Below are 60948 nucleotides of genomic sequence, written 5' to 3'. Positions count from 1 at the left end.
CACCAATTCTACTTTGCAGTGACATTAGTCATTTTACCCAAAAATCCACGGCGAAATGGAAAAAAAATTCATTGTGCGACAAAATTGAAGAAAAAATGCTATTTTGTAAATTTTGGGGGCTTCCGTTTCTAAGCAGTGCATTTATCGGTAAAAATGACACCTTATCTTTATTCTGTAGGTCCATACGGTTAAAATGATACCCTACTTATATAGGTTTGATTTTGTCATACTTCTGAAAAAAATCATAACTACTTGCAGGAAAATTTATGTTAAAAATTGTCATCTCCTGACCCCTATAACTTTTTTAATTTTCCGCATACAGGCCGGTATGAGGGCTCATTTTTGGGCCGTGATCTGAAGTTTTTATCTGTACTATGTTTGTATTGATGGGACTTTGTGATCGCTTTTTATTCATTTTTTCATGATATAAAAAATGACCAAAAATACGCTATTTTGGACTTTGGAATTTTTTTTTTGCGCGTACGCCATTTACCGTACGGTTTAATTAATTATATATTTTTATAATTCAGACATTTCCACACGCGGCAATAACACATATGTTTATTTTTATTTACACAGGTTGTTTTTTTAAATAGGGGATTCAAACTTTTATTGGGGAAGGGGTTAAATGACCTTTATTAACTTTTTTTTTCCACTTTTTTGTTGCAGTGTTATATCTCCCATAGGGGGCTATAACACTGCACACTGATCTTTTACGCTGATCCCTGCAAAGATATAGCTTTGCATTGATCAGTGTTATAGGCGGTCGATTGCTCAAGCCTGGATCTCAGATTTGGAGCAATCAATTGCCGACATCTCGATTTTATCGCTATGGTTCCGATCAGCCCAACTGAGCTGCCAGGAAGCTTTCACTTTCATTTTAGACACGGCGATCAACTTTGATTGCCGCGTTTTAAAGGGTTAATAGTGCACGGCACAACGATCAGTGCTGCACGCTATTAGCCCAGGGTCCCGGCTATCATTAGCCACCGGGACCAACCCGGTATACCGTGACCCCGCGTTATATACCGGGACCAGGTGCAGGGTGTACAGGTACGCCCTGCGTCCTTAACCCCTTAAGGACTGGGGTTTTTCCGGTTTTAGCATTTTCGTTTTTTTGCTCCTTGCCTTTAAAAAATCATAACTCTTTCAATTTTGCACCTAAAAATCCATATGATGGCTTATTTTTTGTGCCACCAATTCTACTTTGTAATGACGTCAAAATTGTGCGACAAAATTGAAAAAAAAACGCCGTTTTGTAACTTTTGGGGGCTTCCGTTTCTACGTAGTACATTTTTTGGTAAAAATGACACCTTATCTTTATTCTGTAGGTCCATACGATTAAAATGATACCCTACTTATATAGGTTTGATTTTGTTGTACTTATGGAAAAAATCATAACTACATGCAGGAAAATTAATATGTTTAAAATTGTCATCTTCTGACCCCTATAACTTTTTTATTTTTCCGTGTATGGGGCGATATGAGGGCTCATTTTTTGCGCCGTGATCTGAAGTTTTTAACGGTACCATTTTTGCATTGATAAGACTTATTGATCGCTTTTTATTCATTTTTAAATGATATAAAAGGTGACCAAAAATGCACTATTTTGAATTTTGGAATTTTTTTGCGCGCACGCCATTGACCGAGCGGTTTAATTAATGATATATTTTTATAATCCGGACATTTCCGCATGCGGTGATACCACATATGTTTATTTTTATTTTTATTTACACTGCGTTTTTTTTTTTTATGGGAAAAGGGGGGCGATTCAAACTTTTAATAGGGGAGGGGTTAAATGATATTCATTCACTTTTTTTTTTCACTTTTTTTTTGCAATGTTATAGGTCCCATAGGGACCTATAACACTGCACACACTGATCTCAGGCACTGAGCAGTCATTCGGCGATCGGACAGCGAGGAGGCAGGTAGGGGCCCTCCCGCTGTCCTGTAAGCTGTTCGGGATGCCGCGATTTCGCCGCGGCTATCCCGAACAGCCCACTGAGTTAATCGGCAGCTTTCACTTTCGGTTTTAGCCGCGCGTCTCAGCTCTGAGCGCGTGACTAAAGGGTTAATAGCGCGCGGCGCAGCGATCGGCACTGCGCGCTATTAGCAGCGGGTCCCGGCCGTGATATGATTTGGGGTTACCATGTAACCCCGCGTTATATCAGGGGAGCAGGACCAAGGACGTACCAGTACATCCTTGGTCCTTAAGGGGTTAAGGAGTTAAGTTCAGGGGACACAGATCAGTGAGAAGCACAGGAGACACTATGGATAAACGGTCATGAACAGAGGACACTATAGATCAGCGGACATAAACAAAGGACTCAGTGGTCGTGAACAGAGGACACTATAGATCCGTGGTCGTGAACAGAGGACACTATAGATCAGTAGTCATGTACACAACTCCAAAGATCTGAAAACAGGAACTAATAAACATAGAGTTCAAAACACCAGACAGGAAAACGGATAAGTCAACAGACTTTAGGAACAGATAGGAATATAGAATAATCCTCCAGGACATCCAGAAGACACAAAGTCCCCATCGACCAGAAACAGGGATCTATTGCTAATCAGGAATATTCACATTCCTTATGCAAAACCTCCAGTAGACACGAAGTCCCCATAGACAGATAACAGGGATGCCTAGATACATAGGATATATTTATAGAACACTGTTCACACTGAACACAAGACAAGAATAATTGCAATCCCTTCAGAACACCTCCAGTAGACAAGAAGTCCCATGGAGCGGCAACAGGGATGCCTAGACATACAGGATATATTTATAGAACACTGCTAACACTGAACACACAAATTGGACACTCCACTATAGGAGTAGCCATTAATAATAAATTCAAATATACTACTGGCCAGCGGCACACTCACCAGTGTGGACAGGATTCTGGCCCAGTAGGAAAACAGAAATAAAAAACACATAACTTCCCATGAATGGATACAAGAGAAAACAGTGTGAACAGACACATAGCAGAAAGGATAAACAAATCCTAAAACCGACTAAACAAACACAGCTTAAAATCCACTAAGAGCATGCCCCCTAACATGGCTAAAACCAGAAAATACAAAGTGCATACTAAAACAGAGATAGTAGATTAAAAGCTCAAATAAGAAGAGTTTCACCCAAAGCCTCCATTAGCAGCATATCCAGCATGTTAACAAGTAAGGAAGAGATTAAGTCAATCACTAGAAATGAGGCTAGGCTGGGCTGACATTAAATAGACACACCCTAAAGGCTATTGGCTAACTGAGGCTGAAAAAGCCAGAGACATTAACAATTCCCTGAACAGAAAACATGAAACTGTTCACACACAACAAATCCAATAGCTGTGGGTGAACACAGACCAGGACAGACATGACAACAACATGGCGACATATTTTTTACATTAATAAATAGGGTGGTACAAGATTGCCAATCATCCTGGAAGTAGGGCAGAGTCCAGGATAACCAGGTTGTCAGCTGTCCATATCAGAGGTACCCTGAATGTATTGGCCGATCACCTAAGTCGACTTATAACTATTTCAGGGGAATGGTCTTTGTCACAGGACATTTTTCAGCAGATTACAGATCTTTGGGGTTTTCCGGACATAGACCTCATGGCCACCAGGCTAAATGCCAAAGTCCAGATATTGTGCTTCATTTATGTGGAAGATCAGCCATTTGCGATAGACGCCATGTCAATTCCTTGGGATTTCAACCTGGCATACATATTTCCACCAACATCTATGATAACGAGGGTATTAACAAAGAACAAATGAGCAGACATCAATGATTGTGGTAATCCCATTCTGGCAGAAGAGAGCTTGGTTCTTTCTCTTAATGATCATGAGCCAGGGGACTTACTGGGAGCTCCCTCTTCGCGGGATCTAATATTCCAGGGGTCTCAGATATGCCGCAACTTGAAGTCTTTACATCTGACAGCCTGGAGATTAGTAGGGCTGTTTTAAAATCCAAAGGTTTTTCAGACCGGGCCCTAAATTCTCTAGCACACTCTAGGAGTGTATCCACAAATAAAACTTATGTAAGAATTAAGAAGGTCTGTTCCAACTAGACCCCAAATTCTTGAGTTTTTACAGGATGGTTTTTCGAAGGGTCTATCTCCTAGCACAATTCGTGTACAGGTGGCTGCCCTTTCAGCTTTTCTTCAGATTAAATTACTTCAATATCAAGAAGTCAAGGTCTTCATTAAGGCTCTGAGTAGGCTTAGGCCTAAAAGAGTCAAGCCTGTAGCCTCCTGGGATCTTTCTCTAGTTCAAAGATAGTTATGTGAACAGCCTTTTGAGCCTCTGGAGGAGGTTTCCTTGAAATATCGTTCTCTAAAGGCTGCTTTTCATTTGGTTATTACATCTCTTGAGAGTGGGTGAGTTATAGGCCTTAGCAGCTGAAGAACCTTACCTGTCTTTCCGCACTGATAAAGTACCTTTAAGATTTCTTCAATTTTTTTCTTCCGAAATGTCTGTGATTTGCCAACACTAATCAAATAACATGTCTACCACAATATTTTCATTCTACAGAGGAATCTTCTCAGATCAACTATGCAAGTTTTGGTGTGGTCAGATGTTTAAGAATATATGTCGACAGAACTAGGGTTTTGCGTAAAGACTTTTCAGGGAAATAAAAAAGGAACGTTGGCCTCAAGACTTCATATTCCATACAATTTTACCAAGGCTCACTCGACTAGAGCAACTGCGTTTTCCTGGGCTGAGAGGAACTCAGTCCCTCTGGAACATATTTGCCCGAGTACATCATGGACCACTCCAGACACTTTTTTCAAACATTATGCAGTTAACTTTTTCAGAAAGAATGCATTTTGTCAGATCTGTGTTAGATTCTGTCAGAACAACTAACTCACCCAGGGATACCTTTACTTAAATCCCATTATTGTGCTGCTGACAAGACGCTAGGGATGATTAGCTTCAAGTAGTTAATCAGTTTTCCCTTAGTCTTGTCAGCCTGCCTGCTCTGGCCAAAAACTCTGCCCTCTTCACAGAATTGAAGAGGGGATGAATATTTATGACAATGCAATGTTGTCGGGCAGAGCAGGTGGGAGAAACATTGCTAGTACAGTACATAAAGAACAAGCTCCACTAACTTCAGCACTAGGGCACTCCAAAAGATATTCAGAAAAGCGATTTGGATAAGATAAAAAGAACACCATGTGCAAACCAGTAGGGAACATTTTTACTATGGCGGAGCAAGATAGACAACGCATCATACCAGTCACTGGCAGGCCCATGGACAACTTTCTTCGTATGGAATCCTGTAGTAAACAAGAATTTAGCAGCAAGCTGTGTACAAAATCATTGTTATTTCTTCAGACATCAAATGTTCTTGCCCTGGAGGAGGGTTCAGGTAGACACTGTTATGGGACACTGGAAATATTATAAGCAGAACTGCATTCGGTTGTGCATGTATTGCACGTTTTGCTTCCGTACGCTGTGCTCAATAGCTGATGGCATCTTGATCTGATGGGGCTTTGAGGTGATTGTTAATTCATTAATATATTTGATCAGTTCATTGTCCTTTTCTACAACGTCCATACATTCATAAAAAAAGAATATAGGCATTCCACCACCTCTTCTGACATCTGTAAGACATTCTTTTCATCATGTGATCACACACCTCCCCCATTTATTCACCCCCTAAGCACTGATTTTTCATTTCCTCATGATCGTCCATTTAGAATTCTGTTACATCACCATCATCAAACTTGTACCAGCGGTTCTTTTCTCCATCTCCTCCATTTCTTTGAATGATGTAAGAATAGTAATGCCCTCCACTGGCCTGCCTGGTGTGCACCCCTACCAACCTATATTTGGTACTTCCAGCAGACTCATTTTCAGTTTTTTCATTAGGGAGGACTTGATTATCAGGGTTTACACAATCTCCCTCCAGTTTTGGTACACCAGCCACTGTGTATGGCTCCATATCTATCTAATTCACGTGAAAACTCAAAACAGTCATCTAATTTAATTGCACGTTCCCTTTCCCAATCATAGTCAAAGTGTTTCAGCTGAATCGCTGAAAGGGGAGGCAGCTTCTTTATTAGCAAACGCTTCACTGTATCCACCTTTTTGTTGCATATTTCACAGTGATAAGCACTTGCACCTTCCAGCAAATCACCTTTGACATATTGTTCCATTGAGTCAAGCAGGTTTTGGTGGTTTCTAATACCTACATTCAGGGTTGTAAAGATTCTTCTCATTCGTACCTTTGAGGGCATCCTTGGCAAATATTTTGATCAGCAAAGGAACCTCCCAAAACTTTACTTAACATAGTTGGGTGACCTAATGCCTTTTAAAGCTTCATCTAAACTGTCAACAAGAGAATTAAAAAATTCCAAAGCATCATGATTTTCCCCAAAGCCTAAACTGTTTCCAGAAACCTCTTAGGACATAGTATTTTAACCTAGATACTGCTAAGTGGGCAAATTTAACAATTTAACTTGCAGATGTATTATTTTCTGTCTTCCGGTTTGCTAACTGAGGGCTTGTCTTCTTACTGGTGAGGGTAACCAAAGACATCATCACCACGTGAATCCACTTTACTCTCGTTTTTCATCTCCATTCAATAGCAACGATTCCATTTCTGATAGCAGGTATCATATACAACTGCTGGATCACAGAATTCTTGTACCATGTAGCACCAGCATTTTTCAGCCCAGCAAAGCCCTTGGGAGGTCATGGTCCAACTGGAGGAAGATATTCCCATCCTGTAAATGCTTCATAACCTGTGTAACTTGTCATGTCATTTAATGTATCAACAATCTGTCTGAGATTTTGGACACAACCCACAGTTTATGAAACCAGCAATACAAAAATCCTGCATTTATTGTAGCTGGTGAACTGCACACTGGTATAGCTTGTTTAGCTGGAAGTTCGCCTGTATTCATATACTGTAAATAAACATTTGACACTGGGAATATGTAATTAACTATCAGTTTATTAATGAGATTAGCACCCCCTTTCTCGCAGCCTATGTGGCATTTCTTCTCAGGTGTTTGGAATGCTAGTAATTGTTTTGTGACTCCTAGATTACCTTCAAGAATGGTTTCCTCAATACTAGTCTCACCTGTTCTGTTCCCTTATCCTTTTAAGCCAATCTATTTCATTTAGAAGAACTTCTGCATTGGGGATGTTAATATTACTATTCTAAGCATAATTTAGAAGGTGCCTCAACAGGGTAAAATAATTTCCAGAATGTTTGGCTCGTACTTTTGCTGTACCTCAATGGGGAGGGTGCAGCTGTGCTCGGGGAGAAGGGTGGAGGAGTATTTAAACTAGGGACTGGGGTGGAGGGAAACTACAATATAGAGGGTGAAGATAGTGGTGGTGGAGTGGAAGGGTTAGAATAGTTAATAGGGATAGGCTTCATAGTTGAAAATAACATACACCTTTGAATTGCATGTTGACTAATGCCAGAAGTCTGACCAATAAAACTAATGAACTGGAGTTGATAAAGTCTGAGGAAAATTATTACAAAGTGGGTATAACAGAGACTTGGTTGGACGATAAATATGACTGGAAGATATGTAAAAAAAAACGAGGTGCGCTCCTAGTGGAGTATTATTAGAGATAGGGTAACGCGTGTACGGTTAAATGCACCTTACCATAGGTGGTTGTGCTGAGGGCACAACACCTTAGTGTGCCTGTAGACTCGCTGTAGTCTGTGGTGCAGGAACGGGTGGCAGCCTCGGTGTCCTTCACTGTGACTCTGGTCAAAGCGTGTAGTAATTGTAGAAAGGGCAAAAGATAGGCCGATTCTCCCGCTGGCGCCTTCCCCAAACTGGTCTTTTTGGTGAAGATGCCAGCGGGAGAATCATCCTATCTTTTACCCTTTCTACAGATAGCTATGACTGGGCAGTCAACATACAACAACAACATATAAACGCCTTATGGGAATTGTCCAAAATGGATGATGTCATTATTCGACAGGCGGACAAGGGGGGGTTGTCATCCTCGACAAGGGTCTGTATACTAAACTTAATCTGACATGGACACATACAGACCACTGTATGGGGATCCAATTGCCCCTTTCAAGCGAGAACTTCAAGCCCTTGTGGACTATGGTATTAGTCATGGTATTCTTTTTAACAAACAGGCCATATTCATTGTTATTGAGGATCCAGTCATCCCGATTTTTCATTCCTTACCAAAGGTCCACAAGGGTGTGTCCCCCCCCCCCCTCTCAGACCAATAGTGGCAGGCATTTCTTCCTTAAATGAGAGGCTATGTTCTTGGGTTGACGCCTCCTTGCAACTTCTCATTACACATATGCCGGGATATATTAACGACACGGGACACAACTTATATATGATGAAACATATAGAGTGGAAGCACAATTACACTTGGATCACAGCCGATGTGGTTTCACTCTATTAAGTTATCCCTCACATGGTTTCTGAGTACATATTTAAATTACACCGTCATGTTACAAGAATACATAGTTCAAGCTGTTGATTTCTTACTTCACCACAATTATTTTATGTTCAATCAATGCTTTTATCTCCAAATTACGGGAGCTTCAATGGGGGAGAAGTTCTCCCCCTCTCTCGCTAACATATATATATGTGTTGGTGGGAGAGGGGGACAATCTTCTCCCCGTCGAACCTCTTTCTATCATCTATCATCTGGTATGGTTGCTACATAGATGACCTCCTTATTATTTGGGGGTCGGATGTGGCGACCATACCAGATTTCCAGGAGTATCTCAATAACAACATCTACAACCTGAGATTTACGGTCGTGCAGGAGGCCAACTGTGTAGATTTCCTGGATTTGCATCTGGTTGGTGACGAGGGAAAGCAATGTGTTATTACCACCACTTTTAGGAAGAGCACTGCGGTTAATTCTATTCTCCACGCTTCCTCTTGTCACCCACCACATGTAACCAGGAATCTACTGGTCGGCGAGATGATTAGAGCCCGCAGAAACTGTTCTGCTGACTCAGATTTCGAGTTAGAGGCGAGAGAGATTAAATCCCGTCTCCAAGCCAGGGGCTATCATATTCATGATATTAAGCGAGGTATTAATATTGCCTCTGGCAAGGTGCAGGATGAACTTATTTTGCCTCTTCGAAATAAACCAGAGAACTTGCAATCATCTAAAACAGATTCCCCCATTGTATTTTGCACAAGATACAGTCATAAATTTAGGCATATATGCGATATTCACAAATTCATGCCGGTTATCATGTGTGATCCAGACTTTCAGGATGTGTTTACAGCAGGATACAAATGTATCTCTAAGAGGGCCCCCACGGTGGATCAACTCATCTCACCTAGTTTATTTTTGGAACAAGAAATCACAACCTACATGGCTGTGCTACAAGGGGTCTTTTAAGTGTAGACACAGTAGGTGTTTGTGTTGCAAGTATATACATAGCTCAGATACAGTAGTGTCTACCTCTACAGGTGACACACACAAAATAACTAGATACATCAATTGCAACACCACACATGTTGTATACATGTTCACATGCCTGGAATGCAGATTACAATATGTGGGGTGTACAACCACCCCCCTTAAGGTCTGTATATGAAAACACATCTCAGATGTATGTCATTTTAATTCCAGGCATGTGTCCATGGTGTCCAGGCATTGTGCAGAGGTGCATGCGGGGGGTACTTCATCTCTCATGTTGCAGGGCCTCGAACGAGTCACACCTCCTGTTAGGGGTGGTAATACTAAACTCAAGCTATTAGATAGGGAGGTTTCTGGATTTTAAAATTAGACAGTTGTTTGAATAAAAGAATGGACACCATCCTACATTATTAAAAGATGCTGTCCCCTCCTTTTCTTTTCTTTAGTACCTTCCACATAAATACCTGTCTTGTTGCCAGAAGCAACCATTTTGCTTTTTCCATCTCCAATTTTTTGTCCCCTAATACATTCATATATATGACCATCATTTTCATGTTCAATGTGTGAAACTTATTGGGTCTAATATTATTTTTATGACCAGTATAAAATCCCCCCTCCTTTCTTGCTCATATGTACTCCCTTTATGTTTCTGTTTTGGCACTGTTTGGGGTATAATGTTGTTAAGTATTTAGGTACTAAATAGAGTTCGTGCACCTGCCAATTATATGCATATGTATCCTCTATTTTTTACCCCTGTATAGTGTTAAACCAGTCAGGCTGTTCTATTTGTTTTAAAACAGTTTAAAATATTTGTTTTAATCGGTGTGAATACATGATCTTGAACATTTAAACTATATTATCTTGGTTATAAATCAGTGTATTGACATGTTATCCCCTACTGGTCAGGTGTGCTGCACCGAATATGCAGGTTGCAGCGCACTTACACAGAGGTGAAAGGGAGGAGCTTACCCTGTGGTTCTGGACTTGTGATTGGAGGACCGAGGGTGAGACTCCTTATTTAAAGCCTGTGTATACCTGTACACTTTGTATGACTAAGGCCCGACGCTAGGGCCGAAACGCGTCACTTGTTCCTCTGTCACCTATGTGCTGAAGTTTTGCAATAAAGTTTCCATTTCCATCTACCTGCGCTGGACATTCCCCTGTTTTGCATCTTTCCATTGAAGGTGCTGCCCACGCCAGTCCAGGCGCTGCGGGCTTGGGGGTGAGCTGGACATTCTATTTGTTTGTTTGCGAACAACAACATACAGTCTATTCAGGAAGGATCAGACACAACGGAAAGGGGGAGGAGTTTGTCTTTATGTAAATTCCAGCCTGAAGGCCGCACTGGGGAAAGAAATATGGGAGGGAAACGATAATGTGGAGTCACAATGGGTAGAAATATACGGAGATAAAAATTAAAATCTAATGGGAGTTTGCTAAAAGCCACCAAATATAATGAAAGAGGCAGAAGATCAATTACTGAGGCAAATAAACAAGGCAGCAAATCAGAGCGAGATAATAATAATGGGGGACTTTAACTATCCTGATATAAACTGGGAGACAGAGACATGTGAATCGCATTAAGGAAACAGGTTTCTGACTATAGCTACAGATAATTATCTGTCCCAAATGGTACAGGGCCCGACTAGAGGGCATGCCCTACTAGACTTAATATTAACTAACAGACCTGACAGAGTAGCTAATGTGCAGGTAGAAGGACACCTAGGAAATAGTGATCATAATATAATACATTATAACTTGTTCTGCAATAAGGGAACCTCTCGTGGGGGCCACAAAAACAATGAACTGACACTAAATGGGAGACTTTTAAAAAATATTTTAAATTCTCACTGTAAGAGGTACAGTATATACCTTATGGGAATATAAGGGTCAAGAATAGGAGAAAACCAATGTGTATGAATAAAAATGTTAAGAGGGCAATAAATGACAAAAATAAAGCATTTATATACTAAAACAGGATGGCAGTGAAGAAGCATTAAAAAGCTATAGAGAAAAATATAGAATATGTAAATGAAGATTAAAGCCGCAAAAGTAGAGACTCAAACTAACCCCATAATGTTCTTTAACTATATAAATAGCAAAAAGGTTAAAAATGAAAGTGTTGGCCCTTTAAAAAGTGATGAGGAAGAAATTATAGACTGGGATCAGGAAAAACAAATATATTATGCCCCTTTCACACTATAAAAATTCATCCGTAATGAACGTCCGTCATAAAAATCTTGAAAATCGGCCGTTAAACGGCCGTTAGAAAATCCCATTATAGTCTATGGGATTTTTCTAATAGCCGTTTTAACCCGTTATCGCCCGTTATTAATAACGGCCGTTATTTTGTGACAGGCGAATGAACCGAAGAAATAGTGCATGCACTATTTCTCCCGTTACTATCACCGGTCACAAAATAACGTCCGTTATTAATAACGGGTTAAAACGGCTATTAGAAAAAATCCGATAGACTATAGTGGGATTTTCTAACGGCCGTTTAACAGCTGATTTTCAATATTTTTATGACGGACGTTCATTTAGGATGAATTTTTACAGTGTGAAAGGGGCCTTAAACACATTCTTCTCCACTGTGTTCACAGAGGAAAATGAGATGTTAGGCGAAATACTGCGAGATAAGATAAACTCTCCAGGTTAACCCCCCCCCCCCAAAGGACGACGGGGCACTCCCTCCGTCTGGAGAAGAAAAGGTTTAGTCTAAAGGGGCGACACGCCTTCTTTACCATAAGAACTGTGAATTTATGGAACGGTCTACCTCAGGAACTGGTCACAGCAGGAACAATTAACAGCTTTAAAACAGGGTTAGATACATTCCTGGAACAAAATAACATTAATGCTTAATGCAGAATTATAAAACTACATCCCTTTCCCTTATCCCTTTACACCCTTCACTTCAATTCCCTGGTTGGACTTGATGGACGTATGTCTTTTTTCAACCATACTAACTATGTAACTATGAGGAGGTGAGCTCCAGACTAGACCAGAGTGAGTCGCTGGATGTCCTATATCTTCATTTTTCAAAAGCATTTGATATGGTGCCACATAAAAGGTTGGTGTATAAAATGAGAAGGATTGGGCTGCGGAAAAATGTGTGCAAGTAGGTAAGTAACTGGCTCAGTGATAGGAAACAGAGGGTAGTTTTTATAGTACTTATTCTACTACTTGTTGCATACCACAGGGGTCAGTTTTGGGTCCTATTCTATTTAATATATTTATTAATGATCTTGTCAAGGGATTGTATAGTAAAGTAGCAATCTTTGCAGATGATACTAAAATCTGTAAAATTATTAACACCATAGAGGACAGTGCACTGTTACAATGGATCTGGATAGGTTAGAGGTTTGGGCTGGGAAGTGAAAGATGGTTCAACACTGACAAATGTAAGGTAATGCACCTGGGGATTTAAAATCCAGGCTGGGATTATGTATTAAATGGGAGAACACTTGGAACAACTGACATGAAAAAGGACTTAGGAGTTTTAGTTAATAGTAAATTTAGCTGTAGTGACCATTGTCGGGCAGCTACTGCCAAGGCAAATAAGATCATGGGGTGCATCAATAGGGGTATAGATGCCCACGACAAGGAAATAATTCTACCGCTGTACAAATCACTAGTCAGACCACACATGGAATACTGTATACAGTACTGGGCACCAGTGTACAAGAAAGATATAGTGGAGATGGAAAGGGTAAGATGGGCAACCAGAGTAATACAGGGAATGGGAGGACTACAGTACCCAGAAAGATTATCAGAATTAGGGTTATTTAATTAAGAAAAAAGAATGCTTAGGGGCAACCTAATAACTATGTATAAATATATCAGAGGGCAGTACAGAGATCTCTCCCTTGATCTATTTATACCGAGGACTGTATATATTAGAGATGAGCTCCAGGGCATCTAAATTGCCGGATCCACATGCGAGGACATGGAGCAAGGAACTATGGGAAGGTGGGAACAACAGTAGGCGGGATGACCCTGAATCACATGCAGGATGCAGCAAATCAGCAGCCAGTCACCCCTGTGATGTCACAACCCTATATAATCGGCAGCCATATTGCGGCCAGTCACTTCATTCATTACACTGCAGAGAGATAGGACGGACAGCCTGTGTGTGTCTGTGTTACACAGCATTGTTTCACCTCCTAGTCACATCAGCGTTCTGGTGGACAGTGAGCAGTGCTTTTTTACACTGAAAAGAGTTTTTACTGCAGCTATTAACCTCCCAGTCACTTTCTACAGCATTGTATTACAGAGAGGGGAAGAAAGCTGTGTGTTGCCTTATACATAATACCCAGCTGTCCATAATACCCAGCAGTCCATTCCTAATGGTCTTTGACAGAGTGCAATTTTGGGTTTAGTACACAGCTTTTGTGTGCTCCAGCACTGTTGTGTACTGCTGGTGTTGTGCAAAATTATGCTTTTTTAAGCATACTGTAGCGCATTTTTCTGCCCTCCATAAGTGCATGCCACATACATACATCTAAGTAGTGTACTATTTTGTACCTGTTAATCTGTCAAGGGCCTAGATACTGTGAAAGTTCAGCCAAAAGTAATCACCAGCTGGTGTTGTACTCAAATACTTTTTTAAGCATACTGTAGTGCATTTTTCTGCCCTCATAAGTGCATACCACATACGTACATGTAAGTAGTGTACTATTTTCTACCTGTTAATCTGTCAAGGGCCTAGATACTGTGAAAGGACAGCCAAAAGTACACACCTGCTGCTGTTCTAGAAAAATACTGTTTTAAGCATATTGAAGCATATTGTACTCCCCTCATATACGCACTAAGTATGTAAGGCAGAGAAGTGCCAGGACGTGCACAGAGGAGTGGTAGAGGCCTAAATTCATCAGGCGCAGCAGGAGTAGCAGCGAGAGTCCTGAGCTCCCGATATCAGCTAGTGGTCATGTCTTCACCAGCAACCCATCTGCCATCATTGATTGGTTAACACGGTCATCCACTTCATCACAAGTGACATCTGATACCCCCAGTCAAGATTTGGAGGGTTCCTCAGACACAACCCTCAGTTGGCATGGCCCGGGAGCAGTCCCTGTCCTATGCTGTTCCCTGCCCAGCCAAGAAGTGGAGGAGACATCCGCCGCTTCCGCCGATAGGTGGGCAAGTAGAGATGAGGAGAGTGACTTGGGATGTGGTATCGCCAGCATTCAGGGTCCTGAAGCAGACACTGTTGAGGAACCTGAGGAGGACATCAGTGACGTGCAGACACTTGTTGATGATGATGAAGCCGATAGCAATTGGGAGCCGGGTGCAGAAGGGGCTTCATCATCATCAAAAGAAGAGGGTTGCAGGTTGCCCGTGAGGCAGCAGCTGAGCCAGCAAGGGGGTAGCATGGTTGGCAGTCAGCATGGCAGAAGTTGAAATTATGGAGCCAAACGTGCCCAGGGGATACCACCTGCTTCGGTGCAGCCTACCTTCCCGGGAGGTAGTGGAACAGGGGTTCCTGGAGACTGCTGCAGTAGCAGCCAATTAGTGCGGACTGTTGGTGTGAAAATCAGCTACTCGTCGTTGTGGCAGTTTTTCATCAAGCATCCAGAGGAGGTTAACATAGCCACATACAAGATGTGTCGGCAGAAGGTGAAGCGTGGCCAGTGTCCCAAAGTTGGCACCACGGCCCTGCATCAACATATGCTACACCACCTTAAAGTGGCCTGTGAGAACCGTGGCTCTGATGTAGTGGTCCAGCCTGCTGCATCACCCAGTGGCATGCAGCTCCCTCTTTCAGCCAGCCAAGGCTCCACCACCTCAGCCGAAGGGAGCTGTGTATCATACCCTCCTTCTATCACTCCAGATGCTCCTGCTCCTCCTACTTTTAGTCAGTCGTTCTGCCAAAAATTAATCAGCGAAGCCATGTCCAAGAGACAACAGTATGCACCCACTAATCCAACGGCACAGAAGCTGAATTTGCTCCTCTCCAAGTTGCTGGTGCTGCAGTCCCTCCCTTTTCAAGTGGTGGACTCTGCACCTTTCAGAGAACTGACGGCTTGTGCCGAGGTGGAGAGTGCCAAGCCATCATTTCTTTGTAAAGAAGGCAGTACCAGCAGTACAAGAGAAGGTGGGCAAGTCCTTGAGCCTGTCAGTGTGTACCAAAGTGCACGGCAGCACCGACATCTGGAGCTGTAACTATGGTCAGGGACAATACATGTCTTTTACGGCCCACTGGGGGAATGTGGTTCCTGCACAGCCACAACACCAACTTGGCCAGGCCATGCCGCTTCCTCCTCCACGGTCTAAGGCCCTTGGTCCTGTGAGAGTCTGCGACTCCGCCTCCTCATCCTCCACCGTGTCCTCAGCCTCCACTGCCCAGACAAGTCTCAGTGCCCCTTTAGCATACCATGTGTGCAGGGCACGGCAGTGTCACACTGTTCTTCACATGGTTTGCCTTGGTGAACGGAGTCACTCAGGGGAAGAACTGCTAAAATTCATTCATAGAGAAATCGGAGCATGGCTTACTCCACAAAAACTGGAAATGGGAACCATGGTGACTTACAACAGAAAGAACATCTTGTCTGCGCTGCGACTGGGAAGGCTGAGCCATGCGCCCTGCATGGTTGTCAAGCAGTTCCTGAAGTGTTCACACCCATTTGCAAGACATCCTAACAATGGGAAGGAAACTTTGCATGCACTTCAGCCACTCGTACACCGCAACGCAAGCCAAATTGTTTTTTCTAGTAATCTGACAGGAGAGGAGGAGCAGCCAGAGGGTTATGAGGAAGGCAAAACAGAGGACCCAGACACACAGTGGCAGTATGCAGTGGAGATGGAGGCAGGGAGTCCCTCCGTGTCACTTGCACAAATGGCACAATGCATGCTCACTTGCTTGTGTATTGACACCGAATTGTCAGCATTCGGGAGTGGGATGACTTCTGGGTCTAAACCTTATTGGACCCTCACTACCGTCCCAAAATGGGGGCCTTTTTCACACCCACTGAGAGGGAGGAAAAACTGACCTACTACAGAGACGTCCTACGTAGTCAGTTGGTCGATGCCTATCGGTGCCATTGTCATTCCTCTCGCAGGTCTGACTCCGGGGGCCCCTCTGCGGTCACCTACCACTGCCATGGCTGCTAGGGAGGGGTGGGGTGGCAGGAGCAGTACCAGCTCCATCAGCAGCAGCCTGAGTTTACAGTCGCTGATGAGTACCTTTCTTCACCAGCATAGTGAAGCAACTCATCAGCAGCAGGAAGACCTGGAGCAGGACCTGAACCAGCAGGTGGTGGAATTCCTTGACATGCCCATGCCAACACACCTTGAAGATCCACTGGACTTCTGGGCAGCCAAACTTGATTTGTTGCCGCAACTAGCAGAGTTTGCCCGGGAAAAGCTGTCCTGCCCGGCCAGTAGTGTGCCATCAGAGCCGGTGTTTAGTACGGCGGGGCCATAGTCTCCCCAAGGAGAACTCATCTGTCCATGAAAAATGTGGAGAGACTGACCTTTGTGAAGATGAATCAGGCATGGATCAGCCAGGATTTCCACCCACCAATGCCTGATGCATCAGAGTAGATTGACCATGGTGCCACACCAACACTTCACAAATATGGATAGTGCCAAACAGATTTAAGGAGCTTTTTCCCAGTTACAAACATTCCTCCGCATCAGACCTTTTTTTCACCCACCTTTGTCACCGGGTACTGGTATTGCCACCCACCGCACCACTCTATCACCGGGTCACTTTCAGGACTCCTGATGCTGCTGCTGCCACCTCCAGGGTGTCTCATTCAGCCACTATATCATCTCCTCATGCTTCAGCAAATTCCAGGCTGTGCCATTCGGCCAGTATATGGTCTCCTCATGCTTCATCACCTCCAGGCTGTGCCATTCAGCCACTATATGTTTTACTCATGCTGCCACCAACTCCAGGCTGTGCCGTTCAGCCACTATATGGTGTCCTCATGCTTTGGCCAACTCTAGGCTGTGCCATTTAGCCACTATATGGTCTCCTCATGCTTCAGCCACCTCCAGGCTGTGCAGTTCAGACACTATATGGTCTCCTCATGCTGCCACAAGCTACAGGCTGTGCCAGTCAGACACTATATGGTCTCCTCATGTTTCACCACCTTGAGGCTGTGCCATTCAGCCACTCTATGGTCTCCTCATGCTTCAGCCACATCCAGGCTGTGCCATTCAGACACTATATGGTCTCCTCATCCTTCAGCCAACTCCAGGCTGTGCCATTCAGCCACTACATAGTCTCCTCATGCTTCAGCCAACTTCAAGCTGTGCCATTCAGACACAATATGGTCTCCTCATGCTTCAACACCTCCAGGCTGTGCCATTCAGCAACTATATGGTCTCCTCATTCTTCAGCCAACTCCGGGCTGTGCCATTCAGCCAATATATGATCTCCTCATGCTTCAGCCACCTCCAGGCTGTGCCATTCGGCCACTATATGGTCTCCCCATGCTTCACCACCTCCAGGTTGTGCCATTCAGCCACTATATGGCTCCTCATACTGATGCAACCTCCAGGCTCTGTCATTGTTCCGCCATGTGACATGTGACTCCTTGTTAGATTTGGTCCTTTGTAACCACAAGCCGGGGCCCGGGACAATAAAACTTGGGAGTATAATCTTCAATTTCAAAATCTTCAATTTCAGTTTTAAAATTCATCTTTTAATCTTAGGGATTGTGAAGCCCTATAGTTTACTCATGCTTCCACCAACTCCAGGCTGTGCTATTCAGCCACTATATGGTTTACTGATGCTGCTGGGCCCTAGAACATTACCTAAAAATATTTTATGGGAGCAATAGCTACCATGAATCTTCAATTTCAATTTTAAAATTCATCTTTTATCTTAGGAAGCTCCAGGATTTGTGATTGTACAACCATATGGTCTCCTTATGCTGTTGGCACCTTAAATTAAACTTTTAAAATTATAATATATCTAAAATCTTTAATTTAAAATGTAAAAAATTATTTTTAATCTTCTCTATTGTGAGACCCTATGACCTTGTCAGGTTGCTGCCACCTCCAGACGGTGTTGTTCTGCCACTATATGGTCTTCTCGTGCTGCTGTCAATTCCAGGCTGTGTCATTCTGCCTGATTATGGTCTCCTCATGCTGCTGCCACCTCTAGGCTCTGTCATTGTGCTGCCATGTGACTCCTTATTAGATTGGGTTTTGTGGTCATACAGTAGCAGTTCAAAGTAAACACCGGGACATTAAACTTGGGAATCTAATATAAATCTTAAATTTAAAAAAATCTATGTCATCTTTTTAACCTCCCTGGCGGTATGATTCTGTCTGGAAAATTGTACCAAAAGCGGTAAAATTTTTTGCACTGAATTTCACATCTCCCCAGTCACATTCCCCCTCCCTTGTCACATTCTCCCTGTCCCTTGTCACATTCTTCCCCCCTTGTCACATTCCCCCCCCTTGTCACATTCTCCCCCTTCATGTTACATTCCCCTCCCCCTGTCACATCCCCCCTTCATGTCCCATTCCCCTCCCCCTGTCACATCCCCCCCTGTCACATTCCCCCCGTCACATTCCCCCCTCTGTCACATCCCCCCGTCACATTCCCCCTCCTGTCACATTCCCCCCTGTCAAATTCCCCCCTCTGTTACACCCCCCTGTCACATTCCCCCCCTTGTCACATTCCCCCCCTTTGTCACATTCCCCCCCTGTCACATTCCCCCCTTCTGTCACATTCCCCCCTTCTGTCACCCCCCCCCTCTGTCACATTCCCCCCTTGTCACATCCCCCCCTTTGTCACATTCTCCCCCCCCCCCGTCACATTCATCCACCCCCCCTTCTCACCTTCTTGTCCTGCAGCAGCATACACTAGGTTTGCCGGGCAGATTTCAAACCTAGTGTATTTGCTGCAGAACAAGCCCTTTCCCCTTCAGCCAATCACAGGCTTTACACCACTGCGGCCTGTGATTGGCTGAAAAGTGAAAGGTCCTGTAAGATGAATAGTGAAGAGAGCAGGGACCAGAGCGCACGGAGGGGAACGACATCTTCAGGGACCAGGATTAGGTAAGCAAAAGTTTTTTTAAATTTTACTCCTTTTTCCTTTTACACTTAGCTCAGTGTTTTTCTAACAGGGTGCCTCCAGCTGTTGTGAAACTACTACTCCCAGCATGCCCGGACAGCCTTTGGCTGTTCGGGCATGCTGAGAGTTGTAGTTTTACAACAGCTGGAGGCCCCCTGGTAGGGAAACACTGACTTTTAGTATTTTTCTTTACCTGCTCTGGCCGGCCCCCGCAACGGGAGCCGACCAGAGCAGATAATCGCATGTTTTCCCGGGGGCTGCATCGCTATATCGCATTGCTTTTGCGATATATCGTGCAGCCCGGCCGGGAACTCTGCAATTCTACCCCGAGCATGACTCGGGGTTACCGATCCTGGCAGGGAAAATTAACCCCGAGTCACGCTCGGGATTACCGCTCAAGAGGTTAAGACTGAGGCCCTATGGTCGTCTATGTCATATTAGCTGTGGAATTATCACAAGAATCCAATGAAACTGCTTGGAGCAATAACAATGAACCATAACTGATTAAATGAAACATTCACACTTTCATAGTCAGGGTGAGCTGGGAGGCAGGGGCTGGAACAGGTGGTATCTCACCTGGCAGAGGACTGCCAGCTCGATGCTCACCAGAATGGGTACTCAAAAAAATTAAAAAAATTCACATTAAATTAAATTAAAAAAATTACGTAAAAATATTTTTATTCTCTTCAATTTTGACACCATATGGTCTCCCTGATTCCACAGTGATACTAATAGCAATGCCCTGTAATCAGCATGTCATACTGAATAACAGTATTATTTCACTAACACAGCATACTCCCTATGCATGTTAGGACAAGGCAAAGTGCTCTACACCCCTATTGAGGCTCTCTGTAGGCCAGAAATAGCCGTTATTAATAGCGATTTGCTGCAAATAAATTTGGTCCGAACTGAATTTTACCGAAAAATTCGGCAAATCGGCGAATCCTCTACGTTTAGAGCAGGGGTCTCAAACTGGTGGCCCTCCAGATGTTGCAAAGCTTCAACTCCCAGCATGCCTGACAGCTGTTAGCTGTAGCCAATGGGCATGTCCAGTCATGCTGGGAGTTGAAGTTTTGCAACATCTGGAGGGCCACCAGTTTGAGACCTCTAGTTTAGAGGAAAGAAGGTTTCTACACCAGCAAAGACTGGGGTTCTTTACTGTAAGAGCAGTGAGACTGTGGGGCTCTCTTCTGGAGTAGTTGGTCATGGGGAACTCGGTAAAAGAGTTCAAAAGGGGACTGAATGCATTTTTGGAGACTAATAGCATTACAGGTTATGGATACTAGATCAATAGGGACAGAATGTTGATCCAGGGATTTATTCTGACTGCCATATTTGGAGTCGGAAAGGAACTTTTACCTCTAGTATGAGAGTTTTTTTTTACCTTCCTCTTGATCAATTCAGTAGAGACTCATTAGGGATATAGGTTGAACTTGATGAACTCTGGTCTTTTTTCAACCTTATGAACTACGTAACTATGTAACTCATATACAGATCTCGCATTGCTGGGAATTGTTCCGTTCCAGCTGTATCGAGAATTTCAAGCATACATTGTTGTCCTTCTACTTCCACTTGCTTTTTGTAGGAATCTTCTATAGTAGGATCATACTTTTCCACAAATATTCCTTGAACAAACTGCACTGTCAGCGCAGATTTCCCAACACTTCCAGAACCAAGGACCACGAGCTTGTACTCGCGCATTGTGGTTTTTGGGTTGTCAAATATTGATGCCAATCGCTATCCTGAGCATGTAAACAGTTTCTGCTTCATGCTTTTAGAACAATTCTGTCCAATACCGACACACTCGCTTCTTCCACAGCACTCCTGCTGCCGCTGCCACCTCCAGCCGGATCCCCCGGCCAAGTCCTCCTCCCTTGGTGCGAACACGGAGCCTACTCGTAAACAGACACACAGGCACACAACAGCCGCTACAGGTGCCTCACGCCGGGAACCCCTAGCTATGTAACTCCTTAGTACTGTAAAGAGCAATGTGATGAAGAAAATCAGGTGTATATACCCTATGCAGCACCTAGTAGCCAGAAGAAAGAACTGTTTCTGTGCCATTTGTCCCACAACTTTACTTTCAAAGTGTAGAAGCAAGTCAATAATATAAGTTGGCCATGCCTCCTCTTTGCTCAGGGCTTCTAGTGCTGTTGGTATTAAAGCAAAACACAAAGTCATCACTTCAAGAGCCTTGAATGAATGAATTATCAACCCAGCGCTGTGCTGTCCCCACATCGGGGAACTAATCATATGTGACCCGCGAACACTGTTCTGCCCCCCCCCCCAATTATCAGCCCAGCGCTGCGCTGTCCCCATCAGGGAACTACTCACGTCACTCGCAAACGCTGCCCTCCTCGTCCTCCTGTTTGTTGCGGGCCGCCGGCTCTGACACTCTGTACTGTACGCTGTATCCCTATGCTCGGGCTGCAAAAGATAAACAGAATAAACTTTAACTCACCTTCCCCCGTCGGTCCGGATCTGTTTCCTGGGGACGGGAACGTCGGAGAGCGGAACATCGCTGCGGCCGTGATAGGCTGACGGCTCTCCGACGTTCCCGTCCCCAAGAAGAGCATGAGGCCGACGCAGGAAGGTGCGTTAAAGTTTATTTTGTTTATCTTTTGCAGCCCGGGCATAGGGATACAGTGCCGGCTGCCCGCAACAAACAGGAGGACGAGGAGGGCAGCGCTTGCAGGTGACATGAGTAGTTCCTCGATGGGGACAGCACAGCGCTGGGCTGATAATTAATGGGGGGGGGGGGGGCAGAACAGCGCTCGTGGGTCACATGATTTGGGGGGATTTGAGCCTTCAACAGGCTGGCAAGCTTCAGCCACTGCCCGAATGTGTATAATCAATTGCAGCAAGCAACAATTTGGCGACTTATAGTGCATTAAGATATGCACTTCTCCTTGTTTCCATGTCAGCATTTGGCAGAAAGTTATTCCGGGTAAGCATGCTCAACACAAGAGGCAATCCCCCACTTTTCAGGAAGTTATACTGAAAGTCACTATCATCTTCTCCCAATTGTGATGAACAACCTCTGTCAGATATAGAACTTGTGAAGCTGACTGTCCAAAGAAAAGTAAATGCAAAGATGAACTTAGGCTACTTTCCTCAAATTTTGCATGATCTAAACAAATTGCTCTCAGTTTCTCCACTATAATATTGTCTGTTGGCATAAGTTTCACCAGCACACGAGCACCATCGCAAAGAGGTGGCATATTTAAGCTGCTGCATCTTGCCACAGAAAAGAGATGTATTGGTGGGGTACTGACAATATCACTCCGGGCAGGCAACTTTAAACTTCTGGGTTTGGGCCATCACTGTGATCGTTTCCGTGATTGCAAGGAGATCCAGTTGAGGAGTCCGAAGAACTGGACTCAAAAGCATATTTGAACTTATCAGTGTAAGCTTGGCGGTAATCAGAGTTTTATTGGGAATTGGGATAATCAAATCGGAAGTTGGAAGGAAATATTTAGTAATATTGACAATTCATCTATAAATTTAAGTCATAAAATCTCACTAATTAAATTTATTCTCAGACTTTTTCACACTCCGGAATCTCTGTTTAGAATGGGTAAAAGAAAGGATTCAAATTGTCCCAGATGTCAACAGGGAAGTGCAGACCTTTACCATATGAAATGGGGGTTTAAAGAAATACAAAGACTGTGGGAAAAAGGATATAGTAAAATTGAAATAGACTTTGGAGTTAAATTGAAGTATAATTTTGCCACGGCCGTATTGGGTCTAGCAATAAAAGAAAAGAAAAATGTAATGCTACAGTTATTGGGTTTGATGAAGATTGTAATCCTTAGGAGGTGGTTTGCACTGGTAGCACTGCATATGAAAGAATGGAACAACTTAGTGGGTGAAGTGAAAAAATATGAGGTCATATTGAAAAAAAAATTGGCCCAAAAAAGAGAAATGGGAAGTGGAAATGAGAAGGGGAAGCAAGAGGAATAAAGTATACAGAGAAACATGCAACAGACTGTCTTAAAGGGGGGGGGGGGATTGGTAACTATGGTGAACTAATCGGGAGAGGATAAGATGTTATATTTGTATATGGTATTTTAATATACAGTATGTGTAATGTATTGGTGAAATTTCTTTAAAAAAAAATCAGAGTTTTATCTTTCAGGTTCAACTGGCCAATTAACTTTCTATCTTCTGAAGGATCCACTAGTTCACCATCAATAAAGAGTTCCACTTTCATATGTGCACTGTTGCCTTCATACGATTAAGTATACGACGGACAGCACCTATTGTGTCATTTGTGTGAAACATATAGCTAAATCTTCTACCTGATGGCCATGATTCGGAAATCGTACAACCAAGGTTATGTGTTTGCCATGGAAGGCCCTGGGCATTGGAAGAATTGTTCTCTATTCATGGTAGTCACTGTCACATTCATTTGTATATTCTTTGAGGACTGTTAAGACCCTAACCATTCATATGGCTTCTTGGCTTGCACAATTAAGTCTGTCTTTGTCACCTTCTAACACACTTAATATGTCATATGAGGCCTTCAAATGGTCAAAGTAAGACAGAATAAAGTCCTCATATATCTCCACCTGATTTACTTGTAACCATGGTCCAACGTTAGTATAAATTTCCTTGATAAGATCTATTGCTCGGTTTGCAATGTCATCACTACCCTGAATAACAACGCTCAAAAGGTAATCAAGTCCTATCAGCTCTAAGTCATCCATCATGTAGGCTCGTTGCTTTGCTACAAGCTTTCCTTCTCTGAAATTGACTGCTTTGAAAAAGCATTTCATACCATTTTCTGTTAAGAGGGATGGATCTAGTTGCAGCATATTGTTTTCAAAGAAGTCTTTATTAATATCCGGATCAAGGTCTGGCTCCAGGGTCGGTTCTGCCTATAGGCAAAATAGGCAGCCGCCTAGGGCGCTCTCTTGATGGGGGCATCGCTCTGCCTGCTGCAAGAAAGTTAGTAACCAGCCAGCATCTGACGCACCTGCCGCTCATCCAAAGCACCCCCCCAGCCAGAACCACATGAGGGGTTTGTTACAGTGTATCACCCCAGTAATAGGTGATTACATGAGAAGGAGGTTTGTTACAGTGTGTCACCACGGTAGTAAGCTGATTTCATGAGGAGGAGGTTTGTGTGTCGCCCGGTAGTAAGGTGGGTGTGTTAAAGGGTGTAGCCAATAAGCAGGGTCAAGGGGTGGCAAAATTAACTTTCGCCTAGGGTGGCAAATATCCTTGCACCCGCCCTGTCTGGCTCATCACCCATCAGTTTGAAATACCACATAAAACAAGCTTCCTGACCACAATGGTACACAGCATTTTCGGCTAAACACTTCCAAATTTGTTTCACCTGAGGGGCACATAACCAGCGCTGACCATCCTTTAACAGAAATCTTGTTTTTCTTGAACTTCTTAAACATGGCTATAGTGATTTCCTTGCTTCACAGTCTGAGGGTCATACTCCCCATGTTCTTTTCAGTACTGTCGCATACTGTCCATGTAGGAGGAGATTTTCAGCAACTAAAGTGACGAGGGTATGGTTATGCTGTAGCTGGTTGATTAAATCATGGTGGTAGACCACATGTGAGCTGCGCTGTGTCTGACTTAAGTTTTGAGGTGCCTCACCAAATAAACTGCAAATTTCCCTAATTGTTTAAGTGCTGGAATGACCCTTTTGTCATTTGTGCAGAGTTCTTCTATAAAGCAATCTATCCATTGAATTTTTTCGATCCTGCGAGCAGCTGTAATCCAAAATTTTAATGTAAGCACTCAGGGCTTGGTCCATTATATCTGCAGGTACATCATCACTGTGAGCTAAATTCCATAAAAGATTCAACACTTTATGAGCCTTTACTCCATCCTTGTCATCATCTGCTAGTCGTTGTAGCAGCTCCAACTATTTTTCATCTGTTTTTTAGTTGCATTCATCCAACTAGCCTTATAACAATCAAAGAGGTGGTCAAGTTGTTCTGGGTGAGAAATCCCATGCCAGCTTAGCAAGCAAGTCAAGGACATTTTTTTACAATGGCTTCATGTTTTCCTGCCAGTGCTGCCCAAATGTTGTCTAGATCTTGCAAGGTTAGGGCTTTTTCTTTGATGACAAATCTAAGAATTTTCTCCAGTTTCTCCACTGTGGCTGATGAAGACTATCCCGCAAAACAATAGACAGGATATTGTTCTGCTGAATCTATTCCACCATCCGCTCTGCCGTCAACCACTTCTTCTCTTTGGGATTGCCATGTCTGTGCGGGTAGTAAGATAAATTTGATATAACTTTGTTAACTTTATTAAGTGCATTCATTTTTCCATTACAGGATGAAATTTGTAACAACCGAAGTTTCGAAGTTTAATTTTAAGCCTAAAAATTTCTACATTTTTGACAGTTTCTTCCTACCTGGGATCACAGGAAGCAAGGTTTTAAAGGGATTTTATTTTCATGGAGAGGGCATAATTTTTGGCTTCATTCTTTGCTCCTTTTTTTTTTATATTCATCATCAATAAAATTTTCCAGAAACTGAGGAACCATTTGTATAATTGGAAGAAAGTTAATTTGTTTTATTTGAAGAAAGTTAAAAAAATCATAGAACTTTCCAAATGGCTTTATGAGAGCTACAATGATTTGCACATTTAATGTGGAGCCATTCAAAAAGCAATCTGAATGCAGGATCTGGAACCCGTTAAATGTGCCAAACTTATTTATGAGGTCTACTAACCAACCCTTTGGAGACCTTGGGTCAGGAGGACAGGCAAACAGCTCATCTTCTGCCAGCTGGAAACTGCAGCTTCTCAAATAACTTCTAATTCACCTTTTAACAAAACTGGAACAACATAACGAGGGCTGTTGATCATGTCATCCAGCTTAGCCAGGTCAGTGTGAGGAAAAGCAGGTTCCTCATCCTCGAGGGACGGAGGTGCAACCTCTTGTGCCTTCTTATCTGGAGGGCAGACTGGGGAGTTCTCATTGGAAGAATCAGGTGAGGAGGTCTGATTCTGTTGGAGTAGAGTCTAGGACTGTCCATCGGGAGCCTGGCCATGGTTTCTATTCCCTCCAACTGAAGAGCCATGGGTCGTGGCTGTCATACTCGACACAGGGCAGATCTTTGCAATTTTGTCTGTTTATGTAGCAGTTGTAAGAGAAGTAATTATAGTCCCTTTAATAAAGATGAAAAGCCGGCATATGTCTGTTCTACGAAGCTCCACCTCAAACACAAGACGCTTTGCAGAGACCATTGCATAACATGTCCACTGGTTTCCGTCTCTCCATACAGGCTGAGCAGCCTGGGATACGGGCTGAGGCTCAGAGTGGGGGCAGTTAGCGGTGGGCAGGGGGCTTTGGCCAGGGGGGAACGAGCTGACTTTTAAATAAGCGAGTTGAAGGCCTGTAATTGCAGGCAAGTCCTACATGGTTCTCCTTGTTTTTCCCTCACCCACCCCCTCCAAGTCACTCCACCTCAGTATTGGCGTTTGGCAGAAAGCAGAATAGAACAGGAAAGATCATAGCAAATGGTGTAAATATGTATGTCTTTTTTTTTTTAAATTGCTAAAATTTAAAAATTCGGTTTTCATGTTCTTATTATAGGGTATTGAGTGTAAATACAGAGCTTCAACATAACAATTTGTGATAAAGTGAAAGGGTCTTTATACCGAATATACTATAAGTTGTGCATTGTGGTGGATGATTACTTTTCTTTGGGTGTGTTCACATGTTCAGGTTTTTAATTGCAATTATTGAACTGTAGAAAAGAACTGTGGATTTTCCCAACTACAAAATCATAGAAGTTTGTTGGTTTGCTACAGTCATCAAAATTTTTTTTTACTTAACTGGTTTTCAAAAACAACAGTTCATCTACATTCTGCTGCAGTGGCATTATAGGCTATGATAAATTGGGATCTCCATAGGGGTTAGTAGGTGGTGGGTTACCATTTATAGAGGACAGCTTATGCGATGATACATTGCAAAACCAGATTAGCTGTGACACTACAGTGTACAATTTGCCCAATACAGCATACTGATATTTGATTAGAGGACCAGGCCCTTCATCCACTGCTATTAGCATAAAAGTTAAAAGTGGGGGAGTAGCTGGCTTAAATAAGGTATGGGATGGACCGGACACCAATTAGTGGTGCGCTGGCCCTTTAAATCAAGAGAAGGCGCCACGTGTGCACCCTAGGAGGCAGGGGTGTGCGCACAGAGAAGCAGAGAGCTGGGCAGCAGCAGGTGACGAACGGGCCGCGATTCGCATACTCGCTGTGACAGTAACCCCCTTTTGGTCTCCCCCTCTTTTTTTAGGACAAAATTTGTGGAAGAGGTCATGGTCTAAAGTGTTGTTCTGTTGCTCCCAAGACCTTTCTTCCTGGCCAAATCCTTCCCAATCCACAAGGAAAAAACGCTTACCTCTGATAAACTTGGAATCAAGAATTTCTTTGACAATATAAACATCAGAGGTATCTGAGATGGGAATAGGAGAGATGTCTTTTTTAGAGAAGCGGTTATGGATGACAGGTTTCAAGAGGGATACATGAAAAGAATTCAGAGTCCAGAGAGAGGAAGGCAGATGGAGAGAATAAGCCACGGGTTTTAAACGTTTCTTGATCTTAAAAGGACCCAAATAGCTAGGTCCCAGCTTATAGCAAGGTACCTTAAAGCAGATATATATTTGGAAGATAACCATACTCTGTCCCCAGGAGAGAATTCAGGAGGAGGGTGTCTTTTTTTGTCCGCCTGCGACTTCATACAGGTAGTGGCATATAGAAGGGAGTGACGAGTCTTATGCAAGATGGAGGCAAAATTCCGCACTTGTTCATCAGCCATGGGAAGAGGAGGACGAGGATGAAGTCCATGAACCACAAAGAAGGGTGAGTTCCCAGTGGACTCAGAATCCTTATGGTTGTCAGAAAACTTGGCTCAGGGTAGTAAATCCACCCAGTCATCTTGGCGAGCGGAAACAAAATGGCATTTATAATCTCCCAAGAACTGGTTCACCCTTTCGAATTGTCCATTGGATTGTGGATGTAACCTGATGAAAAATCCAATTTAACTTGGAGATGTGAGCAGAGAGCCTTCCAGAACTTAGAGACGAACTGGATACCTCGGTCAGAGACAATATGAGAAGGCAATCGATGAAGGCGGAAAATATGGCAAAGGAATAACTTGGCCAGCTGCGGTGCAGATGGTAATCCTGGTAGAGGCACAAAATGAGCCATTTTAGAAAATCGGTACACTACAACCCAAATGCCACCAGAAGAAGGAAGGTCAGTAATAAAGTCCATAGCAATATCGGTCCAGGGCTGCTCTGGAACTGGCAAAGGATGTAGTAGACCAGCAGGCTTGGAACGAGGGTTTATTCCGTGCACAGACCAAACAAGAACGGACAAAATCAACGACATCCTGTTTTAAAGTAGGCCACCAGTACTGTCGGGAGATGAGCTGCAAGGATTTACGTATTCCTGCATGACCGGATAGAAGAGAGGAATGACCCCATTTCAGGTCTTCGAGTCTTAAACGGGGAGATACGTAAGTCTTCCCAGGAGGCAAGTGCTGAAGACTTGCTGGCGCTGCAGAGATGAGACAATCAGGAGGAATAATATGTTTAGGATGGGACTTCTGGTCTAATACATCTAAGGATCTAGACAGAGCATCAGCGCGAAGATTCTTCTCTACAGGGCGGAAGTCGATAAAGAAATCAAATCTGGAGAAGAACAGAGACCAAGGAGCCTGCCGGGGGTTGAGACGATGGGCAGACTGGAGATAGAGCAAGTTCTTGTTCAGAATAGATAGTTAGCAGATGTACAGAGCCTTCCAAGAGGTGACGCCATTCTTCTAAAGCCAACTTTATGGCCAAGAGCTCGCAATCTCCGATGGTATAATTTCTCTCCGCAGGGGAGAAGGTCTTCAAGAAAAATCTGCAGGTTGCAGTTCTTTCCTTAGAAGACTTTTGCGTTAAGAATGCACCTTGCACCTGCTCCAACTGAAGAAGCATCCACTTTCAAGATAAATGGCTTACTAGGATCGGGTCTAGATAAAACAGTAGCAGAAGCAAAGGCGGACTTTAACTGTTTGAAAGCTTCTTCAGCCTCTGTAGTCCAGACCTTTGGATTAGCAGTCTTCTTGGTAAGGAAAACGATGGGAGCTACCAAAGTGGAGTAGTGAGGAATAAACTGCCGAGAAAGTGCTGAATAGCTTTCAAGCCAGTAGGACGTGGCCAAGTACATTTCTCAAGTTTAGCATAGAGATGATTTTCTCGGAGACGCTGTAAAACTTGGCGGAGGTGAGAACGATGAGACTGGACATTGGGCGAGTAGATGAGTATGTCATAAAAGTAAACATCAACACAGGAGTATAGAAGGTCATGAAAAATACAATTAATGAACTCCTGGAAAACTGCTGGAGCATTACAAAGTCCGTATGGCATCACAAGATACTTGAAATGTCCATCACGAGTATTAAAAGCAGTCTTCCATTCATCCCCTTCTCAGATGCGAATCAAATTATAGGCCCTACGTTATAGCACCACATAGACGATCAAATAGCTCTGAGATCAATGGAAGTGGATAGCGGTTCTTTACAGTAATCTTATACAGGCTGCGGTAGTAAATTCAAGGTCGCAAAGACCCGTCTTTTTTCTCCACAAAGAAAAATCCGGCTCCGGCAGGGTAGGACGACTTTCTAATAAATTCTTTCTGTAGATTTTCTTGGATATAGTTAGACAGGCCTGAGTTTCAGGAATAGACAAAGGGTAAATTCTGCCCCGAGGAGGTGTGGTGCTGGGCAATAAGTTGATTGGACAATCGTAGAGATGATGTGGTGGTAAAATTTCATCTTGCTTTTCACTAAAGACGTCAACAAAGTCCAGAAGGAATTAAGGCAGACTGGGCAGAGAAGTAGTAGGAGACATCAACTTTGATGGAAGGGTATGAAAACAGTTGTTATAGCAGTAGGTTCCCCAACGAAGAACTTCTCCAGTCTTCCAATCAAGATGCGGAGCATGTAGTTGCAACCAAGAAAAGGCCAAGTAACAGAGTGGAGGTACAAGGGGGAAGTAAATAGAAGGACAAGTTCTCCATATGCAGAACTCCAACTTGCATAGATAAGGGTTCTGTGCGGAATAAGACTCTACAGTCCAATTTTTCTCTGTTGACCGAAGAGATGTACAGAGGCTTCAAAAGGCGGAATACTGGCAGACGATACAGAGGATACCTACTACAAGATATATGTACTAAAGAGGCATCGATTAAATTTCCCGTGGAACCAGAGTCCAGGAAGGCAAGAACGGAAATAGTCTCTATGGAGGGAAGAGAAAGCTGGACTGTCAAATTCAAGCATGGAGAGGTGGTATTTACAACTAGGGAGGCCTCTACCACATACCGTAGGTGCGAGCGTTTCCCTGTGATAGTGGACGCAGAGGACAATCTTTGAGGAAGTGATCTGCACTGGCGCAGTATAGGCAAAGATTCTCAGTTCATCTGCGAGTTCTTTCCTGCGGGGTAAGGCGAGACCGATCCACCTGCATAGCCTCCACTGCGTGAGGCAACATAGAAGGTTGCAGTGTTTGCTGGAAGACAGGTGCCAGACGAGGAAAGCGCCGAGGTCGTGCAGGCTCCCTTTCTTGGCGAAATTCCTCATGTCGTTCAGAGAAATTGACATCTATCCGGGATGCCAAGTGTATGAGTTCATTCAGGCTGGATGGCAATTCCTGGGCAGCGAGAACATCCTTGATTTGACTAGATAGTCCTCTCTTGAAAGTGGCTCATAGAGCTTCATTGTTCCATGATAACTCTGATGCCAGGGTATGAAATCGAATGGCATACTCGCCCACAGAGGAGTTGCCTTGAGAAAGGCTCAGCAAAGCCATCTCAGCGAAGGAAGCTTGAGCTGGTTCTTCAAAGACACCACGAAATTCCGTCAGAAAAGCCTGGAGATAAGTTGTGAGTGCTTCACTGTGATCCCAAAGTGGGGTCGCCCAGGCCAAGGCCCCTTCAGTTAAGAGACTGATGACAAAGGCCACCTTTGCTCGTTCTGTAGGGAACTGTTCCGCCATGTGTTCAAATCACGACAGGACTTGGGATCCCCTTCAGACGACTGCAGGAGCGGGAGGCAGCACTGGAGAAGGAGGAGGCTGTTGCGGCTGTTGTTGGAGCAGATAGCAACTGCTGCATCATGGCAGACAACCTACTTAACCGTTGTGCCTGCTGGGCCAACTGCTGCACCTGGAGCGCCACGATAGAAGCGAGATCCGGATTATCAGGCAGAGGAACCCCAGCGGGATCCATGGCCGGATCTTGCTTTTACGGTGCTGGATGTGGATCCCATAACCTGTGTGGCAGATGACTCAGACCGTATCGGGGAACGGAATCTAAGGTGCCGCTGGTCTTCACCAGAGTCTGCCGCAAGGCAGTATGTGCTTGCTGCGGCAGGTAACACCCAGTTCGCTATCCCCGACATGGCTCGACCACACAGGTAGCTGGGCAAGACAAGGTACCGGAGGATGAGGCTGAAATGTAGTCAAACTTAGCAGGAAGTAAAGGCAGGCGGCAAAGGTGTGTAGTCAAATAACGTAGCAGGAAGGTCTGGACACACGGGTAAGGGAAACAGGCTATGAGGAACGCTTAATCTCAGGCTGGGGCACTGAAGATCCGGCAGGGAAGTGGGGGAGGAGCTGGCTTAACCAGTACAGGACCTAGGGCGTATGCATACGCCTTCTGTACCTGGGTCTTAAGGACCCAGGGCGTACCAGGCGTACGCAGGCATCGATCAGCAGGCACCCCACGCAAATGCCCAGGGGGGTCATCAGACACCCCCCCCCATGTCGGCGATCGGCGCAAATTGCAAGTGAATTCACACTTGCGATTTGCGCCGATTCCGTGTCATACAGGTCTATGGTGACCCGGAATATAAGGGGGATCGCAGTTGTCTTAGACACCTACGATCCCCCTGAAGGGATAGGAGTGAGGTGGCCACTTACCTGTCGGTGTAGGCTGCGGGACGCGATCGGCTGCGGTGATCGGCGCTGGCGGCGATGTCGTGCGGCAGAAGAGGATGGCTCCCTGGACCCGACGGAAGCTGGTAAGTTGTCTAGCAACATCTAGAGGGCTACAGTCTGAGACTGTGGCCCTCCAGATGTTGCAAAACTACAACTCCCAGCATGCCCAGACAGCTGTTTGGGCATGCTGGGACTTGCAGTTTTGCAACAGCTGGAGGTCTACAGTTTAGAGACCACTGCACAGTGATCTCTATACTGCCCTCTAGATCTTGCAAAACTACAACTCCTAGCATGCCCACACAGCAGTTTGCTGTCTGTGCATGCTAGGATTTGTAGTTTTGCAACATCTGGAGGTCCACATCTGGAGATCACAGTGCAGTGGTCTTTAACTGTAGCCCTCCAGATGTTGCAAAACTGCAAATCCCAGCATGCCCAAACATCTGTCTCGGCATGCTGGGAGTTGTAGTTGCGTAGCTTCAGCTGTTGCATAACTACATCTCCCAGCATCAGTACATGCTGGGAGTTGTAGTTTTGCAACAGCTGGATGCACACTGGTTGGAAAATACTGAGTTAGGTAACAGAACCTAACTGAAGGTTTTCCAACCAGTGTGCCTCCAGCTGTTGCAAAACTACAACTCCCAGCTTGCACGTCTGTCAGTACATGCTGGGAATTGTAGTTTTGAAACTGCTGGAGGTCCCCCCCCCCTTGTGAATGTACAGGGTAGATTCACACAGGCAGGTTTACAGTAAGTTTCCTGCTTCAAGTATGAGCTACGGCAAATTTTTCGCCGCAGCGCAAATTTCTAGCGGGAAGCTCACTGTAAACCTCCGCCAGTGGGAATGTACCCTAAAAACACTACACTACACTACACTTACACATAATAAAGGGTAAAACACTTCATATACACCCCCTTACACCGTCCCCCTCAATAAAATGAAAAACTAATTGTACGGCAGTGTTTCCAAAATGGAGCCTCCAGCTGTTGCAAAACAACAACTCCCAGCACTTCCAGACAGCCACTGACTGTCCAGGCATGCTGGGAGTTTAGCAACAGCTGCAGACACCCTGTTTGTGAATCACTGGCGTAGAATACCCCTATGTCCACCCCAAAGCAATCCCTAATTTAGTCCTCAAATGCGCATGGCGCTCTCTCACTTCGGAGCTCTGTCGTATTTCAAGGAAACAGTTTAGGGCCACATATGGGCCCTAAACTCCCATACTCCAGAGAAATTGCACAACAAATTTTGTGGGGCTTTTTCTCCTTTTACCCCTTATGAAAAGGAAAAGTTGGGGGCTACACCAGCCTGTTAGTGTAAAAAAAATAAAAATTTACACTGACATCCTGGTGTTGCCTCTTTTTATTTTCACAGGTGTAAAAAGGAAAAAAAGACCCCCACAATTTCTCCTGAGTACGGAAATACCCCATATGTGGGCGTAAAATGCTTTGCGGGCGCACAACAAGGCTCAGGAGTGAGAGAGCACCATGTACATTTCAGGCCTAAATTGGTGATTTGCACAGGGGTGGCTGATTTTACAACGGTTCTGCCATAAACGCAAAAAAAGAAACACCCACATGTGACCCCATTTTGGAAACTACACCCCTCACGGAACGTAACAAGGGGTATAGTGAGCCTGAACACTCCACAGGTGTTTAATGAAAATTCTTCAAAGTTGGATGGAAAAATAAAAAATAAAAATTTTCACTAAAATGCTGGTGTTACCCAAAATTTGTCATTTTCACAAGGAAAAATAGGAAAAATGCCCCCCAAAATTTGTAACCCCATTTCTTCTGAGTAAGAACATACCCCATATGTGAATGTAAAGTGCTCTGCTGGCGCACTACAATGCTCAGAAGAGAAAGAGCACCATTGGGATTTTGAAGAGAAAATTTGTCCGGAATTGAAGGCTTGTGTGTTTACAAAGCCCCCATAGAGCCAGAACAATGGACCTCCCCCCACATGTGACCCCATTTTGGAAGCTACACCTCTCATGCAATGTAATAAGGGGTGCAGTGAGTATTTACGCCCCACAGGTGTCTGACACATTTTTGGAACAGTGGTCCGTGAAAATGAAAAATATAACTTTTCATTTGCACAGCCCACTGTTCCAAAGATCTGTCAAACGCCAGTGGGGTGTAAATACTCACTCCACCCCTTATTAAATTCTGTGAGGGGTGTAGTTTTCAAAATGGGGTCACATGTGGGGGTTCCACTGTTCTGGCACCACGGGGGGCTTTGTAAACGCACATGGTCCCCGACTTCTATTCCAACCAAATTCTGTCTCCAAAAGCTCAGTGGTGCTCCTCCTCTTCTGAGCATTGTAGTGTGCCAGCAGAGCACTTGACGTCCACACATGGGGTATTTCCATACTCAGAAGAAATGGGGTTACAAATTTTGGGGGTCATTTTCTCCTATTACCCCTTGTAAAAATTTAAAATTTGTGGGAAAACCAGCATTTTGGTGAAAACATCCGACTTTAACAAAAAGTCGTCAAACACCTGTGAGGTGTTAAGGCTCACTGTACCCCTTGTTGCTTTCCTTGAGGGGTGTAGTTTTCAAAATAGTATGCCATGTGGGGGGGGGGGGGTTGCTGCTCTGGCAGCGTAGGGGCTTCCTAAATGCGACATGCCCTCCAAAAACCATTTCAGCAAAATTTGCTTTCCAAAAGCCAAATGTGACTCCTTCTCTTCTGAGCATTGTAGTGCGCCAGCAGAGCACTTGACGTCCACACATGGGGTATTTCCATACTCAGAAGAGATGGGGTTACACATTTTGGGGGGCATTTTGTCCTATTATCCCTTGTAAAAATTTAAAATTTGGGGGAAAACTAGCATTTTAGTGAAAAAAATAATAATTTACACATCCAACTTTAACAAAAAGTTGCGAAACGGTGGGGTGTTAAGGCTCACTGGACCCCTTGTTACGTGCCTTGAGGGGTGTAGTTTCCAAAATAGTATGCCATGTGTTTTTTTTTTTTTTGCTGTTCTGGCACCATAGGGGCTTCTTAAATGCGACATGCCTCCCAAAGACCATTTCAGAAAAACTCACTCTCCAAAATCCCACTGTCGCTCCTTCCCTTCTGAGCCCTCTAGTGCACCCGCCGAACACTTGACATACACATATGAGGTATTTCCTTACACATTTTAGGAAGATTTCTCTCCTTTTACCCCTTGTAAAAATTCTAAAACTGGGTCTACAAGAACATGCCAGTGTAAAAAATGAAGATTTTGAATTTTCTCCATCAATTTGCTGCTATGCCTGTGAAACACCTAAAGGGTTAACAAACCTTTTGAATGTCATTTTGAATACTTTGAGGGGTGCAGTTTTTATAATGGGGTCATTTGTGGGGTATTTCTAATAAGAAGGCCCTTCAAATCCACTTCAAAACAGAACTGGTCCCTGAAAAATTTCGATTTTGAAAATTTTGTGAAAAATTGGAAAATTGCTTTTATACTTTGAAGCCCTCTGATGTCTTCCAAAAGTAAAAACATGTCAACTTTATGATGGAAACATAAAGTAGAAATATTGTATATGTGAATCAATATATAATTTATTTGGAATATTCATTTTCCTTATAAGCAGAGAGTAGAGATGAGCGAACTTACAGTAAATTCGATTCGTCACGAACTTCTCGGCTCGGCAGTTGATGACTTATCCTGCATAAATTAGTTCAGCTTTCAGGTGTTCCCGTGGGCTGGAAAAGGGGGATACAGTCCTAGGAAAGAGTCTTCTAGGACTGTATCCACCTTTTCCAGCCCACAGGAGCACCTGAAAGCTGAACTAATTTATGCAGGATAAGTCATCAACTGCCAAACCGAGAAGTTCGTGACGAATTGAATTTACTGTAAGTTCGTTCATCTCTAGCAGAGAGCTTCAAAGTAAAAAAAATTCAATTCAATTTTTTCATCAAATTTGGGAATTTTTTTACCAAGAAATGATACAAGTATCGACAAAATTTTACCACTAACATAAAGTAGAAAATGTCACGAAAAAACAATCTCGGAATCAGAATGAAAGGTAAAAGCATCCCAGAGTTATTAATGCTTAAACTGAAAGTGGTCAGATATTCAAAAAAATGTCCGGGTCCTACAGTGAAAATTTTCCTTAAGTCCTTAAAGGGTTAAATAAAGGATGGGATGGATCAGACACCAATTAGTGGTGCACTTGTCCTTTAAATCTAGAGAATGTGCCGCGCGCTCCCTAGGGGGCGTGTGCGCAGAGAAACAGAGAGATGGGCAGCAGCAGATAATGAACGGGCCGTGATTCGCATGCGGGTGCATCCCGCGATGCGAATTGCGGTCCCGCCGGGAGAACAAAATGGTGAACGCGCACGATCGGGGTGCGGGACCGGAGCGCTCACCGTGAAAATGATCATGCTCAGACACTTCTCTTCTCAGAAGGTTCAAGACGGCCCTTAGCAACTGATCACTCAGGCTCAAATTATCATAAGTCTGACTTGATGGTCCAGGTGAGGCAAAGGGTAAAGTACAGGGTCCATTTTGCGAAGAAAAATTTGCAATAAGTACTACAAGTTTTTTAAAAGCTCCTCTAACTTCAGCACTAGGGCACCTAAAAAGATAAAAAGCAAAAAGAACACCACGTGCAAACCAATAGCGAACATTCTTGCTATGGCGGAGCAAGATGCACAATGCATCATACCAGTCAGTGGCAGGCCCATGGACAACTTTCTTTGTATGGAATACTGTAGTGAACAAGAATTTAGCAGAAAGCTGTATACCAATCATTGTTATTTCTTCAGACATCAAATGTTCTTGCCCTGGAGGAGCGTTCAGGTAGACACTGTTACAGGTTAGTAATTTCTTAATGAATTGGAAATATTTTAAGCTAAACTGCATTCGGTTGTGCATGAATTGCATGTTTTGCTTGCGTACACTGTACTCAATAAGCAGGTGAGAATGACTTTTTATGGTGAGCTTTCTGAACATTTGAGTCAGAGGCCGTGATTGTGACATCACGGCCACGCCCCTGCGACGCCACACTCCCTCCATTCATGTCTATAAACATAAATGGGGGGAAATGGTGAGACATCACTAGGGGGTGTGGCTGTGACATAATTTGTTTTGAATGCCGGGTTCTGCGGAAGATCACAGGGGGTCCCCGCAGCAGGACCCCCACAATCAGACACCTTATCCCCTATCCTTTGGATAGGGGATAAGATGTCTAGCAGCGGAGTACCCCTTTAAGCAACCTGTGCCATTTGTAAAATGTTATAAAGGTTCTCTCTAGAATATGTATGCCTGATATGTATGATAATTATTTGATAGATTATTTGGCAAACAGAATAATATTTTACACTATGTAATGCTCATGCACACCTAAATACATAATACCACATTACGCCTACAATTATCTGCATTAAGCCAAACTTAAGACTATTTGGGGAGATTTATTAAAACCTGTGCAAAGGAAAAGTTGCCCAGTTGCCCATAGCAACCAATCAGATTGCTTCTTTCATTTTGCAGAGGCCTTGTTAAAAATGAAAGAAACGATCTGATTGCTTGCTATGGGCAACTTTTCCTCTGGACACATTTTGATAAATCTCCCCCATTGTAATTATTGAAAGCATTTCCATACTGATTAAAATGCAGTCCGAATGCTCAGAATTCGTTTTTTACATTTATTTATTTGAGTTAATACATCTTAAGCACATTTTATGTAGTGTATATAGATAAGACACATCAGAGGTAATTTCCTAAACAAAAAACAGCAGATGAAAAAAAAAAATACTGCATTTATCCTATATACTATCAGATATTTGTGGCATATCTTGGGCATACACCAAGATATGTGTTACGCCGAGTGCTCCGGGTCCCTGCTCCTCCCCGGAGCGCTCACGGCGTCTCTCTCTCTCTGCAGCGCCCCGGTCAGACCCGCTGACGGGGAGCGCTGCACTGACATTGCCGGCGGGGATGCGATTCGCATAGCGGGACGCGCCCGCTCACGAATCGCATCCAAGTCACTTACCCGTCCCGGTCCCCGGCTGTCCGCTCCTTAGGGCGCGCTCCTTAGGGCGCGCGCGCGCCAGCTAGCTCTCTAAGAGTTAAAGGGCCAGCGCACCAGTGATTGGTGCCTGGCCCAATCAGCCTAATTAGCTTCCACCTGGTCCCTGGCTATATCGACTCACTTCCCCTGCACTCCCTTGCCGGATCTTGTTGCCATTGTGCCAGTGAAAGCGTTTCCCTGTGTGTTCCTAGCCTGTGTTCAAGACCTCCTGCCGTTGCCCCTGACTACGATCCTTGCTGCCTGCCCTGACCTTCTGCTACGTCCGACCTTGCTCTTGTCTACTCCCTTGTACCGCGCTTATCTCAGCAGTCAGAGAGGTTGAGCCGTTGCCGGTGGATACGACCTGGTTGCTACCGCCGCTGCAAGACCATCCCGCTTTGCGGCGGGCTCTGGTGAATACCAGTAGCAACTTAGAACCGGTTCACCGACACTGTCCACGCCAATCCCTTTCTGGCACAGAGGATCCACCTCCAGCCAGCCGAATCGTGACAATATGCCAAAGTATATAACTTCCATATCCAAAAACTGGGGTCACGTGTGACAAGACAGCATGGCAGTTTTTCCCCCCAGGACAGATGCAGTATTGTGTGGCATTGCCTGCTCAGCCCCCTTTTAACTCAATGGGGCTGAGGTCCAATACTGCCCACAGCCCAAGTGCAATACTGATACTGTTCCTGAGAGAAAGCAGCCATGATTTTTTAAATTTCATACAATCTTTTTTATGGGGCTCAGCTGCATGAACAGATTCAGTTCATAGACAAAAATCATGCTGTGCCTGGATTAACATGTACTTTATATGCCATACTGTTTCTCTCTATGCACTCCTTCTCAGCGCAGCAAGAGTAGACATGGCTTCAACAGCAGCCTACAACTATTATCATTTATTGCTGATATCTTTTCCATACTGTTCTCCTCCACCTGTAATCCACTAGCTGCTGAAGAGCAAGTGTCCACACTGTTGTGCATTTCATATTGTGTTTCCTCACTGCTGAGCATCAGAGTGCTGGAACTCAGCATGTGCAACCAGCAAGCTGAAAGTTTAAAGCGGTATTCCGACATCAGGAAAAAAAACAACAACATAAAAGTGCTGTATTTCTCACCTATCTGTCCCAATTCTGAAAATACCAAAAGTCCAATTGTTTTGGAGCTGTAGTTCTGCATTTCTTCAAAGCTGGTGCAAGTATTTTTGCCACCTTAGGCATTTTTCTGCCCTCGGCATTACCCCTTGGCCCCACCCACTTGTTTTTTGCACTATACTATTTAGAGAACAACATTCGCACTGGTAGATATTAGATCTATACAGGCTCTGAAGACTGTATAAGTGATTATAGTAACATGTATGGACTCACAAGTGACATCTGATCAGAGTTGTTCACTTTTCATTTTCTTCTATACCTTGCCTGGGGCATCATGAAGACATTTTCACTTGACTCATCTTCACGGAATCTGCCGGACAAACATTTTAGACTCCTTGTTAAAGCACAAGTCTCACCCTTATACAAACTATTCATGTGTATTGCTCCACACAGTAATAGTGCCCATATTGTGTCCTCATATAGCAGGCCTATCACATTGCCACCATATAGCAGACCCCTTACATTAATATAGTAACATAGTTCATAAAGTTGCAAAAAGACCAGAGTCCATCAAGTTCAACCTATAACCCTATGTTAGAGTCCCTACTGAGTTGATCCAGAGGAATGCAAAAAAAAAAAACCTCATACTAGAGGTAAAAATTCCTTCCCGACTCCAAATATGGCAGTCAGAATAAATCCCTGGATCAACGTTCTGTCCCTATAAATCTACTATACATAACCAGCAATGTTATTACTCTCCAAAAATGCATCCAGACCCCTTTTGAACTCTTTTACAGAGTTCACTATGACCATTTCCTCTGACAGAGAGTTCCATAGTCTCACTGCTCTTACTGTAAAGAACCCCCATCTGTACTGGTGTAGAAACCTTCTTTCCTCTAAACGTAGAGGATGTCCCCTTGTTATAGATACAGTCCTGGGTATAAATAGATCATGGGAGAGATCTCTGTAAGGCCTCCTGATATATTTATACATAGTTATTAGGTCTCCCCTAAGCCTTCTTTTTTCTAAACTAAATAACCCTAATTCTGCTAATCTTTCTGTGTACTGTAGTCCTCCCATTCTGTTTATTACTCTAGTTGCCCGTCTTTGAACCCTCTCCAGCTCCATTATATCTTTCTTGTACACTGGTGCCCAGTACTGTACCCAGTATTCTATGTGTGGTCTGACTAGTGATTTGTACAGCAGTAGAATTATTTACTTGTCATGGGCATCTATGCCCCTAATGATGCACCCCATGGTTTTATTTGCCTTGGCAGCAGCTGCCCATCTCTGGTCACTACAGCTAAATTTACTGTTGACTAAGACGCCTAAGTCTTTTTCCATGCCAGTCGTCCCAAGTGTTCTCCAATTTAATACATAATCCCAGCCTGGATTTTTCCTCCCTATGTGCATAACCTTACATTTATCAGTGTTGAACCTCATTTGCCACTTCCCAGCCCAAACCTCCAATCTATCCAGATCCATTTGTAACAGTGCACAGTCCTCTATTGTGTTAACCACTTTACAGAGTTTAGTACCATCTGCAAAGATTTCTACTTTACTATTCAACCCCTCTACAAGGTCATTAATGAATATATTAAATAGAACAGGACCCACAACTGACCCCTGTGTTACCCCACTTGGAAAAGTCACCCAATCAGAATAAGTACCATTAATAACCACCCTCTGTTTCCTATCACTAAGCCAGTTACTTACCCAATTACTCACCAATCTTTTATGTGGCACCGTATCAAATGCTTTGGAAAAATCCAGATATAGGACATCCAGCGATTTCCCCTGGTCCAGTCTGGAGCTCACCTCCTCATAAAAGTGGATCAGGTTAGTTTGACAGGACCGATCCCTCATAAAGCCATGCTGTTATGGGGTCATACATTTATTTTTATCAAGATACTCCAAAATAGCATCCCTTAGAAAACCCTCAAACCATTTTTATACAATGGAGGTTAAACTAACAGGCCTATAATTCCCGGGGTAACCTTTTGACCCCTTTTTAAATATTGGCATCACATTTGCTATGCACTTGTCCTGGGGAACCTTCCCTGTCACCATATTACCCCAATATTGCAAGCCCCTCTCATTGCCCCACATTCCCTGACATTGTCCCCACAGTCACTCACATTGCTCCCATATTCACTCACATTGTCCAAAATATAATGCTCACATCGCCCCCATATCCATCACATTACCCACATGTTCCTCACATTGTAACAAATCTCCTCTTCATACTGGGATGATGCACTGTAACAAACCTCCTCCTTATGTCATTACCTTAGTACTTGGGAGACACACTAATAAACTTCCTTCTCAAGTCATTACCTTAGTACTTGGCTGGCACACTGTAAAAAACCTCCTTCTCATGTAATTACATTACTACTGTGGTGACACACTGAAACAAACCCCCTCCTCATGTCATTAGCTCACTACTGGGGTGGCACACTATAAAATAAACCTTTCTCATGTACCTTACTACTGGGGTGACATGCCACCTCTACTCCAGCTCAGCCATGCTCCCTCCACAGCATCACACAGGTCCTTTAGCCATTATTTCTTCTATCCTGCATGGCTCAGCTCTGCCCCCAACTTATCACTGGTCACATAAGGAGGACATCATCACAGGTCCTATGGGAAGAAGGCGAGGGAGGGGGTAATCGTTAATTTCTAACGATAATTTGTTTTCCCTTAGTCCTAACAGTGGCACAGATGGGGTATTCCGCCCCCCGTGGACTGGTTAGGACCGGTGGAAATTTATTGACAATCTAATAAAACAAAGAAACAGACCCTCCCCCCCCCCCCTATAAGTAGGGGAAAGGAACTCCACCCCCTTGTGTAATTACAAGTAGAAGAAGAAAAGAATAGTCAGTAAGGGAGGGATTGTTGTGCCACTGTTAGGACTAAGGGAAAACAAATTATCGTTAGCAATTAACGATTCCCTTACGTTCTAACCAGTGGCACAGATGGGGATTTAGCAAGTAGATACCCCCATGAGAGGGCACTCATGCCTGGCGGAGGATAATACTGACCGCCCAAATGAGGAATAGCTAGCTATTCTGGAATCAACTCTATAATGAGAGATGAAAGTGGAGTGAGAACTCCAAGAAGCAGATTTACAAATGAGTTCCAAAGGAATCGAGCTTCTTTCTGCAAAAGAAGTAGCTATTGCTCTAGTAGAGTGAGCTTTAACAAATTCAGGGGGCTCCAGACCCTGGGAAACATGAGACTCCCGAATGACTTCCTTAATCCAGCGACTAATAGTTGGTTTGGAAGCCCCGTGTCCCTTACGGGCACTAGAAAAAAGGATTAGAAGGTTTTCATCCTTACGGAATTCCTTGGATCAATCCAGGTAGATCCTGAGACATCTCGACAGCTCGAGGGTGCAAAGGCCTCTCGAATCTTTTGAGGAGTTGAGCAGAGCTAACACAGGAAGAGAAATAACCTGGTTGATATTAGTAAATGTTGGCACTTTGGGAATAAAAGTGGGTAAAAACTTAAGAAGAACCCTATCTGGGAGGAACTGAATATAAGGCTCAAAGGCGGAAAAAGCCTGGAGTTCACCGACTCGTTTTGCAGAAGTGATGGCCAGCAAAAATGTAACCTGGAGTGTAAAGAATTTTAAATCCACCTCCTCTAAAGGCTCAAAGGGGGGAGATGATAACCCCCTGAGCACGACCGATAAATCCCAAGTAGGGATGGGTCGAATTATAGTAGGTTTAATTCTAGAGGCTCCTTTCAGGAACCTTCTAATTAGGGGGTCTTGAGAAAGAGACTTATTGAGGAAAGCCGAGATAGCTGATACTTGCACTCGTAGGGTGGAAGGAGATAGTCCTTTGTCTAATCCATCTTGCAGGAATTGCAGAATAGCAGGAATGGTAGGATCCTTTGGAGACAGTTGGCGTAGCCGACACCAGGATGAGAATGTACTCCATACTCTTCCATAAGATCTAGTTGTAGCCTCAGATCTGGAGTGCAACAATGTTCTCAAGACCGACCCTAAAAATCCCTTCTACTCCTGGAAGGGACCGATAAACCTCCAGGCTGTCAGGTTGAACATTTGTATGTTGGAGCAGCTGTGAGTGTCCCCTGACACTATTGTTTGCTCTGGGGGAAGCCTGCAAAATTGAACCTGACTCATCTGAATGAGTTGGGTGAACCAAGCTCTTTTGGGCCAATATGGAATGATGGCTATCACCGAGGCTTGGTCCTGCCTGATTTTCATCAATACCCTCGGGATCAAGGAAGTAGGAGGGAAGATGTAGGCCAGCCTGAACCTCCAAGGGATTGACAGAGTATCTACCGCAAAGGGATTGTCCTCTCTGTAGACGGAACAGAATCTGTCCACCTTGGCGTTGAACCTCGTTGCCATGAGATCGATCTCTGGCATGCCCCACCTGAGCGTGATCTGATAAAAGATGTCTGGATGGAGAGACCACTCTCCGGTTGGAAGGCCTCTGCTCAGGCGATCTGCTATTACATTGTGAGTACCCCGGATATGAACGGCCGATAAGTGGGTGAGGTTCAATTCTGCCCAATCCAGAATCACACCTATCTCTCTCAGGAGACTTTGTGACTTTGTGCCTCCCTGTTTGTTGATATAAAGGACAGCCGTCATGCTGTCTGACTGGACTTTCACAGCCCTGCCCTGAATGTGAGGAGCAAAGTGAAAGAGGGCTAGTCTGATGGCCCGGATCTCTAGGAGATTCGAGGATAATAACCTCTCCTGAGAGGACCAAGTCCCTTGGACCGTCATGTCCAGAAGATGCGCTCCCCAACCTACAAGGGACGCGTCTGTGGTAAGTATGATCCAAACAGGTTGGATCAAAGATTTTCCGTCCTGGAGGTGAGCCCACCAACGTACAGAGGACCGGACTTGAGGAGACAGGGAGTGCACAGAATTTAGTCCCCTTGGACTGTGATCCCACTTGGCTAGTACTTCCGACTGGAGCGGACGTAGGTGCCACAAAGCCCAGGCTACCGCATCCACGGGTGCAGACATTAGTCCCAACATTTTCATTAGATAGCGGAGAGTTACCCGCTTGGGAACTAAGAGAGATTGGGCTGTGTCCGGTACCCGTAGCTTCCTTTCTGGAGTTAGATGAATAGTCATCGCTACGGAATCTATCATAAAACCCAGGCATCTCACAGATGTGGCTGGTTGGAGATTGGATTTGTTCCAATTGATTATCCAGCCTAATTGATGGAGAAAGGAAACAGCAGTTTGAATGTGTTGGGAAAGGATCGCTTGGGAGGAGGCTTTGAGAAGTCAGTCGTCTAGGTAAGGGACTATACACAGTCCCTGAAGTCTTAGGGCGGCTACCACAGAAACTACTACCTTGGTAAAGGTATGAGGGGCCGAAGAGATCCCAAATGGGAGGGCGACAAACTGATAGTGTCTTAGAACTCCCTGAATTTGCACAGCGATCCTTAAGAATCTTCTGGACCCAGGATGGATGGGGATATGAAGATAAGCATCCTTGAGGTCCAAGGTTGCCAGGAAGTCCCCTGGCATAAGAAGATTGATAACTGACTGAATGGTTTCCATTCGGAAATGCTTCCGTCTGATAGACTGGTTGAAGAACCTTAAGTCTATGATCATCCTCAAATCTCCTGTGGCTTTGGGAACCAGAAACACTGGAGAATAGATGCCCGCCCCTTGGTCTTGAGAGGGAACTTCCTCCAAGGCACCCATCTAGAGATATTCCAGAATATAGGCTTCCAAAACCTTTTGTTTGCTGGAAGGAAGAAGTCTGGTTCCTACAAATTTGTCTGGAGGAGTATCCTCCAGATCACTTTGTACCCTTCCGAAATAATTCGGAGGACCCAGGGATCCTGGATATGAGTCCTCCAAGCTTCTAAGAAATGGTGGAGACATCCACCTACAGGAAGAGACGGGAAGGGAAGTGGGGATAGAATGGGAGCACTGGCTGGAATCCAAGAGCCTCGAGGAGGCCCGTAGTCAGGGCGCCGAGGATCTTCCACCCTTGGAATCCCTGGGGCGTCTACAGCCCCTTTGCTTTTGGGACCCCCAATCTTTTTGGGGTCTGGTTTGGGAGCCAGATCTGGCTCCATATCTTTTGCCTCGACCACGAAAGGACTGCTGAGGAAGGGATTTCCCCTTCCGATCAGACAGTCCCTCCATAATGCGGTCGAGCTCAGTCCCGAAAAGAATGCCAGGCTCGTATGTCATGGCACACAAGGTGTGCTTTGAGGAGGTATCAGACCTCCATGGCTTCAACCATAAGGGGCGACACCCCGCAGAGGAAAGGGCCATGGTTTTAGAGGCCAACTTAAGTTGTTGAGGGGCGGCATCACAGAGGAAATTAATGGGTAAACTAGCCGTCTTACAAGAGGCCAAAATGTCATCCCTAGAGACAAAAAAGAGAAAAAAAGGAAAAACTATGTTAATCCAGTAGCAAAGAGCTTTACCAGAAGGAAAGCACAAAAAAAGCAGCAAAAGAAATCGCAGAAATAGTAGCAAGCTAAGAAGCCGCAAGGCTTAATAGCAATTCTTTAGATAGAAGTAGGCTGTTGCAAAACAAGCAGCACTACCGCTCCCTACCGCCTGGACCTACTGAGCGGGCTTATATAGAGCCCATGCACTAATTGGGCCCTAAGACCCTCCCAATGTGGGAGGATTCAGTATAAATTTCTCATAACAAGAAGAAATAATAAAAGAGGCTTATTAGCCTCAGAAGCCATGAAGGAGTTAAAACTCCCACATAAAGAACATTAAATATTTAAGGGCAAAACCTTAAAATTAAGGTAGGAAACAAAGGATCGGAGGTGACGTCAGACGCCACCTCCGACCCGCCCCCTCCATGAGCAGGGCGCGGAGAGCGCGCACAGAAAAGGGGAATCCTATCTTAGAGACAGAGGTGACGTCAGATGCCACCTCCGACCCGCCCCCTTCCCGAGTAACACGCGAGAGAATGCGCCCAGGGGAGGGAGATACGGCGGCAGCAGAGCTCACAGCCACACTGGAAGAGACGGGACGCCGACACAAAGAAATGCAGCGCTCGCCGCTAAAACCGGAAAATAGACCGGCCAGGTAGGAAGAGAAAGAGGGGCTAGAGGAAGCCCCAGGCTGTCAAATATGAAGGGGGGCCTGGAGCTAAGCTCTGCACAGGACCCCACCACCAGTCTAACCCTGTCCGGAGGACAGAAAAAAACACAAGGGGGTGGAGTTCCTTTCCCCTACTTATAGGGGGGTGGGAGGGTCTGTTTCTTTGTTTTATTAGGTTGTCAATAAATTTCCACCGGTCCTAACCAGTCCACGGTGGGCAGAATACCCCATCTGTGCCACTGGTTAGGACGTAAGGGAATGTGACAGTGCTTTGCTCCTTACAGCAGGTAGCCAGATTAAAAAAAAAAAAAAAAAAAACTGTGGCTGCAGGTTGCGCCCTCATCAAGGGTGCGCTGTAGGCAGCTGCCTTATTTGTCTATTGGGTGCGCCGGGCTTGCCTCCAGTGTGAATATAGCCTTAACTAAAAAAAAAATATATATATAGTATTATAAGTATAAAAATTAGATAACATTTTAGAAGTTTTCTGGTGTAGTAGAAATTGATTGAGATAAAGGGTGTATCAATCATGTACAAACTTTGTTTCACCAGGATGGTATTTTAATATTGGCACCGTTATATACAGTGGCAGATGCTGTTTGAAACTCTTATATCTTAATTGAGTAAGGAAAAAAGTTTGTTTGAAATATATTTAAAATAATCCAATTTTGTCATTAAGACTTTATATATCAGATTAGATGTTACACCATGTGCGTGAATTAATTCATTTTCCTTGTCTAATTGCCACATTTTGCTTTTAAGCATTTGAATCATTGATGAATATCTTATTAATGTTATTAAATTTGCTGCAGCCTAAATGCTCAAACTCACTTTTTGTTGGTCAAATATTTTTATCTGTCTTGGTATATTATTAGTCACTACTCATTATTTTTACATGAATAAATATATTCATCCTTAAATAAGTGCTCAGACATCTTTATAGGCTACTATAAGAGAATAATGTGGAGGCTCTTTTGTATGCTTTTTGTATACCTATTTTGGTTGATGTGGCATTTATGGGTTGTTTGCCATCTTGATTTCTTTTTCTTCACTGATATGACTCTTTAACGCACCTTACATTTCCTAAATTACCTCTGGCATTGCAGAGAAAGAGGAAGTGGAGTCTCATCACATTTCCCTAGCTCTGCCCTAAGTGCAGCATGAGGGCATGGCTTCATTAAAAGGGAAATAACTTGAGAATCGACACTGTGGTTGAGAGTTAGCTTACTGTCTTATAGTAATAGTCACTTTGTTGCTCATAGCAACCGATCACAGCTTTCATTTCTAATGTTGCTGTGGAAAAAAATTTGAACTGTGATTGGTTGAATCTGTCATTCCGCACCCACCTTTGTGAGCTCTCTGCAGCGCTGGAGGCTCCGAGTGTGAAGCGTGATGACCACGGGGCTGCCACGCACCCTCGCATAGACCTGCATTGAGGGGGTGGGGCGTGATATCACATGGGGTGGAGTCGTGACGTCACGATACTCCGGCCCCGTGGTCATCACGCTTCACACTCGGAGCCTCCAGCGCTGCGGAGACCTCAAAAAGGTGGGTGCGGAATGACCCCAGCGGCGATCATCTTACCCCCTATCTTTTGGATAGTGGATAAGATGTATTAGGGCCGGAGTATCCCTTTAACCTGTTAAAGACCATGGACGTGTATACTCGTCCAATGGCCGTTAACGGGGTACAACGTGGGCTCCTGACTCGAGCCTGCGTCATACCGGCTGGCCTCCAGCTGATTCCTGTAGCTTGGGGCCAGCGTTAATAGCCGACATGCGGTGATCGCCGTGGCCGGCTATTGGCCCTTCAGATCGCCGCTGTCAATGCTGACAGTGGCATCTAAAGGTGCCTGTATCCCATCCCTGGTGGTCCAGTGGGGTGGATTGCCCCCCGCAGCGCGATCATGGGGGGGGTCCACTGTGGAGGTAGCCTGAGGGCTTACTTCCCCTTCCACGGTGTCTCCTGCGCTCTCAATGATAAAGCCAGGAAGGACCAGGCTTTATCAATCGAGCTCAGAGCACACAGATCAATGTAGTTTATGAAACCACATAGGGGACTTTTAGGAGGAATCATTAGATTCCTCATACAGATCAAAGGGGACTAAAAGTGTAAAAAAAAAGTTTACAGTGGTCTCTAAACTGTAGTCCTCCAGATGTTGCAAAACGACAACTCCCAGCATGCCCAGACAGATGTTTGGGCATGCTGGGATTTGTAGTTTTGAAAAATTTAGAGGGGTGCAGTTTGGAGATCACTGTGAAGTGGTCTCTAAACTGTGGCCCTCTAGATCTTGCTAAACTACAACTCCCAGCATGCCCACACAGCAGTTTGCTCTCTGGGCATGCTGGGATTTGTAGTTTTGCAACATCTGGAGGGCCACAGTTTGGAGATCACTGTGCGGTGGTTTCTAAACCGTGGCCTTTAAATCTTGCAAAACTACAACTCCCAGCATGCACAAACAGCAAATGGCTTTGTAGTTGCATACCTCCAGCTGTTGCATAACTACATCTCCCAGCATGCCCTTCGGCGATCAGTACATGCTGGGAAATTTAGTTTTGCAACAGCTGGAGGCACACTGGTTAGAAAATACTGAGTTAGGGAACAGAACCTTACTGAAGGTTTTCCAATCAGTGTGCATCCAGCTGTTGCAAAAGTACAACTCCCCGCATGCGCTGTCTGTCAGTGCATGCTGGGAGTTGTAGTTTTGCAACAGCTGGAGGTTTCACACAGGTACATCCACACAGGCGTGTTTACAGTGAGTTTCCTGCTTCAAGTTTGAGTTGTGGCAAATTTTCCGCCGGAGCGCAAACTCCTAGTGTGAAACTCACAGTGAACCTGCCCATGTGAATGTACCCTAAAAACACTACACTACACTAACACATAATAAAGAGTAAAACACTACATATACACCCCCTTACATTGTCCCCTCCAATAAAAATGAAAAACATATCGTACGGCAGTGTTTCCAAAACGGAGCCTCCAGCTGTTGCAAAACAACTCCCAGCATTTCCGGACAGCCATTGACTGTCCAGGCATGCTGGGAGTTTAATGTGCACAAATGTGAGTCAGCTCACCTCCCCCCAGAGATTCTGCACGGATCCGCCTGGACCAGGAAGTTGCACAACGTAATGAAGAAAGATGAAGGTGATCCAGCAGAATCTTGCAAATTCAGTTTATTCGATATAAAATCAATGCATCAACAACGGTGGGCAATATTGGACGCATTTCGAACAGAAATCTGTCCTTTGTCACAGCTAACAAACAAGTGATCAGAGTCTGTATATATAGACATCACAGGTTGCAGAAACAAGCATACACATGTGAAATAAAATCAATGTTTAAGACCATGTGATCAATGTGGGTGGTAACGGACTTCAACTTTCCCATACACAATGTGTGAACAGGGCGTTATCTGTGTGGGTAAATTGCTGGTTGAATGCAGTATGCAGCCATGTTCACATTGTGATATGGGATTAACACACAACTGTGTGAAAAAATCATTGCATCAGAGACTGCAAACTAGGACCACATACCTAGGCATAAATAAATGTAAGGTACATTTAAGATATCAAAATGATGGGGCAGACTAGAAAAAATTTATAAAAACTAATATGACATAACCAAATGTACATATATATAAGTTGGCAGAAACCAAGAATAAAGGAAATATCAATAATATAAAAATAGTTCCTTACGGATATTTAATCCAGATGGTTCTGCTGTATTCAGAGTTAATTGCCAGAAGGCTTCCCGATTCAGAAGCCGACTTTGTAAATCTCCTCCACACGAATGTTGATATACTTTTTCAATGGCATACGACCTGAACGCAACATCTGAACCTGCATGTATATTCTTAAAATGAGCGGATGCCGCAGAGATGTTGCGCCTGGCAACATTGCCTATGTCATTGAGGTGTTCCAGAATTCTGGTTTAAAATTTCCGTTTGGTACAACCCATGTACTTAAGATTACATACTACACACTCGATGACATAGACAACGTTGGTCGAGCAGCAATTTATAAATTGTTTAATAGTAAACTCCCTATCCTGGGATGAATTAAAAAATGTCTTAACATTTTTTGTATATCCGCATAAACGGCATGGATGATGGCCACAACCATAAAAGCCTTGGCATTTAAGCCAATTTTTTGGTTGGGATGAATTCACACCAATATTATTTGAGGAGATATGATCTCCCAATGATTTGGCTTTCTTTGAGACAACCATGCAGCCTTTGGATAATACCTGGGCTGATACTGGGTCTTGTTTCAGCACATGTAGATGTCTCAAAATGATGCCACGGGCCCTATTGAATTGGGGGGGGGGGGATAGGTTAAGGCTACAACAGGTTTGGCAGCAGATTTTTGAGAATGTTTAGGGAGAAGTAAATTATTTCTGTCCCGTTTATCAACAATTTTTTCAGCCACCTCCAGTTGTTTTTGAGAATATCCACGTTTTCGTAATCTGGCCATTCACTCAACCTTCTGAACTTCATATGTCTCTGTAGTGGAATTATTTCTCCTAAGATGTGTTAATTCGCCTATTGGTATGGCCCTGGTTGTGTGCCTGGGATGATTGCTGTCAGCTATTAAAAGGGTATTACCCGAAATGGGTTTACGATAAGAAGTGGACTGTACAGCTTTCCCAGGAACACCAACCAGAGTCAAATCCAAGAAGGACACCGAATCTAAATAAGTTTCAGAGATGAAGCTGAGGTTGAATGAGTTGTTGTTGATATATGCGACAAAGTCTGGTACGGAGGACACACCGGACCACCAAATAACTAGCACGTCATCGATGTATCTCCCGTACCAGACCATGTCGATAGAGAACGGGTTGGAGTCAGAATAAATGAATTTGGATTCCCAGTATGACATAGTGATGTTTGCAAGTGAAGGGGAATGTCTCACCCCCATTGAAACCCCACTAATTTACAGAAAAAATTTGTCACAAAAGGAAAAATAATTATGGGACATAAGAAACTGGGTGGTCTATAAAATGAACTCACATAAATCAGGGGGATATTGACTATAATTGGCCAAATGAAATTCCAGAGCCACCAATTCTATGTCCCAAGGGATGCTGGTATACAGCGAGACAACATTGCATGTTACCCAACTGTAACCAGCATCCCAAGGCATGTCATTGAGTTGATGTAGTACGTCCTTTGTGTCTCTTAAAAACCTAGGGACACGCTGGACCAGAGGTTGTAGCATCTGGTTCAACCAGCGGGACAAACGTTCCAAGAGTGACCCCCTCGGGGACACAAGAGGACGCATAGGGCGGGGGGGGGGAGACGCCTTTGTGCATTTTGGGAAGATCATATAATATCGGTGTGATAGGATGTGACACTGATAGAAATTCTTTTTGGTTTTCAGTAATGGCCCCCAAAGCTACCCCCTCCATGAGCAACATGTTGAGTGCCCTTCTAAAATCCAAAATGGGATCAGTAGTAAGTTTTCTATAGTTATTAGAGTCACTCAACATGTTGGTCATTTGTGCAATGTAGCAATTGGTGTCCATGACTGTGACTATCCCTCCTTTATCAGAAATTTTAATAGTTAAATTTGGATTATTGCTGAGGGATTGCACAGCCTGTGACTCAGCTTTTGTTAGATAACTTTTTTTGTATGAATGTGCATGACTATGGTTATCAAGAGCTACAAAGTCCTGCATCACCAATTCTTGAAAGACATCCATACAATCACTATGAGAGTGGATGGGATAAAAAAAAGGATTAGAATTACGATGTATAGGATTGGTTTGAATGTCCCGAGCAGTTGGGGCACCATCGGCCTCCAGTTCTTGTAACGCAATAAGTGATAACTGCTCGCTGAATTTCAAATCACTATATTCATTTTGATGAGACTCAAAGGTATCAAAAGTTTGATCTGCCATGGGATAAAAAAAAATGCTTTTTTATAGTGAGATTGCGTATAAATTTATTAATTTCACACATAGCAGTAAACACATTGAATGAATTGGTGGGGGCAAAATTCAAACCCTTGGCAAGGACTCTAAATTCATCAACACTCAATGCAACAGAGGAAAGATTTATGACCCCTTGCGGGGCTCCCGATTCCTGAGCTGACGACTCGGCCCTGTGTTTTCTTCAAAATGGTAGAGACTTGTTGTCTCTTGCATTTTGTGGCAATCTCCTGTTCTTGCGACGCGGTTTGCGGTAGTAAGATGCGTTTTTTGCAGATTGATTAGATGCAGCTTCTGACTCCGACACTTCACCATTGTCAGATTTTGGCTCCGAAGAGCTGAAAGTGACTTTGGGTTTAGTTTTCTGATATTTATTTGCCTGTTTCTTAAGTATGGAGCGAGGATTATCACCTTTTTCCCATCTGCCCCACTTGTTTAAGTTTGTAATCATTATTATCTTTCAGCAGCTTGATCAGTTTTTGTTTGCATAATTTGACTCTCCAAGCGATCAATATTATTCTCCATCTGCTGCATTAAGGTATCACATTCAGGAAATTTATCATAATTAGAAATGTCCTGTTTTAATTTACTGTTTTCAATGTCCGTTTGTATGTTTTCTAATTTCTCATTTTCATATTTAACAATCAGTCTCATGATTTTGAAAGAACACTCGCTTAGGGCCTCATTCCATTCACTCACAAAATCATCATTGAACACAGTAGTAGGTACCTTTTTAAAGCGAAGGCCTCTAGGTATAATCTCCTTCTGGAGGTAATTCGTGAGTATGGTTTGATCCCACCACAGGAGTGTTTCCTGGTTCAACAAGGACTCCAGACTGTGTAGTAGAGTTTAGCAACAGCTGGAGGCACCCTGTTTGGGAATCACTGGCATAGAATACCCCTATGTCAACCCCTATGCAAATCCCTAATTTAGTCCTCAAATGAGCATGGTGCTCTCTCACTTCTGAGCCCTGTCGTATTTAAAGGAAACACTTAAAGGGGTAATCCACCCCTAGACAAGACATCTTATCCCCTATCCAAAGGATAGGGGATAAGATGTCAGATCGCCACGGTCCCGCTGCTGGGGAGCCCCGGGATTGCCGCTGCGGCACCGCGCTATCATTACTGCACAGAGCGAGTTCGCTCTGTGCGTAATGACGGGCGATACAGGGGACGGAGCAGCGTGACGTCATGGCTCCACTCCTCGTGACAACACGGCCCGTCCCCTTAATGCAAGTCTTTGGTGGGGGGCGTGCCGTGCCCTCCCATAGACTTGTATTGAGGGGGCGGGCCGTGACGTCACGAGGGGCGGAGCCATGACGTAACGATGCTCCTGCCCCTGTATTGCCCGTCATTACGTGCAAGCGGGACCTTTGGATAGGGGATTAGTTGTCTAGGGGCGAAGTACCCCTTTAAGGGCCACATATTGGGGTATTTCCATACTCGGGAGCAATTGCACTACAAATTTTGGGGGGCTTTTTCTCCCCTAACATGCTGGTGTTGCCCCATACTTTTCATTTTCACAAAAGGTAAAAGGAAAAAAAAAGACCCCCAAAATTTGTAATGCAATTTCTTCTGAGTACAGAAATACCCCATATTTGTGCATAAAATGCCCTGCGCATGCACAACATGGCTCAGGAGTGAGAGCGCACTATGTACCAGGCTTGCGCAATTCGTTTTGGACGTAATTCATTTTTGTCCAAATTGTTCATATTTCGTACATTCGGATTGATCAGAACGTACAAAATATTTACATCCGAATGAATCAGAATTCGTAACAAAACGAATTGTACATGCCTACAAAATTATGAAAAACACATTTTATTTTTGTTAAAAAAAAATTCATTTAATTTAGAAGCAAGGGACCATTTAATAAAGTGTGTGTGTTTCACTTTTTTTTCTCTATTTTTAAATATTTTTAGGTAGTACTACTACTCCCAGCATGGAACAGACTGTAGACATATAGACATATAGCCCCGGGGTGTCAGTCGTGACACTCGATGTGATCATCCATAATATAGTAGAGATGTGGAGCGGCTCTATACAGTGCTCACATCTCTACACTATACTCCGGCCAGTATGTGAATAGAACATCATTCATTCATATTTTCCACCTAGAGTGGGGATTGGCCGGATAGTTGCAGCCAATCACAGCTCTGAGGGAAATATGAATGAGTGAGTGGCCGGCCGGAGTATAGTGCAGAGATGCGAGCGCAGGAGAAAGCCGCTCCATCTCTGCAATAGACAGGACGATCACATTCGGTGTCAGTAGTGATAACCGCTGGGATCTGTTCTTACCTGCAGGTACTACTACTCCCAACATGGAGAACACTCTTCTCCATGCTGGGAGCTGTAGTACCTGCATTAATAGACAGATTGCAGCGAGTGTAACTTCTGACACCTGTTGCGATCTGTCTATTAACTACTCCCTTCCCAAAAGGAAATAAATAATGTGGATCGTGTACCCAGTGCAGCATGAATATTAACTCAAATATAGTGTTGCTGGGAGGTCACACAATTGGGACAAAGGAGTTTATTACTTTTCGCAGTAGGTTTGTAGTTTATTTTTTACTCTGTACATGTAGCAACTTTTATGTTGGAAAAACGGAAAGAAGTTACGGATAAGGATCTGGGAGCATGTGTATTCTGTGAAAAAAGGAGGTGGCTCCCCTAGATTTGTAGAACACATGCGATCTAAACATAATGGGAACTGTGCCGATATTCAATTTGGAGGAATAGAAGTGTTTTGACGTGTCGTAATAACATGAATAGAAGGCAGGCTCTACTGCAAGCTGAGGCCAAGTGGATTCTGCGCCTAGATGCGCAGGGTCCACTTGGTTTAAATGACAGATTAGACATGTCTCCCTTTTTATATTAAGTGCTATACACTAATAGTGAGTAATTATATATGTTTTGGTTAAGGGATTAAGTTACACTTACGTTATTTTCCTTTCTTGCTATTCTGCACCACTACGTCACCTGGTCACATGATTCAGTAATCACCTGCTAAAAAACCAGCGCGATGACGTATCCATTGGGCCGGAAGTAGCGTTGATTGTAACGCGAAACCGCTGGCTGTTGCCCATTTTCTGAGCGCTGTCAGCAGCGGCTGTTACTCCCACATCACTGAGGAGGTCCGGAATCCAAGGCCGTGATACCCGTACTGTGTGGTGAGTGCAGGCTGCGTTTTCTCTTTGATTGTACTATTAATGCAGGTACTACAGCTCCCAGCATGGAGCAGAGTGTGCTCCATGTTGGGAGTAGCAGTATGTGCAGTTAAGGGAAGATTACAGCGGATGTCACTCCTGACCTCCTGTATAATGTATAGATGCGGCCGGCGCTTTTTTCTATGGTCCCCTTCACTAACATATATACACATATTCATATATCCCACAGAGAGTTGTGATTGGCTGGAACCATCTGGTCAATCACAGCTCTCTGCGGGAAATATGAATTGGTGTATATATACGGCAGTGCAGGGGACCATAGAAGAGCAGCCACCCGCATCTATACATTATACAGGAGGATCGCAACGAACCCCGGCAATCTGTCAATTAGTACAGGTACTACTACTCCTATCATAGAACAGTGTGTTCCATGCTGGGAGTAGTAGTACTATCTAAAAAATTGTAAAAAAGAGAAAAAGTGAAAAACACACACACACTACATTTTTTTTATTATTGTCAGCTACATTTTTAGTGCCCTGCCCGGCCACATAAATTGATCCCTGTTTAAAAATTTATTAAAAAAATTGTTATAAAAAAGATACATTTCGTTAGATAAAAATTTTTCCTTCACTACTGAATCTTATTTATTTTAAGTTTTTTAATGGTACCCTACGAAATTTTATTCAAAAAGGAATCTCAATCTCCAATAACAATAAAAACAAATAACAAAATCGTCCGAAAACTAAAATAAAACTAACGACATGTATAACGAATAGATCTGAAATAACGATATCCGAAAGCCGAACAGTTTCTGAATAGAACTGAAAAAAATATATACGAATGCATCCGAAAACAGAATAAAACAAATTACTGTATCCCGAAGGTTTAAAAGAACCTAAAAAAAAATTTTCAGAACAAAAACTAAACGAAACAAAACAACATTTTGGGTTGTGCACATGTCTACTATGTACATTTGAGGCCTAAATTGGTGATTTGCACCCCCCACGGAACGTAACAAGGGGTATAGTGAGCATTAACACCCCACAGGTGTTTGACAAATTTTCGTTAAAGTTGAATGGGAAAATGAAAGAAAAAATATTTTTTTTACTAAAATGCTGGTGTTACCCTAAATTTTTCATTTTCACAAGGGAAAATAGTGAAAAAAAACATTTTCTTCTGAGTAAGAGCATACCCCATATGTGGATGTAAAGTGCTCTGCGGGCGAACTACAATGCTCAGAAGAGAAGGAGCGCCATTGGGCTTTTGGAGAGAAAATTTGTCCGGAATTGAAGGCCACGTGTGTTTACAAAGCCCCCATAGTGCTAGAACAATGCACCCCCCCACATGTGACCCCATTATGGAAATTACACCCCTCACGGAATGTAATAAGGGGTGCAGTGAGCATTTACAATCCACAGGTGTATGACAGATTTTTGGAACAATGGTCCATGAAAATGAAAAATTTCATTTTTCATTTGCACAGCCCAATGTTCCAAAGATCTGTCAAATGCCAGTGGGGTGTAAATGCTCATTGCACCCCTTCTTAAATTCTGTAAGATGTGTGGTTTCCAAAATGGGGTCACACGTGGGGGGGGGGGGGGGGGGAGTCCACTGTTCTGGTTTTTTTCTGCTGTTATGCCATAGGGGATTCCTAAATGTGACATGCTCCCCTAAAACAATTTTAGCTAAATTCACTCTCCAAAATCCCATTGCTACTCCTTCCCTTCTGAGCCCTCTAGTGCACACACAGAACACTTAACGTTCACATATGAGGTTTTTCCTTACTCGAGATAAATGGGGTTACAAATTTTGGGGGGCTTTTTCACTTTTTACCCCTTGTAAAAACTTGGTCTACAAGAACATGCAAAGATTTTTTATTTTCTCCTTCACTTTGCTGCTATTCCTGTGAAACACCTAAAGGGTTAACAAACTTTCTGAATGTCACTTTGTCAAATTTGAAAATTGCTGCTAAACTTTGAAGCCCTTAGATATCTTCCAAAAGTAAAAACATGTCAACTTTTATGATGCCAACGTAAAGTAGACATATTGTATATGTGAATCAATATATAATTTATTTGGTATGTCTATTTTCCTTACAAGCAGAGAGCTTTGAAGTTAGAAAAAATGCAAAATTTACAATTTTTTTAATGAAATTTGGGAATTTTTCATCAAGAAATGATGCAAGTATCGATGAAAATTTACCACTATGTTAAAGTAGAATATGTCACAAAAAAACTATCTCAGAATCAAATTCATAAGTAAAAGCATCCCAGAGTTATTAATTCTTAAAGTGGTCAGATGTGGAAAAATTCTCGGGTCCTTAAGGTGAAAATGGGCTGGATCCTTAAGGGGTTAAAAGGGTTATGCAGGAGCCCATCCTGCATGGGTTACCACAATAAAAATAACAAACCTTAACACCCCCAGCGCACCACCGATATCAGTCTCCAGTCCTCGGCCCCAACATCACACTGCACTGAGCTTATTGCCATCGTATCACTGGCCGAGACGGGATATCGCTGTGGCTGAAGATAAGCCTAGGGTAGTGTGAAGTGTTGGGCCCTAGAATACAGAAGAAGGCCTGGCCCAAAGGAAGGGAGGCATATTGGTGGCACCAGGGGAGTGGAGGAAGGGAAGTTAACCTGTTAAGGATGAAGGGCGTACAGGTACGCCCTTGCGTTCTGGTACTTAAGGACCAAGGGTGTGTATTTCCTGGGTTTAATCAAACATATAGTATTTCTACTTGTGTTTAACATAATTATGCATTTCAAATTGATGAGAGTAAATGCGGAATAGCCATCTAAGGCCAAGTTAAGTGTATATTGTGGGTTTGTTAATAACAAAAAAACATAGCATTTGTAGCTGAGTTTAAATAGGTTCTCTGGAGGAAATAAAATAAAAATATTTTCAGATCAACTGGTGCCAGAAAGATATACAAATTTGTAAATTACTTATATTTAAAAATCTTAAGCCTTCCAGTACTTATCAGCTGCTGTAAGCCTTGAAGGAAGTCATGTAATCTTTCCAGTCAGATCCCCGTTCTCCCTTATGCCACCTTTGTCTGTGTCAGGAACGAGCATAAGCAAATCCCAATAGCAAAACCTCTCCTTCTTTAGACAGTTCCTGACATGGACTGAGGTGAAAGCAGAGATCACGGTGGTCAAACTTGAAAGGACTACACAACTTCCTCTGGAGCATTCAGCAGCATATATGTACTGAAGGGATTAAATGGACACGGTCAGATTTAAAAATGTTTTATATGTTGTACATCTTGGCAAAACATTAACCTTTCTAATATACTTCATAAGAAAATGAAGTACACCGACATCTGACATCTGCCTTACGGTCATATCGTTAGACTTTTCTTCCTTCTCCTGAGAAGCCCCTGAACAAGTAAGTCAGTCCACAAGAGCCATACTATACTCTGAAACCATAAAACCCCTTGAAAGACAATGACTAATTTTGCTTTCTGATGAGGCTGCTAATACTGGCTACTGCTGCTACTTCTGTCCTATGCCGCCCAACAATTCTTTTACCAGGCATGTTTAATTTTTATGAGTTTGGGGTGATTTGTCACTTATTTACTAGTGACCACTCTAAATGTTAGAAATGCATAAATATTACTGTTTGTGTGGTCTTTAATGGCTGTATTGGGCCTTAGGGCCATCTGCGTACTCAATTTGTAAACCTTAATAAAATTTTACAGTAAAAAAAAATTATAATAATGTTAAAGGGGTCCCCAAAGGAATAATACATGTTTTTAAATCAACTGTTGCCAGAAAGTTATACAGATTTTTGAATTACTTTTATTTAAAAATCTTAAATGAGCACTGTCAGCTACAAAAGTTTTTTATTTGTTGTACATCTTGGCAAAACTATAAAGGGGTATTCCAGGATATTTTTTTATTTGACTATGCTACAGGGGCTGTAAAGTTCATGTAGTTCATAATATAGTGTCTGTACCTGTGTGTGATGGTATACTCACAATTATTTTGTGATTTTCACCCCAATATTTATTTTTAACAGCATACAAAATTAATCTTGTCTCAGATTTTTCACAGGTTGCAATGCGGCCGAGACCTGACTCACTAGTCAGCTAATGACAGGGAGCCTGTCTGCTTCAGTGGATGGAGTGATCGCTTGGTGGGAGAGAGATCAATCTGCAACTAATGCAACAGCTGTAGGCACCCTGATTGAAAACCACAGGTCTTTGAATGGACGCAGCTCATTTATGTTTCAATGGGTGGGGTGGCTGATGTGTGGGAGGGAGGAAAATGGAATTATGGGATTTGTAGGCAAAAAAGAATTCAAAAACTCCAAAATGAAATACCAGTTCACAAAAATGTAGCCACAGTGTTATGTTAATCTCACAACATAACCATTTAGCCCCAAGACAAGCGCAAATCCTTCCTAAAATCACCTTTCTAATATACTTTAGAAGAAAAGGTTCTTTTATTTTTATAGAAATCATGGCTTATAAAATAATGGCTTTGTCAAAGCTGAAGCACAGGCATCAACAAAGTTCAGTAAGTGAGGGTGGGCTAGCACTCTTTTGTCTGATAGGACAGGAGAGAGCACAGATGAGTCCTATCAGACAGGAGAGAGAACAGAGTCCTATCAGACAGTAGAGAGCACAGAGGAGTCCTATCAGATGGGAGAGAGCACAGAGGAGTCCTATCAGACAGGAGAGAGCACAGAGGAGTCCTATCAAACAGGAGAGAGCACAGAGGAGTTCTATCAGACAGGAGAGAGGACAGAGGAGTCCTATTAGACAGGGGAGAGTATACAGGAGTCCTATCAGATAGGAGAGAGCACAAAGGAGTCCTTTTCAGACAGGAGAGAGCACAGAGGAGTGCTATCAGACAGGAGAGAGCACAGAGGAGTGCTATCAGACAGGAGAGAGCACAGAGGAGTGCTTTCAGGCAGGAGAGAGCACAGAGGAGTGCTATCAGACCGGAGAGAGCACAGAGGAGTGCTATCAGACAGGTGAGAGCACAGAAGAGTGCTAACAGACAGGATAGAGCACAGAGGATTGCTATCAGACAGGAGAGAGCACAGAGGAGTGCCATCAGAGGAAAGAGCACATAGGAATGCTATCAGACAGGAGAGAGCAAAATACCAAGCTGCAAAATATACTAAAATATAAAATATACCATCAAAAAAGAAGAGGGGGGTAGTTACGCCAACAGGATGATGAAGGAGGCAGCTGCATGAAAAAAAACTAAGGTCCATGTTATATATAGATCTTGTCCAGAATCCTGAAAAAATTAAAAACGTGTTAAAATCAAGAATAAGAG

The 60948-nt window shown here is 43.7% G+C and overlaps 1 pseudogene; it reads right to left on the bottom strand.

Moving 5' to 3' along the window:
- Positions 1 to 5030: 5030 nt before the first annotated feature.
- LOC130361058 (probable ubiquitin carboxyl-terminal hydrolase FAF-X) lies at positions 5031 to 44607 on the bottom strand (annotated as a pseudogene).
- Between the last annotated feature and the right edge of the window lie 16341 nt (positions 44608 to 60948).

Source organism: Hyla sarda, chromosome 3, assembly GCF_029499605.1.
Source record: "Hyla sarda isolate aHylSar1 chromosome 3, aHylSar1.hap1, whole genome shotgun sequence".
Taxonomy (NCBI): domain Eukaryota; kingdom Metazoa; phylum Chordata; class Amphibia; order Anura; family Hylidae; genus Hyla; species Hyla sarda.
The sequence above is the reverse complement of the archived record's forward strand: the minus strand, read 5'-3'. Positions and strand labels throughout refer to the sequence as shown.